This window comes from Acanthochromis polyacanthus, chromosome 1, assembly GCF_021347895.1.
Source record: "Acanthochromis polyacanthus isolate Apoly-LR-REF ecotype Palm Island chromosome 1, KAUST_Apoly_ChrSc, whole genome shotgun sequence".
NCBI classification, from domain to species: domain Eukaryota; kingdom Metazoa; phylum Chordata; class Actinopteri; family Pomacentridae; genus Acanthochromis; species Acanthochromis polyacanthus.
Window position 1 is genome coordinate 33,296,736 of NC_067113.1, and position 71,851 is coordinate 33,368,586.

The 71,851-nt window shown below is 37.8% G+C and overlaps 3 protein-coding genes across 7 annotated transcripts; 2 read left to right on the forward strand and 1 right to left on the reverse strand.

Moving 5' to 3' along the window:
• Window positions 1-41,949: 41,949 nt before the first annotated feature.
• On the forward strand, window positions 41,950-49,356 carry LOC110969587 (protein FAM216A). 3 transcript variants are annotated; one of them, XM_051950726.1, is made up of 7 exons: window positions 41,950-42,101; window positions 42,186-42,214; window positions 43,914-44,044; window positions 44,221-44,347; window positions 46,800-46,953; window positions 48,471-48,559; window positions 48,691-49,356. In XM_051950726.1, the coding sequence occupies exons 1-7, from the start codon at window positions 42,031-42,033 to the stop codon at window positions 48,810-48,812; spliced, it is 723 nt and encodes a 240-aa protein (XP_051806686.1). In that variant the 5' UTR covers window positions 41,950-42,030; the 3' UTR covers window positions 48,813-49,356. The 3 variants fall into 3 exon arrangements, with proteins under 3 accessions (XP_051806686.1, XP_051806687.1, XP_051806688.1); XM_051950727.1 differs by having other exon boundaries at window positions 46,833-46,953; XM_051950728.1 differs by lacking the exon at window positions 42,186-42,214 and having other exon boundaries at window positions 41,981-42,101.
• A 1,217-nt stretch (window positions 49,357-50,573) lies between these two features.
• Window positions 50,574-59,036, reverse strand: vps29 (VPS29 retromer complex component). Its single transcript, XM_022219698.2, has 4 exons — window positions 58,912-59,036; window positions 54,060-54,251; window positions 52,918-53,153; window positions 50,574-51,056 (listed from the first exon to the last, which is right to left on the reverse strand). Exons 1-4 carry the CDS (start codon window positions 58,912-58,914, stop codon window positions 50,939-50,941), a joined length of 549 nt encoding a protein of 182 aa, XP_022075390.1. The 5' UTR covers window positions 58,915-59,036; the 3' UTR covers window positions 50,574-50,938.
• A 2,456-nt stretch (window positions 59,037-61,492) lies between these two features.
• eif5 (eukaryotic translation initiation factor 5) lies at window positions 61,493-71,666 on the forward strand. 3 transcript variants are annotated; one of them, XM_022219696.2, is made up of 12 exons: window positions 61,493-61,618; window positions 62,201-62,431; window positions 64,035-64,314; window positions 64,417-64,498; window positions 64,971-65,143; window positions 65,431-65,542; window positions 65,638-65,768; window positions 67,125-67,286; window positions 68,008-68,169; window positions 68,298-68,462; window positions 69,773-69,916; window positions 71,267-71,666. In XM_022219696.2, exons 3-12 carry the CDS (start codon window positions 64,243-64,245, stop codon window positions 71,363-71,365), a joined length of 1,302 nt encoding a protein of 433 aa, XP_022075388.1. In that variant the 5' UTR covers window positions 61,493-61,618; window positions 62,201-62,431; window positions 64,035-64,242; the 3' UTR covers window positions 71,366-71,666. The 3 variants fall into 3 exon arrangements, with proteins under 3 accessions (XP_022075388.1, XP_051802662.1, XP_051802668.1); XM_051946702.1 differs by having other exon boundaries at window positions 61,545-61,622; XM_051946708.1 differs by lacking the exon at window positions 61,493-61,618 and adding an exon at window positions 61,727-61,746.
• The last annotated feature ends 185 nt before the right edge of the window (window positions 71,667-71,851 follow it).

Here is a 71,851-nt window from a genome sequence, read left to right on the forward strand (position 1 = left end):
TCGCCATCCACCAAAAACTGGTCATGACTTAGTTAATATACAACATGTTTACAACTGATATTATCAACATCAGCCATCAGCTCCATCCAGGATCCTGTCTTTGGTCTCATTCAAGGGACATTTATGTATTTATTTATTTATGTGTTGGACGTAGAACAAAACTGTGCTCCATATTCACAAAGTCTGCAAAGTCCTCACATAGGGTGTCATTAGGAATGGAGGATCTGTTAAAAATTTTTATTAGTTAAAAGGTCAATCGTAGAGATATCACGTAAAAAGACAGATAAAAGGCAGTTTTATAAAGTTTGCCTGAGACAGCTCCGACAGGTAGACTCGGAAACGCCACGCATGCGCATTTCCACTTCCTGGATAAAATGTACTGTTTTACAATTTTCCTACCTAAACATTCGGATTTAAAACCAATTAAACATGTCCTGGTGAGGTTTTATTGACAAAATGGGTGGGGGGGAGAGCTAAAATAAAATGGTAAACATGCTTACAATGGTCCATATTCACTTTCATGTATACATATTTCGGCTCAAAATACAGAAGTAATCAAAGCTGAACCTCCATGTAAACATCTTGTATTTATCTTATACCTGACTATGGAAAGTATTAGATATATTAAATATGAACAAATCTTTGGTAAGAAAAACATGACTTCCTGTTCTTTTAATCACCTTGAGAAGCCTGTGATTGAGGTAAGCTCATGATGTAGTCTTAGTTTAGAGAAGTGATGCCTCCATCTAGTGGAGTTTATTGGAAAAACAATGAAAACACAACCAAAAAACTCCCAACACCTTTGTTGAATCATATTAGGTTTATTCATCATTTTTAGCAGGAAAACCCGCAACCATTATTAGCAAAAGAATAACCATAAAAATATAGAAAAATTCATTAAAAGTGCTGTAAATACCCTGAAGCAAGAAATAGAACAATCAAAGTCAAGCTCATAGAGAAAGTACAGTAGAAATTTAGAAAAATGTTGCCCTAAATCTGAAATAACAGTCTGATTTTAAGGAAGACTCTGGTTTAAAGAACAAAAAAACATAAAACCACGGTGCTTCACCTCATAATTTTGCCACCTCCATACAGTACAGCGATTTTAAAGTCTCTGACTGTTAACGGTCTCTTTTAGAATTGATTTTTAGATCTTTTTTACTGGTTTGTAAAGCTCCTAAAGGTCTTGGTCCTTCGTATTTATCAGATTTTCTCTTATGAACCCTCTAGAACCATCAGATTGTGTAATTTATTTGTAAACCTTAAGCCAGAACAAAAACCAGCAGCAGAGGGATGGATTTTTTACAGATAAGCTCAACAATCTACCTTTTAAGTCAGAGTTTTGATGGATTTTATTTATTACTCTTCCTAGAAGTTATGTTTACTTTTTGATTTCTGTTTATTGACTTCTTTCCATATTTTAGTGTATTTAATATACCGTTATTGTTTTATTGTTTCAATGAATTTTGAATTCTGTTTCCCACTTCACCTACCTATGTATATTTTAATATTAAATATTTTATTTATTTGTCTCTTTTTTATTGTCTTTATTTATTTATTGTATGTGTTCATTGTATTTCTTTACTTATTTAAAAACGGTGTATCTAGGGGCAAGTAGTTGGAAGACATCCAGCACGGTGAAACATCTTTTCTAGTTGTGTGAAACGATGTCTAGGTTTAGGAAATTGTAAAACAGAATACATGAAAAGCCATATTTTTACCTCCAACACTGGTAACAGCTGTTGGCACTTAAAAAAAAATGCTTATTCCAGTTTTTTTCTCATTTCTGTAAACTGAGTCATCAAGAGAACTGAACTTTCGTTTTCTTTGTCATGTTTTCTGTCCATTTTTTTTTCTTTTTTCTATGGTTTATGTCTTTCTGTTTCATTTTGCAATGAAAACATTTGTGAGTTATTCCTGCTTTTAGTCGAGCGTTTCCGTAAAGACGCAGGACTTCACTGCAGTGAAAAATGAGCCACAGTGAGCAAAAATGCGACAGGAGCAAAAGTTGGAGTTCAGAGGGTTTTATCTTTTTTTAACGGGAGCTCAAGAAAACAAACTCAAGCTCAGCCTGTGACCTCATGGTCAGAGCTCAAACACTCGGCTCTTGGATGCAGCAGGTCAGACAGCAGAACCAGCACCCAGAACTGGCTGTGGGTGGACTGCCGGGCAGAGCCTCCATCACCTCCCTGACCTGCCGTTTGGACAGACCCTTCCATCGCAGCAGAGCAGGAAGCAGCTCCAGGTCCACTCTGAGGGAACGGAAAACCAGCAGCAGGTTAGAAACAAGAAGTTCCTCTGGTGACCACGAGAGGAAACCGGGTTCTAGAGCTAAAGATGATTCTGAAATCAGTGGAGGTGGACCTTAAAGGGTTCGCCATCCACCAAAAACCTGTCTTTGGTAAGACTTGGGGCTCATTCAAGGGACATTTATGTATTTATTTATCTGTTGGACGTAGAACAAAACTGTAGACATCAAAACTGTGAAATCACATGAACTGAATTATATATAAAGAAAAATGTATGAAGAAAGCAAAACGGGCTTCAAATTTTAGATTAATCCATAGATACTGTCTGCTCTGATGGCAGCTTGTTAATGAGCTTCTTTAAGTTTTCACCTGCTATCAGTCAACAGGTGAGTCTTGTTAGATGTTAACTGGTGGAATTTCTCAGTCATGTTGGTGCCCAGCAACAAGCTCTGTTAAACTGCTGCAGTTATCCATTATATGACAAGAACTGCTCAGCGAAGTAAAAAGAAATGATAGTTTTTTGTTACTTAAAGACATGAAGGTCAGTCAGTGCAGATAATTTAAAGAAAGTTTCTTTAAAAAGCTCCAGCCATTGTGGAGAAACTGGTTCTGATGAGAACAGATGAGATCCACATCAGTGCAAGCAGCAAATTAAAGAGAGAAGAAGACTTTAATGGTGGAACTGCTGCAAAGAAACCAAGAAGAAAAAGAGCTGCTCAGACCCAGAAGCACGAGAAGCGGACTTTAGACCAGCTGAAATGTGAATTCAGAGAATGGACTGTGACGGTGTTGGAAATTTACTTCAAGTTCAAGGTAACCAGCATTACCACTGCAACACTTCAAAAGCTTGCAAAGATCCATTTACTGGTGCAACGGTTATGGTGCTGGACCTTTATCAGACAAACTATTGGACTGCTTAAGGTCAGATTAGGGAAACCTTTTGGTGCTAGACCTGTTTAAGGGAAAAGTTTTGGTGGTAGACCTTCATCAGACAAGCTCTTTGCCTTTTTAAGGTCAGTTTTAGGGCAATGTTTTGGTGGTAGACCTGTACTTGTGTATAGTGACAATAAAGGCATTCTATTCTATTCTATTCTTTAGGGCAATGTTTTGATGCTGTTCATTTGCCTGAAATAAATGTGAGAAGCTTCTTTGAGTTTAAAAAAACGTATCTTAGAAAGGATTTGATGAATTAATCCAAAATTTAATAGGTACTTTTTAAAAAATCCGTAGTTTATAATGAGAAGATTTTTCTTTTTAAAAAACATTGTTATATCTGATATCTGTAATCACAGTTTTAGGTTTTGTTAAACCAGCTAACTCATGGACTTTGTTTCGTTTTACAACCCTTTGGTGAAAACTTCATGAAGATGAGTCTTCAAAGTTACTTTTAAGCAAAATTTTAAACATTATTCTTTTTTCTTACACTTTTTCTCTCATTAAATTGCTCTAGTTAAATAACTTTATAGTTCTGATGTCTTTAGTTTTGCTTTAGATTTTAGAAAACAAAAAAAAATTTGACTACTGCATAATAGATACCATCAGATAGTTTTACCTCTGTTCATTGCAGTCTCTCTGTATGTCAGCCATTGTGATCTTCACTACCTCGATGTCTTTAGACTTCACAACCTCTGGGATCTTCAGCAGCATCTGGTTCCACTGTTGGACTCCAGGAGCCTGATGGAACAAAGTAAACACACACAGGTCATGAATTTAGATAAAATAAGAATAAATCTCATAACGGGTAATATGAGGGAAAAAACTTAAAACGTACGTTATATCAGTAGAAAATGGCAAAATAAGCAAGAAATATGCATCAGTATTGCAGATTCTTCAGTATGTAGAGATTCAGATGTAACAGGTTTTTCCATAAATATAACATTTATATTATTCATGTTTCTGTGCTGTTCGAGGTTGGTTTCCATCAGTATTGTGTAACCACAGGATTAAAACATAACTATAGTTTTGGGTATAGTCATAAAATGTTTATATTTCAACTAATATCTATCTTCCTTTCTGTTCTTTATGTTAAAAATATAATCAGTCTCATGCTGGACAATAAGTCCATTTTAATGTCCTACATATAAAAGATAAAATAAGCTTTTAAAAATCCCACTGTGGGGAAATTTGCAGTGTTTCACCAGCAAAAAGGCATATCATTAGAAAATAGAAAAATAAACAAGAAATATACATAAATATTGTTGATATTGTACAGATTCTTCCATACGTATAAATTTAGATATTTCACAGATTCTTCTAGATGTGAGAAATGATATTGCACATATCTACAGTGCCTTGTGAAAGTATTCGGCCCCCTTGAACTTTTCAACCTTTCGCCACATTTCAGGCTTCAAACATAAAGATATAAAATTTTAATTTTTTGTCAAGAATCAACAACAATTGGGACACAATCGTGAAGTGGAATGAAATTTATTGGATATTTTATACTTTTTTAACAAATAAAAAACTGAAAAGTGGGGTGTGCAATATTATTCGGCCCCTATACTTTCAGTGCAGCAAACTCACTCCAGAAGTTCAGTGAGGATCTCTGAATGATCCAATGTTGTCCTAAATGACTGATGATGATAAATAGAATCCACCTGTGTGTAATCAAGTCTCCGTATAAATGCACCTGCTCTGTGATAGTCTCAGGGTTCTGTTTAAAGTGCAGAGAGCATCATGAAGACCAAGGAACACACCAGGCAGGTCCCAGATACTGTTGTGGAGAAGTTTAAAGCCGGATTTGGATACAAAAAGATTTCCCAAGCTTTAAACATCTCAAGGAGCACTGTGCAAGCAATCGTATTGAAATGGAAGGAGTATCAGACCACTGCAAATCTACCAAGACCCGGCCGTCCCTCTAAACTTTCACCTGGAACTTCGGAGACTGACAGATTCTGACGGATCTGTCAGGCCGACCACGTGATAAAAAGGACACGTCACCAAACGTCAGATGACGCTCTGAGGAAGACAGCAGAAGCTGTCGAAACATGTCAGCAAGGTAAAAACAACTCTTTTCGAATTGTCGGTTTAAATAAGTAAAACTATTGTATTGTATACAATGACAAAATGAACCTAATCCAACTATATATATATATATATATATATATATATATACACACACACACACACACACGTTTGTACTTCTATCTTAGTGAGGACATCCATAGGCGTAATGAATTTCCTAGAGCCTTACCCTAACCTTAACCATCACAACTGATTTCCTAAACTTAATCCTTACCCTAACCAAACCTCAATTCATACCTGTTCTCTAAAAACAAGTCTTCACCCTCAAACATGGCTGTTTCAAAGTGAGGACCGGTCAAAATGTCCTCACTTTGTAAAAATGTCCTCACTTTGTAAAAATGTCCTCACTTTGTAAAAATGTCCTCACTTTGATAGTTAAATGCAGAAAATGGTTCTCACAATGTAGCAAGTACAAGAACACACACACACACACACACACACACACACACACACACACACACACACACACACACACACACACACACACACACACACACACACACACACACACACACACACACACACGCGCCAGGTTTTTGTGATGTATAAAAATGACAACAAGATAAATAATTTCACAACTTTTTCCACCTTTAATGTGACTTATAACCTGTACAACGCAATTAAAAAACAAACTGAAACCTTTGAGGGAGGTGAAGTAAAAATAAACAACTGAGATAAGGAAGTTGCACAAGTGTGCAAACCCTCTTATAAGTGAGAATGTGACTGTGTTCAGATTTAACCAGTTACATTCAAACTCATTTAAATTGATGTCGGCACACACCCTTCACCATTTAAAGTGCCTCTGATTAACCTCAAATAAAGTTTAGCTGTTGTAGTACGCTTTTCGTGACATTTTTGTTGCCACATCTTCCAGCTCAAGCCATGGTCCGCAGAGAGCTTCCAAAGCATCAGAGGGATCTCATTGTTCAAAGATACTGTATCAGTCAGGCGAAGGGTACAAAAGAATTTCCAAGGAATTAAATATACAATGGAACAGTGAAGACAGTCATCATGAAGTGGAGGAAATACGGCACAACAGTGACATTACCAACAACAGGACGTCTGCCCAAAATTAATAAGACAAGAAGAAAACTGGTCAGGGAGGCTGCCAAGAGGTCGACAGCAACATTGGAAGAGCTGCAGGAATTTCTGGCAAGTACTGGCTGTGTAGTACATGTGGCAACAATCTCCTGTCTTCTTCATATGTCTGGGCTGTGGGGTAGGGTGGCACGATGGAAGCCTTATCTTATGAAGAGAAACAGCCAAGCCCAGCTTCATTTTGCAAAAACACATCTGAAGTCTCCCAAACGCATGTGGGAAATTTTTTTGTGGTCCGTTGAAGCCAAGATTGAAATCTATGGCCATGATTCCAAAAGGTATATTTGGGGCAAAAACAACACTGCTCATCACCAAAAGAACACCAAGCATGGTGGTGGCAGCATTGTGCTTTGGGGCTGTTTTTCTTCAGCTGGGACTGGGGTCTTAGTCATGGTGGAGGGAATTATGAACAGTTCCAAATACCAGTCAGTGTTGGCACAAAACCTTCAGGCTTCTGTTAGATAGCTGAAGATGAAGAGGAACTTCATCTTTCAGCACGACAACGACCCAAAGCACACATCCAAATGAACAAAAGAATGGCTTCACCAGAATAAGATTGAGGTTTTGGAATGGCTCACCCAGAGTCCAGACGTGAATCCGATCGAACATCCATGGGGTGATCTGAAGAGGGCAGTGCACAGGGGATGTCCTCGCAGGCTATTTTAAGGTTTTTATTATTTTTTATGTTTCCCCTTTAAAAGTTTCAGTTTGTTTTTCAATTGCGTTGTACAGAGTATAGGTCACATTAAAGGTGGAAAAAGTTGTGAAATTATTTATTTTGGTATCATTTTCTTACATCACAAAAACCTGACATTTGAACAGGGGTGTGTAGACTTTTTATATCCACTATGCATATATATATATATATATATGTGTGTGTGTGTGTGTGTGTGTGTGTGTATAGAGATAGAAAGATAGGAGTGTATGTTTATCTATCTATATATATATATATATATATACACACACACATACAGCGCCCTAAGATGTGTTGAAAACCTAAAATAAATTCAATTTTATTGCAGAAGCATACTCACACTGAAAACTGAAGAAAAATGTCTTACAGGAGAAGAATAGGTCGGCAAAAAGGGGGGTGTACAACGTATTAATGTTAGGGGTGCTAATAATTGTGGCACACATGATTTGATGTAAAATAATTATTTCTTAAAGTGTGATTTTTTTTTTCTCACTGAAAAAATGCACTTGAATTAAAGGTTGGGTTTTCCTCTTTTTTTCATTGTGGTCCTATATTATTTGGAAAAATACTGAAGCTAAAGAACCCATTTTAACCAGGGGGTGTGTGTGTGTGTGTGTGTGTGTGTGTGTGTGTTCGTGTGTGTGTTCGTGTGTGTTCGTGTTCTTGTACTTGCTACATGGTGAGTACCATTTTCTGCATTTAACTATCAAAGTGAGGACATTTTTACAAAGTGAGGACATTTTGGCCGGTCCTCACTTTGAAACAGCCATGTTTGAGGGTGAAGACTTGTTTTTAGAGAACAGGTATGAATTGAGGTTTGGTTAGGGTTAGGGTAAGGATTAGGGTTAGGCAATCAGTTGTGATGGTTAAGGTTAGGGTAAGGCTCTAGGAAATGCATTACGCCTATGGATGTCCTCACTAAGATAGAAGTACAAACGTGTGTGTGTGTGTGTGTGTGTGTGTTCTTGTACTTGCTACATTGTGAGAACCATTTTCTGCATTTAACTATCAAAGTGAGGACATTTTTACAAAGTGAGGACATTTTGGCCGGTCCTCACTTTGAAACAGCCATGTTTGAGGGTGAAGACTTGTTTTTAGAGAACAGGTATGAATTGAGGTTTGGTTAGGGTTAGGGTAAGGATTAGGTTTAGGCGATCAGTTGTGATGGTTAAGGTTAGGGTAAGGCTCTAGGAAATGCATTACGCCTATGGATGTCCTCACTAAGATAGAAGTACAAACGTGTGTGTGTGTGTGTGTGTGTGTGTGTGTGTGTGTGTGTGTGTGTGTGTGTGTGTGTGTGGTCACGCGCTGGCTATACTTGTGGGGACCAAATGTCTATACATATTATGTTGCTGTTTGACAAAAATGATTAATTAATTTCAAATTAATAAATAATTAATTAGATATATTGTTTTGATTGCATCTAACCACTTCAAAAAAATACACACAAGTACTGCTGATATTGTACAGATTCATATAGTGCCAAATTGGTGTAGATTTTCTGACAAGCTGTGTATGTAGATATTAACAGCATCATGTTGGTCTCACCAGGTTGGTCATCATGTGGTGAAGGCGCATTGCATCCTCTTGGACCGTTTGCTCCACATCTGGGCTCCAACGTTTCCGTAGTTTACATCGACTGCTCTGGAGGAGATGCTTCAGGTAAATGTGAACGATGCTCTTATAGACCTCATTCATTACTCTCTGAGAAACACACAGACGGGCAGTTTGATTGACGGCAACACTAAACATTTAGACTCAAAAATATGGGGAAAAAATGAAGGAATATCTCACGTTTTGTTCTTCCATGACGTACGGCAATCTGGGGAAAAGATCCTCCAAAGTAGGAAACGGGTAAAGGCGCCTGCTGTCTGATTTGAAGTATTTTTTGAGGTGGCTCTGCAGGACGGAATCACAGAAATACATGACTATGTTGTTGTATTGAGAAATATTCGTACATTTGTAGTGAAGCTGAGCAGTTACCTCGGCGATGTCATCTACGATGTCCATCAGAAGCTTCAAAGTAAAAGCCTCCATGTCTTCAAGACTTTGGATGAGAAGCGAAGTTTTGTTTCCTTCGCCTTCAGTCTGAACATGATGCCTGAAAACAAACATACAAAACAGCCATCAACATTTATATTATGTTTACCTTCACCTTAATGAGAATCTAAATGTAAGCCACAACCTCGAAGCTGAAATGAAACCTTTATTCTGAAATCTTACAACGAACAGTTAAACTTTGACTAAAAGCATTTTTATTCTGCACTGTTCATCTCTTTGACTGCCTTATTCTTCTTGTCTCGTCTTTTTCTGCAGTTTTATTCAGCATGTATTGCTTTATCAGTCAGGGCTTCAAAAAATAGTTTTGTATCTCGATTTGAAAAATAAATCCAACTGTTTTCTTATACAAAATAGAATCTATAGAAAAAGATCAAAGTTATACTTTTTCTTTGTTCCAGTTTAATTTAGATTGGTTTAAACGGCTACATTTCCTCTTTTTCTTATTAACAATGATCCAATAAAGCCTTGATGTTTTTCTTTTTCCATTTTTTTCAACATAAGGGTTATTTCTTCTTTTATTTTCTTACTGCATGTCGACCATATTAAGTCGGTCCATCCTGCAGTGATTGAGCATTTTAATTCAGTTACTTGTTTTTGTGTTGCTTTTTTATTATGCACCATGATTGCAGATTATATATGCAGTAAAGAGCATGTTTTCAAAATTAAACTGATTTAATATCCATTAAAGTGACACAAATCCTGAAATTCTCACCTGAGTTCTTTACAAGTTTTCAGAGTCCTGAGGAAATGAATAGTTTGTGGTTGGTCCACTGTTGCTTCATTTCCAAGAAACTCCTTCTGCTCTGCAGTGTACCTGTAAAACAAACACAACACAGGGTTCTAACAATAACATTTTGATTGTTCAGTCAGTGCATAATCAAAACCCAGAGTTGAAGTTATTTATTCAGCTTTTATTTGTGGATTCACACTAAACTCTCACTTCGTCACAAACACCAGCAGCTCCTGGAAACAAACATTCTGAACTTGATCACGCAGCTCCGAGCTGATTTTTGCTGCCTCTCTGAGCTTGGCAGCAATGTACTGTAAAAAAACAGGAAAATATAGTAATATTTAGCAAATAAACAGACAGAAAATGTCATGAAATCATTCCAAGAAGTCACAAATACACAGAAACACAGAAGCTGATCTGTCAGGTGTTTCCTTAGATCTTACTTCATACCTGAATAGTGTCCACATAAAGTCTGACATAGGCCTCCTCACTGTCACAGCATCGTTGGCCCCTTTCATCCTGCAGGATTCTGTTCAGGGTCTCTCTGATCTCCTTCTGTGGATGAAAAAAGACACAGAAATTCAAAGAAAGCTGCTTTTTCCAAAGATATACAGTTTGAGATATGACACTGCCAACAGAACTGGCTGGATGGTCATGAAATGTTTCACAGGATGAACTGGAATCATGTTGTAACCTCATCGGTTAAAATCTTCACTTTGATGTGTGGTCAAATGTCTGTAAAACTGAAACTGTGCTTTGTGATTGTTGCTGAGGGTCATTCAGGGTAGATCAAGTTTGTGCAGTAGCAGCTCTGAAACCTTCGCCTCTATTTCCAATCCAATGTTCCTCCTCCATTGATATTTTCCAGACAAACTTCCAGATGTACATATTTTCAATGGCCAACAGTTAAAGTATTCTTCTTACTTGCGCGTGTTCCAGCAGTTTCTCCTTTGCTTTTACTTCCCATTGGCTGAAGAGCTGGTGACCATGACGACCAAGAACCTCATGAACCACAAAATACCAACGTGCGAACCAGCACCAGTTCTTTCACTTCTGTCTAATATTGTACTTTCCAGAGACAATGTTTTAGTTAGAGGCAGATTAAATTAGCGCTTAGCACCACCCAAGATAAATGTGATTGGTTTAAAGAAAAACAGACAATCCAGAATGTTATTCCCCCTTTAACTGAATGATAATGAGGTGGAGTCAGACCATTCTACAGCAACTGTTGATTTAAGCAAGGTATGTGTCAGGGTCCTCCCCTCACACTGACCCACACCTGACACCCCTTTGTAATCACTCTGCTTTCTCTTCTTTTCCTGACAGCAGAGCTGAACAGCAAGCAGCTGAAACCGTTCCCCGATCAGTCACCTCCACCAGAGTCCGAGCAGCTGACAATCATCTGGCTAATCACTCGCTGACAATAAAAGACCGGTCTTTCCTGCAACAACCTGCCAGATCGTTAGACTCGGCTCACATTAAACCTGCTGCTTGGACTCTCGCTTGCTGTTCCCCTCCGGCTCCCCTTTGGACCCAATCACTCCCTCCGGACCACCCTTGCAACTCCAACAACTCCAGCCTGTCCTGCCTGCATTCAGCTCTCTAGCCCCCATGCCACGCTTCCTCTCCAGCCGCCAGGGATCCCACTCCACCCAGCGCCACACTCTGCTTCCCCTCCCAGAGCCTACGGCCGCTGATCCCCGGCTGGAACGCAGCATAATTCAACACTTGTTCAATAGGTGGATGTAAGCCTTACAGAAGTCTTCGTCATGATGCTGCTTTACTAGCAAAAGTCCCACAATGCTGTCTTGAGACTTGTCTAATTTGAGCTTTACCTTCTCTACTATATCTTTATCACAGTAAGGATCACAAAACAGCTGCGAGATCTAAAATAAAGAAGGTTAAATAGAGGTGAAGTGGCAGATGGATACCTCAGATATGTATGTACGACCCAGTTCATCAGCACTAAGGAGCTCTTGAAGGAGCTGACGTTCTGGATCAGGATGTGCAGGTGATCAAAGGTGTGATGGTGGCCGCAGTCAACCAGACATCTCATCAATCCCTCGGACTCAAACAGAGGACCAAACCTCTCAAACTTGCTGATCACTTCCTTCTCCACATCTAACAGATGCTGCTGAAGGCTTTGGTTCACATCTGCAGGAGGCTTCGGGAAAATGTGGGACAAGAATCTTCGTAGGGAGCAAACATGTTATTGTATGTTTTGTTGACCTGAGCAGAAAGATCCATCCTCGGAAGTGGTGGCATCAGAATACTTCCCGAGAAGCTCAAATAGCTCCTGACGATTGATGTTGTGGTATCTGATCTGTTACATGTATTACTTATTAAGTTAGTAGTATAGAATCTGTTTTGTTTGTTCTAGTATCTGATATGAGTTGCTTGTTATATGTAGTGTTTGCTCTGGTGTCTCTGACCACAGATGGAACCTGCATTATATTCAACCCATGCCATGGGAAAGTAAACAGTGTTCTCCTGTTTACAGAGCCCTGTTGGAGGTGTTTTTATGGGGGTTCTTCTGTCCAAAACACTGATTTAGGGATTCTTCAGCTGTTGTAGACAAGGGGGAGTTGTTTGGGGATGCTCTCTGCTTTCCCCATATGGTAGGCAATAAAGAACCATTTGTTTTAACCCCTCCTATATGTTGAAAACCTATAAAAGTGATTGCTGGCTATTGTCAAGCAAGGAGGATTCAATTGGCCGGCTCCTTCCAGGCAGGTTCTGTCTGTACTGATGCTGCTCTTTCTTTTAATAAAATACTTTTAAAGAAAGTCGGTGTCACGGACATTTCTTCTTCACCTGCACATCATGGACACCAGAGAGAGAAACAACGACAATGTCTTCCTCCTGCTGCAGGTGTTCTTCCTCTTCAGTGTTCAAGGTGTTCTGAACCAAGGGGCTGGTAACAGAGTATTCTGTAAAAGACATGAAAAGGGATTATTCATGGACACTGAATCCCTTTCTCGGGGTAGTGTCTCATTTTTGGATTGGTCTAGTCCACATCACAGAACAGTTACAATAATATTTTTTGGAACAAACCATACAAAGAAATTTTAGAAGTGTAACTGGTTCAAGTCCTTCATGGGTCCATTTTATTTAGCGTTATTTTCCCACTTGGGTTTGTAGTCGTTGCTTTCTGTAATTTTCAAACATTGTTTTCTGATGTTTTCAGTCACTGTTTACTTCAGTTTTCAAAACTGAAAGTCAGACATGGTTAGTTCAAGGGTTAGTTCAATAATTCTTTGTTTTTACAACTCCTGGTTCTGATAAATGATGTAAGTTTGGCGGCTCTTTTGATTTATTACTTTCTTTACAGATGCCTTTAAAAATCTGCCAGTGGGGGTTTGGTAGGATTACTGCACAGGAAACAAAGGAGTTTCTACTTCTGTTGTTGTTGAACTACAGTTTTTATCATGGTTTATTGACTTCTTATCAAATATTTTTCCCTTAAGTTTGACTAAGATAGGAATGGTCGAGCCTGGAAGAAATGACGTAACATTTTAGTTGGATGATTATGAGACTGTTTAGCGTGCAGACATTGCTCCAACTGAATACTGGTTTGGAGGATGTTTGTAGTTTCTAGACAATGACTTCTAGTAACTTTGTTGGCACCATGATGTTTTGTTTAACCTAAAGATTAAAGTGTGTCTTATTGATTCTCATATCGATCGACTGAACAGACGGAAAATTCAAATTACACAAACTATGATTTTAATAATGCTGATTGAATCATTTATTGGGAGTTTTTCTGGTCTTAACTATTTTCTTGCAAAGGCATTTACAATCTGCAATAGATTTGTAGCATTAGAGAAATGAATGTCCATCAGGATGCATTATGCAAAACCTTATATATGAAATTATTCATTGGTCAGACCAAAACGTGATAATAGTTTGCCTCAGAGAATTCTCAATGATTTCCGCACCTGTTTAATCTTATCAGTCGTTGTGGTTCACTGTGTTTATCCATATGGGGTGAAATTACTGCCAAAACCGCACAAACACAAAAAAATGTGTTTTATTCACAGCCAATGATTCACAAACAAACTCAGTGTTTTGCAAAAGCAAAATGTCATTCACAACTAATGCACTTAAGTTTTTTCATCAAAAAAATGCTCCACAAATTAAAAAATATATATCTGCACTTACATTAAAATATCCTTCAAGTGCAAAATAAAATCTTTCAAGTTTATTTTTTTTCTGAGTACAAAAAACAATTCTGCAAGTAGGAGAAACAATTGGCTCCCCGCCATCACGTGGCTTTTGGCAGTAACTTTCGCATCCGCAGGATTTAGGATTTATTCACAAATGCCAGTGCACGTTCCGAGAACTGTTGTGTAATTTGCATGCCACAACAGCAGGTGGCGCTGTTGATGCCGTTTAACGCATAGCACCATCGACTATGGCCAGGACCAGGACCGAGTCAGTCAGTCGCCCCAGTACAACGCGCCATCAGCAACCAACAGGTGACTTTGTGGTCATTGTTGATGAAAAAATAAATTATCTTCCATGGGTACATGTAATTTTTGTCACTGCCGGAGCTAACCCATTGAGCTAACTCAACCACATATTTTGTTTCTCACTAAATACGTCTTGTTGGTGGCGGCAGTCACTTCAGTCAAACTGGGTCAATTAGCCAGCTTCGCTTCACTCGGTGATAATCAAAGACTATAGCTCAATATAATATAAATGGACGGAGCGGTTTCTCCGCGAACTTGTCCCGAAGTGGCGGTGACTTGCTTAAATAGACATGATTAGGTAGTCTCAAGCTGGATGGACAGAGGCAGCAGGGTCCAGCTTGGTGTCCTGTACTGCCGGGCAGGACCTGGAAGCGTCTATGAAAAACGCACTGATCCTTCTTTACTATGTCCATTTTTATTTTACAAAACACTTTGTTCTAAACTTAAATGAAATAAATTTAAGCAGTAAACTCATTCTTTTGGTTTGATCCAAATGATGGTTGCAATTTTGCAATCACTACTGCAATCATTAATGAATGAGAAACTTCTACTCTGAGGCTCTCACAACCTCTTATCCTCCTGCTTCATGGCATTCGAAATGCACGTCTTGGGTATTGCAGAAAAGGTGCGCTCAATATGCTTACCCAGCTGTCCATCAAGTTCCGGCATTTCGTGCACAAGTTGGAGTTATATTGTGTACGACATTCGGACCTCATAGCAGTGCCCACTGTTATTTATTTACCTACCTAATCATGTCTATTTAAGCAAGTCACCGCCACTTCGGGACAAGTTCGCGGAGAAACTGCTCCGTCCATTTATATTATATTGAGCTATAGTCTTTGATTATCACCGAGTGAAGCGAAGCTGGCTAATTGACCCAGTTTGACTGAAGTGACTGCCGCCACCAACAAGACGTATTTAGTGAGAAACAAAATATGTGGTTGAGTTAGCTCGATGGGTTAGCTCCGGCAGTGACAAAAATTACATGTACCCACGGAAGATAATTTATTTTTTCATCAACAATGACCACAAAGTCACCTGTTGGTTGCTGATGGCACGTTGTACTGGGGCGACTGACTGACTCGGTCCTGGTCCTGGCCATAGTCGATGGTGCTATGCGTTAAAAGGCATCAACAGCGCCACCTGCTGTTGTGGCATGCAAATTACACAACAGTTCTCGGAACGTGCACTGGCATTTGTGAATAAATCCTAAGTCCTGCGGATGCGAATCATCAAGGTGCAAAGTTACTGCCAAAAGCCACGTGATGGCGGGGAGCCAATTGTTTCTCCTACTTGCAGAATTGTTTTTTGTACTCGGGGGAGAATTAAACTTGAAAGATTTTATATTGTACTTGAAAGATTTTATTTTGCACTTGAAGGATATTTTAATGTAAGTGCAGATATATATTTTTTAATTTGTGGAATGTTTTTTTGATGAACAAACTTAAGTGCATTAGTTGTGAATGACATTTTGCTTTTGCAAAACACTGAGTTTGTTTGTGAATCATTGGCTGTGAATAAAACACATTTTTTGTGTTTGTGAGATTTTGGCAGTAATTTCATATATACACTCCTTATCTGTGGATTTTATTCTTTAAATCTTTATAGAACCAGATCTGATTTCAGAGAAGTGAAGCAGAAAAGATGTTTTTTTTTAAAAAAAGTATCAATTATTGTATGTTGTGTTCTGTGCTTTTTTTTTGTTTTATGCAAAAGCCACCAAACTCTGAGTATTTACCTGAATTTGATGAATGCATTCAACTAAAATCTACACTACTTAGACAGTTTAACGTTCAGATAGTCCAGAAACAAACAGCTCTTCTATTATTGACGTTCTTACCGTCCTGCATGTTGTCGTCGTCGTTCTTTTCTATCAAGCGTTTCTTGCTGTTGCTCTTCTTACGTTTCTTTTAGCTACTCCTGTCAAAAGATAGAAAAAATTAATCAGAATAATTACAGAGTTGCTGTGGATTAATTTTGATTGATCACAAATTATCAATTATATTTAATCAACATTAATCACGTTTCTGACACACACATATATTTATATACATTTGTATATGTATATGCATGGCTTAAAGTATTCCGGCACCGTGCTGGATTTCTGGCATGTGGCATTTGGTTAAAAAAAAGAAGATAGAACTACATTGTCAATTGAATTCATCTACCAATGGAATGAGGGGAACGCAGCTTTTTGCTCTCAACCAAACTAAAACTAGCCATTGACAAATAGAGTGGGGGCGGATATTAGAAACACAGTGAGATCCAGCCGCAAGTAAGTCCAAATCGGAGAAAAGATTTTAGAAGCCAGTGAAAGTCATCCTCATTGATAAAGAACTTGAGAAAAGCACTCAGAGCGCAGTATTCTGCCAAGGCTGCTCAGTCGCTGTGTGATTTCTGGCAGATACGTCCACAGTGGTGGATTTGTAGTAGGATCACAATCATGTGATCGTCAGCACGCAGCTGACGTAGTGTTCACTTGTTGTCATGGTTACAGTGAGGCTGTGCCGCTATCTCACAATGAAACGGAAATGTTTAACCAATCTGTGGATCCAGACTGTAAGCTGCATCGCCGCCAAAATCAAATCAGTTGGTTATTGTGTCATTTCTGACCTACTCGGCCAGTTCCTTGGAAGAGTAAAAATAAATGGTGCTTTGTGTGGTCGAAAGACTTAAACAGAGAGGACAGCCCTTTGGTTGCTGGTACAAAAAGTTGAAGGAGTCGGGTGCTTCTCTGCCATGTGCTCAAAAAAACTCATGTACACAACTAACGGCAAAAAGGTGCTGTTATGTCATGAGTCAAACCCACAGAGCTGCTGTCAGTTCTACAACTCACAACTGGTTTACCCGGTGCAACAGTTACCGCTGACGGCATCAACGGCTGAGCAGGTTTCTGATTTAAGAATACTCGTGTGCACATTTATTGCAGAACACGACGTGTTCACCAGATCTCAGCCACTCGTTAATCTGTAAAAAGTTGACTGAAGATGAAAATGCTTCATCAAAACTGTCCGTGTCAAATCAGCATGTTGGTTCCATAAATACACAATATAGCACCAGCATTTTAAAAATAGCATTATGGAGAAGTTTATGTAACGAAAAAAATGAAGATAAGTGAAGTCAACCTATCATCAAAAACAAAATGTGTGCGCAAGTATAACCCGGACTTTATTAAGTTCGGCTTCGTGAATGGAGGTATGGAGTGTGGGCTTACGCTATCAAAAGAAGCACTGAAGCCTTCAAAATTAAGGCGGCACCTGGAAACGAAACACGCACAACTAGTTGGAAAGCCGATGGATTTTTTTAAGAGAAAAGAGCTTGGGCTACAGATACAGAAAAAATCTATCATATCGCTGACTGGCAGTGCTAAGTGTGCTTTAAAAGCCAGCTACCTCATAGCCAGATGTGTGGCACAGAGGAAGAAGGCGTTCACCATGGCAGAGGCATTGGTTCTGCCTGCCGCGGGTCAGTATGTGGTCCAACAAATTGGAACAAGGTGTCCAGATAGCTCAACTGGTTAAGAAGGTGATTTGTAAGCAGAACTGTGTCAGAGATGCAGGTTCAGTTCCAGCTCATGATCCTTTACTGCATGGGTTTCCTGTTTTCCTCTATCCTTGGTGGAGGTCTGCACTCTGTGAGTGCTTTTCTAGTTTGTTTATTTTCTTATTTAAGTTACCAGTTCTTAGAGCACTTTAATGTTTTTTGTTGTTGTACACATTATATCTGACACTAAAGTTGCATATAAAGTGCACTAAAACAGGCACTGATAAGAAAATAAGCATTTACTTTCAAACTATCAGTCCTTTCAGTGTCTGCTGGTAGAATCAGCCAAAGCACTAAAGTTACATCTGTTAGGATTTATTTTTTAAGACACTGCTAGCTGAACACTGAAGTTGATATCACATATGAGTAATACAATATTGATATTAATAACCATTTGTTGTGTAATTAACTCATTCGCTGCCATTGATGTCTATAGACGTCAATCATGTTTTTTGACTGGGGGGGGGGGCTGCAGGACAGTCTGTCGGAGCTTGTCGGTGAAAATCCTGGAGTTTTGGAACGTGAGAGTGTTGCGGTGGGCCAAAAGAATGACAAAGACAGTGGCCATGGTGGGACGACGGCAAAAAGTGCCGTTACTAACAGCCGCTGGCGATCAAAGCCGCGCGAGGTTTCGGTTTCTGTTTCGCCACCACCGCTCTGTTGAGCTCATCTGACGAAGCCGAGTCAGATGAGTTTAGAGGAAGCACACACACACACACACACACACACACACACACCTAAAAATATTTTGTTTAAATTTTGTAAGATCTATTGTTCTGAACCAAAATGTTGACTTGTGTTGTTTGTTTGTAAATAAATGATTTAGCTAACAAAAGGTTAATAAGGTGACCTCAAAATGCTTTTTCCGAGTTGTTTTTGTTGTTTCATATAAGTAAACAACTGTTCAGTTGTGTGGGATGTCACTAAACCAAAAAATATTGGAAACAAAGTGATTGATGTGCCTCTCTGCAGAAAAAGCTCGTTATCTCTGTTTTTTGGTCAAAAACAGGTGTTTTTGCTGAAACTACCCTATGTTCTGCTGCCGATAACTTTAGAACCGAAAATGCTAGAAACAAAATTTTTTTTCCTGATGAAAGAAGAGAATCTACACTTTCTTTCGATAGTTTCAATGTTTATGTAGTCTTAAAAGTTGATATTCTGTAGATCTTGAAAAATCTGTCAAAATTCTTAAAAACTCTGGCAGTAGGGGGCTCTTTGCTCTGAAAACGGCTGGCAGCCAATGAGTTAATGTATGATTTGTGTTGACCTGAATAGAGAGAGAGCATTAACCCCACGCTCTGAAGGGTTAAAAACATGATATATACAGACAGGTCAAGATGGAAAGGTACAGCTGCACACACACACACACACATCAGTACAAAGAGTGTTTTCATGCACACACACACCAACAACGATAGACTTCCACACACTGCATAGGAAAACAGTAATCAACACATTGGTTCAATACAAACCCACACAAACACAATATTCATCTCTTTAATTTTGACTCTGCATTTCTGCAATTGCCTTGAGCCACCGGTTATCAAAATAGCACAAGAAGAACGCATATATCTAAATATTTGTCAAGTATTCAAAATCCCAGCATCTCAAATACTGCTGATTATTGTCACAGATCATGTCAATAAAATTGGCGGGAAGCCACAGACATGTCATAAACTCGGAGCGCGGGATCTCCCAGATTGTAAAATGGCGTGTTCGAACAAGCTGCTAAGATATTAGCAATCTGAACACTGAAGTTGAGAACACATATGAGTAATACAATATTGATATTAATAACCATTGGTTGTGTAATTAATGTATAATGTGTTGACCTGAATAGAGAGAGAGCATTAACCCCACGCTCTGAAGGGTTAAAAACATGATATATACAGTCAGGTCAAGATGGAAAGGTACAGCTGCACACACACACACACACATCAGTACAAAGAGTGTTTTCATGCACACACACACCAACAACGATAGACTTCCACACACTGCATAGGAAAACACTGCCCGGTCTCACGGGGATTTGTGAAACTGTCACGTCAGTTTTTGTTTCGGTTTCGTGCGCACCAACACGATGTCGTCATGTTTTTCGTGCCGCTCACCATGAGCGAAACCCGCTGTGGTAATCACATCTGAAAGTGGTTTATACCGGCGGATTCATGAAGATCTAAGCTGTCCATTGGCGTTTGCGGCCGCCGCTGCGGCCGCCGCTTCAGCCGCCGGACATTCTTTAAATTCCTATGCAAATTCGGCGGATTCATGACGATTTAAGCTGTCCATCGGCGTTTGCGGCCGCCATTGCGGCCGCCAGACGTCCGGCCACAGCAGCGGCTGCGGCGGCGGCCGCAAACGCCGATGGACAGCTTAAATCGTCATGAATCCACCGGTATAAACCACTTTCAGATGTGATCCGCTGTTGCGGCCGGATGTCCGGCGGCCGCAATGGTGGCCGCAATGGCGGCCGTGGCAGCGGCCGCAAACGCCGATGGACAGCTTAAATCGTCATGAATCCGCCGAATTTGCATAGGAATTTAAAGAATGTCCGGCGGCCAAAGCGGCGGCCGCAGCGGCGGCTGCAAACACCGATGGACAGCTTAGATCGTCATGAATCCGCCGGTATAAACCACTTTCAGATGTGATTACCACAGCGGGTTTCGCTCGTGGTGAGCGGCACGAAAAACATGACGACATCGTGTTGGTGCGCACGAAACCGAAACAAAAACTGACGTGACAGTTTCACGAATCCCCGTGAGACCGTGTTGGAAAACAGTAATGAACTCAACACATTGGTTAAATACAAACCCACACAAACAGAATATTCATCTCTTTAATTTTGACTCTGCATTTCTGCAATTGTCTTCAGCCACCTCTTATCAAAAAGCACAAGAAGAACGCATATATCTAAATATTTGTCAAGTATTCACAATCCCAGCATCTCAAATACTGCTGATTATTGTCACAGATCATGTCAATAAAATTGGCGGGAAGCCGCAGACATGTCATAAACTCGGAGCGCGGGATCTCCCGCATTTTAAAATGCCGTGTTCGAAAAAGCTGCTAAGATATTAGCAATCAACACTCATTAACTCATTAAAGAACACCAAAACACGTTCACAAAACTCGTCTAACATGCACTACAAGACATTTAACTTTCTATTATGATTTTCAAAGTGTACTTACCTGGGAAAGTAAAAGGAGACGGCAGAGACAGCAGCCCTTTGGTTGCTGGTGCAAAAACCTGAGGGAGCCGGGTGCTTGCTTCTGTACCGTGTGCTCAAAAAAATTAATATACGCAACTAACGGCAAAAAATTGCTGTCATGTCAGATCCGAGCATAGAGCTGCTGTCAGTTCTGAAATTCAAAACTGGTTTACTGGAAGCAACATCCACTCCTGACAGTATGACTGGCTGACCAGGTTTGGGATTTATAAATGCGCATGAGCAGTATACAACCTGTTCCATGAATGTATATCTGTTGGAATGTGGGCGGAACAACACCTCAAACTTCAAACTTTATTTATTTGTATAGCACTTTTCATGTAGAATAACACAAAGTGCTTCACAAGAATTAAAAACAAATAAGGCAATTAATAAATACAATTTAAAAAAAAAACTCCACCCTCCCTACATATAGACAGCTATTGACATGCACACACACATGCAAGCACATGCACACACACACACACACACACACACACACACACACACACACACACACACACACACACATACACAGACTCACACACACACACATACACGACATCATCAAGTGGCAAGGCACTGAAGCTAGTAGGAAGACAACACTGGAGAATTAAGACACTAGAACTGAAATAAATAAATAAATAGAATAAAATAAATAATATAAAAATAAGTTTAAATAAAGGTTAAAATATGTAAAACCATAAAACCCTAAAAGTTCAAAAATCGAGTAATAATAAATAATAATAATTATTATTATTATAAAAAGCATAAGAAGAAGGGTTAAGAATTATCAAAACAAGTTGAACGCCTGGTTAAAAAGATTAGTCTTGAGCCTCTTTTTAAAAATATCAACAGTCATTGCAGCCCTGAAGTTCTCCGGCAGGCTGTTCCACAAATGGGGACCATAGTAACCGAGTGCCGCCTCCCCGTGTGTTTTAGATCTAACTTGTGGTATAGATAAAAGGCCCGCGCCAGAGGACCTCAGGGCTCGAGAGGGTTGATATGGTAAAAGTAAGTCTGATAAATAAGAAGGCCCAAGACCATTAAAACATTTATGAACTAATGAAAGAACCTTAAAATCGATCCTGAAGTGCACGGGGAGCCAATGCAGCGATTTTAAAACTGGTGTAATATGCTCCCGCCCTCTGGTCCTCGTCAGCACTCGTGCAGCTGAATTTTGTGTTAAGAACAGGCGTGTAGAACCCAAGCAGCAGGCAGACAGACAGGTGGATGATTTATGGAGAGGTTTTAATAATAAATGAACAGGGAATATTCAACAGGAGGCACGGGAAATAAACAGAGCAATAACTAATAAACAGGTAAGCTAAACTAACAAAAGGCGACGGCCTAGGACCGCAATGAAAACTAAACTAAAACTAAACGGGGAGAGGTGGCTTACAGAATGTCCAGGAGACGAGGTGGGGCAGAGTTGAGGGAGCTGATGGCGAGAAAATGGCGGAGAATGAGGAGCGAGTAGACCATGGGCAGACGCCGGAGCGGAGGATGTTAGATGAACAGATGAGGGTTCCGGGGTGAGGGGGAAGACGGAGCAGGCGAAGAATATCCAGGGTTTGACAAGTCCAGACAGCAGTGTAATCCATATGGGGAATCTAAGTCAATGGCCCAGCAAGGCATAGTGGAAAGAGCCAGGCTCTTATGCAGCACTGATTGAATATCTGCGCTGGAAAGCACAGCCGCTCGTCATTAGTTAAACGGGCCAGCGCACAGGAGCAGGAGGGGCCGTGACATTTTGTAATAATTGAAGATTCGATATAGTTTTTTTGGGAAGACCAGAGAGCAGGGCATTACAGTAATCCAAATGACAAGATATAAAAGCATGCATCAGCACCTCTGTGCTCGCCTGAGAGAGAAACGGGCAGACTCTGGCAATATTCTTAAGATGGTAAAAAACAATCTTTGTTATGTTTTCAATATGTGGAAAAAAAAGAAAGCTCAGAGTCAAAGATTACGCCCAAATATTTTAACAGATTGTGATGGTTTAAAATCCTTTAGTTTTGGTAAAAGTTTCTCTCTCTGGCGCTCCAGACCAGTGACTAAAGTCTCTGTTTTGCCCTGGTTGAGCTGTAGGAAATTCACTGCCATCCATGAATGAATGTTGGAAATACAGCTAAAAAGGGCATCAGTCGGCCCTGTGTCATCAGGAGACATGGCGATGTACAGTTGCGTATCATCAGCATAGCTATGGAAGCTGATGCCGTGCCTCCTGATGACATCCCCCAGGGGAAGCATGTAAAGATTAAAAAGGACTGGACCTAAAATTGACCCCTGGGGGACCCCACACTTTATCTCATGGGTTCCTGAGGAACTTGTATCCAAACTTACAAAGAAGCTTCGATCAGTAAGGTAAGAGTCAAACCATTTCAAAACAGTACCAGAGAGGCCAACCAGGTGCTTTAGTATGTTTAATAAAATGTGATGGTCTACTGTATCGAAGGTCAGATCCAGCAGCACCAAGACTGTGAGTTTATGATTATCTAAGTTGCACCTGATATCATTTAAAATATTTAAAAGGGCTGTCTCTGTACTGTGATTCATCCTAAAACCAAACAGATGCTTCTCTAAAATGTTGTTCTGATTTAAAAAAAAAAAAAAGATTTACTTGGTTAAAAACAAGTTTTTCTAAACCTTTACTTAAAAATGGTAAGTTGGATAAAGGCTGATAGTTATTTAAGACGTTGGGGTCTAAGTTGCTCTTCTTCAGAAGGGGCCTCACCACCGCCGTTTTAAAGGAAGTAGGAAAGACACCTGTCTGAAGAGAGCAATTCACAATGTACAGCAACTGTTCCTCAAAGAAGCCATAAAATGTCTGAAAAAATGGTGTAGGAATTGGGTCTAGAAGGCAGGTTGTGGGCTTAACCTGGGAGAATACTCGACCAAGCGTCCTTGCATCAACCAGGGCAAAACTCTCCAGTGTTTCCTCGGGTAAAATCAACAACCGAGGTGAGTCGACAGTTAAAATCTGTTGGGGTAAAAGATTCAACCTGATGTCACAGATTTTACTTCTAAAGTGGTCTGCAAAGTCCTCACATAGGGTGTCATTAGGAATGGAGGATCTGTTAAAATTTTTATTAGTTAAAAGGTCAATCGTAGAGATATCATGAAAAAGACAGATAAAAGGCAGTTTTAAAAAGTTTACCTGAGAGAGCTCCGACAGGTAGACTCGGAAACGCCACGCATGCGCATTTCCACTTCCTGGATAAAATGTACTGTTTTACAATTTTCCTACCTAAACATTCGGATTTAAAACCAATTAAACATGTCCTGGTGAGGTTTTATTGACAAAATGGATGGGGGGGAGAGCTAAAATAAAATGGTAAACATGCTTACAATGGTCCATATTCACTTTCATGTATACATATTTAGGCTCAAAATACAGAAGTAATCAAAGCTGAACCTCCATGTAAACATCTTGTATTTATCTTATACCTGACTATGGAAAGTATTCGATATATTAAATATGAGCAAATCTTTTGTAAGAAAAACATGACTTCCTGTTCTTTTAATCACCTTGAGAAGCCTGTGATTGAGCTCATGATGTAGTCTTAGTTTAGAGAAGTGATGCCTCCATCTAGTGGAGTTTATTGGAAAAACAATGAAAACACAACCAAAAAAACCCCAACACATTTTTTTTTATTGAATCATATCAGGTTTATTCATCATTTTTAGCAGGAAAACCTGCAACCATTCTTAGCAAAAGAATCACCATAAAAATATAGAAAAAATACATTAAAAGTGCTGTAAATACCCTCAAGCAAGAAATAGAACAATCAAAGTCAAGCTCATAGAGAAAGTACAGTAGAAATTTAGAAAAACGTTGCCCTAAAACTGAAATAACAGTCTGATTTTAAGGAAGACTCTGGTTTAAAGAACAACAAAACATAAAACCACCATGCTTCAAACATGATGTTGCCACCACCATGCTTCACGTATGATGATGCCACCACCGTGCTTTACATCATGATACTGCCTCCACCGTGCTTCACATCATGATGCTGCCACCACCATGCTTCAAACATGATGCTGCCACCACCGTGCTTCACGTCATGATACTGCCACCACCATGCTTCAAACATGATGTTGCCACCACCATGCTTCATGTCATGATACTGCCACCACCATGCTTCAAACATGATGTTGCCACCACCATACATTACAGCGATTTTAAAGTCTCTGACTGGTTAACGGTCTCTTTTAGAATTGATTTTTAGATCTTTTTTACTGGTTTATAAAGCTCCTAAAGGTCTTGGTCCTTCGTATTTATCAGATTTTCTCTTATGAACCCTCTAGAACCATCAGATTGTGTAATTTATTTGTAAACCTTAAGCCAGAACAAAAACCAGCAGCAGAGGGATGAATTTTTTACAGATAAGTTCAACAATCTACCTTTTATGTCAGAGTTTTGATTAATTTGATGGATTTTATTTATTTATTACACTTCCTAGAAGTTATGCTTACTTTTTGATTTCTCTGTTTATTGACTTCTTTCCATATTTTAGTGTATTTAATATACCGTCATTATTTTTTTATTGTTTCAATGAATTTTGAATTCTGTTTCCCACCTCACCTACCTATGTATATTTTAATATTAAATATTTTATTTATCTATCTATCTATTTTTATTGTCTTCAGTTATTTATTTATTGTATGTGTTTATTGTATTTCTTTACTTATTTAATCTTCTTTTATTTCCTCTGTTTCCTCGTTGAATGTGTTCCTTATGACAGCGTTTCCTCGGTTCCCGTGTCTTTGAGTTCTGGATTTCTAACATGATATCGCAGCTTGTTTGCATTTTTTACTCTGTCCAGCGCTTTGTGTTGCATTTCATTTGTATGGAAAGTGCCCAAACGTTTCAGATTTTAACGGAATCACTGCGTGCTTATAAGTTAACAGAAACAGATGAAGGTTTGCTTTAAATAACGTCTATTCTTGTTCAGTTGATTGGGGCTTTTTATGTTCAACATTTGTACAGCCATATAAATAAAATGTAATAAATATTAAATAGAAGCATGGCGTAAAAATGTTTTTTGGAGAACCTTAACCATTTTATCCCTCTGAACCCCAAGGAAATGTTTTCTTTTTTAAAAATATAAATCCTGAAAATTACAGCGTTTATCAAAACCAGAAACTGTAAAAACAGAAAATATCAGTGTATTTTTAACTGTTCCACATTTCATGAATGTATCATGTGTGACGTACAGGACATTTGGGAAAAACACAGAAAATGTTTCTTCAAAATCTAATACTCTATGCATTTAATTGAAAAAATGTACTAAAAATGAGGCATTTGCACAAACCAGATTCCTTAAAAACCTAAAAATTCTGCTCTCCTCTGCACAGCTGAGAGACCATAACTGACTCAGCTTTTCAGAGACTATTCGGCTGAACTGCAGGCAATGTTAACCCAGAGCAGAGAGGAGACAATTAAATACTGTTTATACGGAAAGTAAAAAAAGGTGTATCTAGGGGCAAGTAGTTGGAAGACATCCAGCACGGTGAAACATCTTTTCTAGTTGTGTGAAACGATGTCGAGTTTGAGGAAAAAAAGCCATATTTTTAACTCCAACACTGGTAACAGCTGTAGGCACTTAAAAAATGCTTATTCCAGTTTTTTTCTCATTCCTGTAAACTGAGTCATCAAGAGAACTGAACTTTCGTTTTCTTTGTCATGTTTTCTGTCCATTTTTTGATTTTTTTTCCTATGGTTTATGTCTTTTGGTTTCATTTTGCAAAGAAAACATTTCTGATTTCTTTCTGCTTTTTAGTCGAGCGTTTCCATAAAGACGCAGGACTTCACTGCAGTGAAAAATGAGCCACAGTGAGCAAAAATACGACAGGAGCAAAAGTTGGAGTTCACAGGGTTTTGTCTTTTTTTAACGGGAGCTCAAGAAAACAAACTCAAGCTCAGCCTGTGACCTCGTGGTCTTTTGCACAGTCACAATAAAGTGCAAACATCTCAGCGTCTTTAACTCTCCACAAGTTAAACTCAACGTGAAGATATTAAAACGCAAACTTGTAAACAACAAAAACCTTTAAAACCAACATGTACTAGTATGTGGTCCTCTGTGAGGTTTGCTGTAGTGACAAACAACACCTCATTATCTTTAAGGTGCATATTATTATTATTTCTTTTGTAGCATTGTACTTAAACAGTTACTGCATGCAGCCTCTTAGACACAAATAGAACTTGTGTTAAAACGTCTGAAGTCAGTAACCAGCATTATTTTTTCCTTCTGAGTCTCAACATCAGGCTGAAGAAATGAGTAACGGAGTGATGTGAGAGCTCAAACATTTTAAACACTCGGCTCTTGGATGCAGTTGAAGCTTCAAGAGCAGGTCAGACAGCAGAACCAGGACCCAGAACCGGCTGTGGGTGGACTGCCGGGCAGAGCTTCCATCACCTCCCTGACCTGCCGTTTGGACAGACCCTTCCATCGCAGCAGAGCAGGAAGCAGCTCCAGGTCCACTCTGAGGGAACGGAAAACCAGCAGCAGGTTAGAAACAAGAAGTTCCTCTGGTGACCACGAGAGGAAACCGGGTTCTAGAGCTAAAGATGATTCTGAAATCAGTGGAGGTGGACCTTAAAGGGTTCGCCATCCACCAAAAACTGGTCATGACTTAGCTCATATACAACATGTTTACAGCTGATATTATCAACATCAGCCATCAGCTCCATCCAGGATCCTGGATGTCTTTGGTCAGACTTGGGGCTCATTCAAGGGACATTTATGTATTTATTTATTTATCTGTTGGACGTAGAACAAAACTGTAGACATCAAAACTGTGAAATCACATGAACTGAATTATATATAAAGAAAAATGTATGAAGAAAGCAAAACGGGCTTCAAATTTTAGATTAATCCATAGATACTGTCTGCTCTGATGGCAGCTTGTTAATGAGCTTCTTTAAGTTTTCACCTGCTATCAGTCAACAGGTGAGTCTTGTTAGATGTTAACTGGTGGAATTTCTCAGTCATGTTGGTGCCCAGCAACAAGCTCTGTTAAACTGCTGCAGTTATCCATTATATGACAAGAACTGCTCAGTGAAGTAAAAAGAAATGATAGTTTTTTGTTACTTGAAGGTCAGTCAGTGAAGATAATTTCAAGAAAGTTTCTTTAAAAAGCTCCAGACAGTGTGGAGAAACTGATTCTGATGAGGAGACCTGTTCTGTAATTAACAGCAGCTCAGATTAGATCCACATAGGTGCAAGCAGCAAATTAAAGAGAGAAGAAGACTTTAATGGTGGAACAGCGGCAAAGAAACCAAGAAGAAAAAGAGCTGCTCAGACCCAGAAGCACGAGTAGTGGACTTTAGACCAGCTGAAATGTGAATTCAGAGAATGGACTGTGACGGTGTTGGAAATTTACTTCAAGTTCAAGGTAACCAGCATTACCACTGCAACACTTCAAAAGCTTGCAAAGATCCATTTACTGGTGCAACGGTTGTGGTGCTGGACCTTTATCAGACAAACTATTGGACTGCTTAAGGTCAGATTAGGGAAACCTTTTGGTGCTAGACCTGTTTAAGGGAAAAGTTTTGATGCTAGACCTTCATCAGACAAACTATTTGCCTTTTTAAGGTCAGTTTTAGGGCAATGTTTTGGTGGTAGACCAAGTTTTAGGGCAGCATTTTGGTGCTGTACTTTCATCAGACAAATTATTTGCATATTTAAGGTCAGATTAGGGAAACGTTTTGGTGCTAGACCTGTTTAAGGGAAATATTTTGGTGCTAGACCTTCATCAGAAAAACTATTTGCTTGTTTAAGGTCAGTTTTAGGGCAACGTTTTGGTGGTCGACCTGTACTTGTGTATAGTGACAATAAAGGCATTCTATTCTATTCTATTCTTTAGGGCAATGTTTTGATGCTATTCATTTGCCTGAAATAAGTGTGAGAAGCTTCTTTGAGTTTAAAAAAACGTATCTTAGAAAGGATTTGATGAATTAATCCAAAATTTAATAGGTACTTTTTAAAAAATCCGTAGTTTATAACGAGAAAAGTTTTTTTTTTAAAACGTTGTTATATCTGATATCTGTAATCACAGTTATAGGTTTTGTTAAACCAGCTAACTCATGGATATGTCGACTTTGTTTCGTTTTACAACCCTTTGGTGAAAACTTCATGAAGATGAGTCTTCAAAATTACTTTAAGCAAAACTTTAAATGCATTTTTTCTTCTTTTTTAATACTTTTTCTCTTATTAAATCACTCCATTTGTGTCATTTCATATTTTGATGTCTTTAGTTTTGCTTTAGATTTTAGAAAACAAAAAAAATTTGACTACTGCATAATAGATACCATCAGATAGTTTTACCTCTGTTCATTGCAGTCTCTCTGTATGTCAGCCATTGTGATCTTCACTACCTCGATGTCTTTAGACTTCACAACGTCTGAGACATTCAGCAGCATCTGGTTCCACTGTTGGACTCCAGGAGCCTGATGGAACAAAGTAAACACACACAGGTCAGGAATTCAGATAAAATAAGAATAAATCTCACAATGGGTAATATGCAGTGTAAAAATGTACGTTATGTCAGTAGAAAATGGCAAAATAAGCAAGAAATATGCATCAGTATTGCAGATTCTTCAGTATGTAGAGATTCAGATGTAACACAGGTTTTTCCATAAATATAACATTTATATTATTCATGTTTCTGTGCTGTTCGAGGTTGGTTTCCATCAGTATTGTGTAACCACAGGATTAAAACGTAACTATAGTTTTGGTTATAGTCATAAAATGTTTATGTTTCAACTAATATCTATCTTCCTTTCTGTTCTTTATGTTAAAAATATAATCAGTCTCATGCTGGACAATAAGTCCATTTTAATGTCCTACATATAAAAGATAAAATAAGCTTTTAAAAATCCCACCGTGGGGAAATTTGCAGTGTTTCACCAGCAAAAAGGCATATCATTAGAAAATAGAAAAATAAACAAGAAATATACATAAATATTGTTGATATTGTACAGATTCTTCCATACGTATAAATTTAGATATTTCACAGATTCTTCTAGATGTGAGAAATGATGATATTGCACATATTTATATATTGTGTGGGAAAAAAATTGTATTGTACAGATTCTTCCATGACTAAAAGACTTCTCCAAGCATTTAATTTCACATAGAAAGACCCCAATAACACACTTGTAGCTGTTCACAGCTAGAGTTGACAGTGCTATGCTACGGCTATCGCTAAGAGGTTAGCTATGCTTCTTACCCTGCAGCTAACGCTATCTGGAGCACTTTAACATTGCTCTTCAGTCATATTAACTTTAACACTCCCTTCTAACTCACTCTGCAGAGAAGCAACCAGCACAAACTGAACAAAAAGCAGAAAAATCAGCAAGAATCAGGACATTAGCTGCTTTCACAGTGGCTAAAGCTATGCTAACGGCTAGTGGCTAGGCTAGGAGGCAGCGGCAGATTAACCTGAAATATAATCTGGAAAACAATCTTTACTAATGGTGTAAGATCTGACGTGGCAATCTGGTGGAATAAAGATGATAGAGTAATTGTTATTGATCTCAATCAATTGATCTTGAGGTAAACATAAGGGCAAAGGTTCAAACATGTGGCCCATGGACCAAAACCGGCCCGCCAGACGGTCCATTCCGGCCCATGGGACGACTTTGGAAAATGTAAAAATTACAGAGAATACATTTACTGCAAATTGTAAAGTTGGAAAATTCTAAATTTAAAATAATTTTTGAACTATGACAAGTTGTTTTGATCATTAAGTAAAATACCATATTGCTTACTGTTTTTTTTTGTCTTAATTTGTAATATTTTGTCATGTTTATGTTGTTTTTTCACTGACTTTTGTCATGTCTCATGTTTTTGTCGATTTGTTTCTGTTTTTTGTTGTTTTGTCTTTCCTTTTTGTCTCGCTTGTGTTTGTCTGATTTGTCATTTTGTATTAAGATTTATTCATTGTTTTGCGTATCATTTGTGCCATTTTGTGTGCTTTTTGTGTCTTGCTTGTGTTTTCAGTCTAATTTTTAGTTAGTTTGCCTCATATTAATGTGGGCCATAAGAGAGTGTATCAGTCAGTCCCTAATACTGACACAGAAATACTAATATTGCACAGATGTGTATATAGTATGGAACTGTATAGAAATGGTGTAGATGTTCAGATTTTTACAGTCACATCAGAACAAGCTGGGTATGTAGATATTAACAGCATCATGTTGGTCTTACCAGGTTGGTCATGATGCGGTGAAGCTGCTTTGCATCCTCTTGAACCGTTTGTTCCACGTCTGGGCTCCAACGTTTCTGTAGTTTACATCGACTGCTCTGGAGGAGATGCTTCAGGTAAATGTGAACGATGCTCTTATAGGCCTCATTCATTACTCTCTGAGAAACACACAGACGGGCAGTTTGATTGACGGCAACACTAAAGATTTAGACCTTAAAAATATGGGGGAAAAATGAAGGAATATCTCACGTTTTGTTCTTCCATGACGTACGGCAGTCTGGGGAAAAGATTCTCCAAAGTAGAAAACAGGTAGAGGCGCCTGCTGTCTGATTTGAAGTATTTTTTGAGGTGGCTCTGCAGGACGGAATCACAGAAATACATGACTATGTTGTTGTATTGAGAAATATTTTGTACATTTGTGGTGAAGCTGAGCAGTTACCTCGGCGATGTCATCTACGATGTCCATCAGAAGCTTCAAAGTAAAAGCCTCCATGTCTTCAAGACTTTGGATGAGAAGCGAAGTTTTGTTTCCTTCGCCTTCAGTCTGAACATGATGCCTGAAAACAAACATACAAAACAGCCATCAACATTTATATTATGTTTACCTTCACCTTAATGAGAATCTAAATGTAAGCAACAACCTCGAAGCTGAAATGAAACCTTTATTCTGAAATCTTACAAATGGGCAAACGTTGGCCAAAAGCAAGATTTAGAAAAACTCAGTGATACTTTCATTTGTTGGAATCAATTTTATTTTATAAAGTCTGGTGTAAACTAACAGCATTTTTATTCTGCACTGTTCATCTCTTTGACTGCCTTATTCTTCTTGTCTCGTCTTTTTCTGCAGTTTCATTCAGCATGTATTGCTTTATCAGTCAGGGCTTCAAAAATAGTTTTGTATCTCGATTTGAAAAATAAATCCAACTGTTTTCTTATACAAAATAGAATCTATAGAAAAAGATCAAAGTTATACTTTTTCTTTGTTCCAGTTTAATTCAGATTGGTTTAAATGGCTACATTTCCTCTTTTTCTTATTAACAATGATCAAATAAAGCTTCGATGTTTTTCTTTTTCCATTTTTTTCAACATAAGGGTTATTTCTTCTTTTATTTTCTTACTGCATGTCGACCATATTAAGTCGGTCCATCCTGCAGTGATTGAGCATTTTAATTCAGTTACTTGTTTTTGTGTTGCTTTTTTATTATGCACCATGATTGCAGATTATATATGCAGTAAAGAGCATGTTTTCAAAATTAAACTGATTTAATATCCATTAAAGTGACACAAATCCTGAAATTCTCACCTGAGTTCTTTACAAGTTTTCAGAGTCCTGAGGAAATGAATAGTTTGTGGTTGGTCCACTGTTGCATCATTTCCAAGAAAGTCCTTCTGCTCTGCAGCGTACCTGTAAAACAAACACAACACAGGGTTCTAACAATAACATTTTGATTGTTCAGTCAGTGCATAATCAAAACCCAGAGTTGAAGTTATTTATTCAGCTTTTATTTGTGGATTCACACTAAACTCTCACTTCGTCACAAACACCAGCAGCTCCTGGAAACAAACATCCTGAACTTGATCACGCAGCTCCGAGCTGATTTTTGCTGCCTCTATGGGCATGGCAGCAACACACTGTAAAAAACAGGAAAATATAATAATATTTAGCAAGTAAACAGACAGAAAATGTCATGAAATCATTCCAAGAAGTCATAAATACACAGAAACACAGAAGCTGATCTGTCAATGGTTTCCTTAGATCTTACTTCATACCTGAATAGTGTCCAGATAAAGTCTGACATAGGCCTCCTCACTGTCACAGCATGGTTGGCCTCTGTCATTCTGCAGGATTCTGTTCAGGGTCTCTCTGATCTCCTTCTGTGGATGAAAAAAGACACAAAATTCATAGAAAGCTGCTTTTTTAAAAGATGTAGAGTTTGAGATATGACACTGCCAACAGAAAGTTTGTGTTCAAAAGTTGCCATTTGGGAACGACCAGGTCAATAAGAATTTTCAAACTTGTGGTTTTGAGGGAATTCCCTGAACTGGCTGGATAGCCATTAAATGTTTCACAGGATGAACTGGAATCATGTTGTAACCTCATCGGGGAAAGTCTTCACTTTGATGTGTGGTCAAATGTCTGTAAAACTGAAACTGTGCTTTGTGATTGTTGCTGAGGGTCATTCAGGGTAGATCAAGTTTGTGCAGTAGCAGCTCTGAAACCTTCGCCTCTGTTTCCAATCCAATGTTCCTCCTCCGTTGATATTTTCCAGAAAAACTTCCAGATGTACATATTTTCAATGGCCAACAGTTAAAGTATTCTTCTTACCTGCGCGTGTTCCAGCAGTTTCTCCTTTGCTTTTACTTCCCATTGGCTGAAGAGCTGGTGACCATGACGACCAAGAACCTCATGACTGACAAAGAACCACAAAATACCAACATGAGAACCAGCAACCAGCACCAGTTCTTTCACTTTTGTCTAATATTGTACTTTCTGGAGACAATGTTTTAGTTAGAGGCAGATTAAATTAGCGCTTAGCACCACCCAAGATAAATGTGATTGGTTTAAAGAAAAACAGACAATCCAGAATGTTATTCCCCTTTAACTGAATGATAATGAGGTGGAGTCAGACCATTCTACAGCAACTGTTGATTTAAGCAAGGTATGTCCCCAAGCCTGATTCTGAGATTGGGATTGGGGCCAATTATGGGAATGTTTAAGCGATTGGTACCAGCACACAGAAAGATGAAAACGGCAGCAAATAATGTCTTTCGATCTTTTATGACAATGTAAGATCACTAATCTAGTGTGTCGGAGCATAATTCAACACTTGTTCAATAGGTGGATGTAAGCCTTACAGAAGTCTTTGTCACGATGCTGCTTTACTAGCAAAAGTCCCACAATGCTCTCTTGAGACTTGTCTAATTTGAGCTTTACCTTCTCTACCATATCTTTATCACAGTAAGGATCACAAAACAGCTGCGAGATCTAAAATAAAGAAGGTTAAATAGAGGTAAAGTGGCAGATGGATACCTCAGATATGTATGTACGACCCAGTTCATCAGCACTAAGGAGCTCTTGAAGGAGCTGACGTTCTGGATCAGGATGTGCAGGTGATCAAAGGTGTGACAGTGGTAGCAGTTGACCAGACATCCCATCAGCCCCTTGGACTCAAACAGAGGACCGAACCTCTCAAACTTGCTGATCACTTCCTTTTCCACGTCTATCAGATGCTGCTGAAGGCTTTGGTTCACATCAGCAGGAGGCTTCGGGAAAATGTGGGACAAGAATCTTCGTAGGAGGCGAACAACATGTTTTGTATGTTGTGTTGACCTGAGCAGCAAGATCCATCCTTGGAAGTGGTGGCATCAGAAAACTTCCCGAGAAGCTCAAATAGCTCCTGAAGAAAGACGTCTTCCTCCTGCTGCAGGTGTTCTTCCTCGTCAGTGTTCAAGGTGTTCTGAACCAAGGGGTCAGCTACAGAGTATCCTGTAAAAGACATGAAAAGGGATTATTCATGGACACTGAATCCCTTTCTTAGGGGTAGTGTCTCATTTTTGGATTGGTCTTGTCCACATCACAGAACAGTTACAATATTAATTTTTGGATCAAACTATACACAGAAATTTTAGAAGTGTAACTGGTTCAAGTCCTTCGTGGGTCCATTTTATTTAGCATTATTTTTCCCACTTGGGTTTGTAATCGTTGCTTTCTGTCATATTATATATTCATATATATCAACGCTGTTTTCTGACGTTTTCAGTCACTGTTTACTTAAGTTTTCGAAAAAGTCAGACATGGTTAGTTCAAGGGCCCTCAGCAATTCTTTCCATTTTTACAACTCCTGGTTCTGATAAATGATGTAAGTTTGGCGGCTGTTTTGATTTATTACTTTCTTTACAGATGCCTTTAAAAATCTGCCAGTGGGTTTTTGGGGGTTTGGTAGGATTACTGCACAGGAAACAAAGGAGTTTCTACTTCTGTTGTTGTTGAACTACAGTTCTTATCATGGTTTATTGACTTCTTATCAAATATTTTTCCCTTAAGTTTGACTAAGATAGGAATGGTCGAGCCTGGAAGAAATGACGTAACATTTTAGTTGGATGATTATGAGACTGTTTAGCGTGCAGACATTGGCTCCAGCTGAATACTGGTTTGGAGGATATTTGTAGTTTCTCGACAATGACTTCGTTGGCACCATGAAGTTTTGTTTAACTATGAGGCATTTGCTGATCTACTTCTTAGTTTTTCCATTCATCACAAGAAAGTCAAAGAACTGGTTTGTTTCCTGCAATAACAATCTGAGCCAATGATGAGTTAACAAGACTGGCATACCAGAAGAATCTGTATCGACTGCACATGTCCAACACAACAATACACCGCCCACTACAGTCACATATCCATCCAGGGATGGGGGTAATTCCCAGCACACCTCATTCAGTAAGGCTTGCTCTGGTTTAATGATTAGTGGGTTGAGTTACGACATCCCTTTGATTTGGCTTTATCTTTTTTTATGTGTATTACAGTTTGAAAGCTTGGGGTCACCCAGACAATTCCATGTTTTCCATGAAAACTCACACTTTTATCCATGTGCTAACATAATTGCACAAGGGTTTTCTAATCATCAATGAGCCTTTCAACACCATTAGCTAACACAATGTAGCATTAGAAGACTTCAAGATTTCAAATAAGCACAGAAGCATATAAAGACCATAAAAATACAAGCAAGAGAAGCCAGACTTTTTGGAACTTAAAGATTGATGTGCGTCGTATTGATGCTTGTATTAGTCGACTGAACAGACAGGTTCTTAAGGTCTTAACCACTTTCTAGGAAAAGCGTTTGCAATCTGTAATAGGTTTGTAGCATTAGAGAAAGGAAAACCTTGCAAAACCATATATATATGAATTTCATTGGTAAGACCAAAACATGTGGTAATAGTTTGCTTCAGAGAACTCACAGACGTCCGCACCTGTTAGATTTGATCTTATCCGTCGGTGTGGTTCACCGTGTTTATACACTGCTTATCTGTGGCTTTCATTCTTTAAATCTCATCTTAAGACAAACAGATCTGATTTTAGAGAAGTGAAGTAGAAAAGTCAAGTACTTCAAACTGTTGACCTGAATTTACTGGATGCATTTACAGTTTAACATTCAGATAGTGCAGAAACAAACAGCTCCTCTAGTATTAATGACTCGTTCTTACCGTCCTGCATCTCGTTGTTGTTCTTTTCCATCAAACATTTCTTGCTGTCGCTCCTCTGAGGTTTCTTCCCCTCCTTGATGACTGCAGAAATAAACTTTCTCATCTTTCCGTGTAGCATTCCTAGCTCTTGTCTGTCTGCAGTGTTTCTCTTCGGCAGCGCTTGTGTTTATCAGAGAGGCAGCAGCTCTGCAGGGTGTTTTATACGGACACATGGAGGGATTTTCCCATAATATCATCCCTACTGTACTTTCACTTTCCATTCAAACAGCAAATTAAAAGCTGTTGCATCAGATACAGCACTTACAACACCTACAACAATAACATAAACAGTAGTAGTAATTAACTGTAATGTAATAATTACTGTTCAATTTTAATATTTGGAGCCTGTGTTTTTTATTTCTCTTATTTGTTGTCATTATTGTTGTGAATAATAATGACAATTAATAACAACAATAATTGTTATTATACGGTATTTGTTAATAGTAATTATAATCCTAATAATAAATGAATCATAATAATGTATCAAAATGTACGTATAATGTTTTAATAATAGGATTAATTATATTATTGATAATAATAGTAATATTGGTGGTAGTAGTAGTAACAATAATAATACACCATAATTTATTTTGTGATTATATTTTTGCATAAAGTAAATCTGCAAGATAACTACTGAATAAAGTTATGAAATAAATCTAGCAGAGTAAAAAATATGACATTGATTTCTACAATATCAGAGAATTAGTTATAAAGTAGCAGAAAATGTACATTTTCTCAAGTACAGTTCTAAAGTAAATGTGTTTTCCATCACTGACACTTTTCCAGATTCTCAAAGAACTATAAATTTTCAAATTTTAAAGGATATAATCACTTTTCGTCTAAAAATAGTGGCACAAAAACAGCTAATAATGAACCATGTCGTGGGATTTATTTATTCTTTGTGGAATATGATTAAAGATCAGCTTATATGCACATTAGATAAAAGTTAGTAGTTGTTTTTTTAAAAAATCTGTGCTGGTATTTTTTCTTTTACTTAACTTTTAGACATGCAGACACTTCCAGAACAAGTCAACCTCACCTTATCTTTTTATGCAAACAATGTCTTGTAGTTACTCATGTGTCACAGCAAATCACACCCTGAAAGCTTTATTTTCCACGCCTTAGATAATCAAATGCTTTGCATCAGTTGCTTTCTTTATTCTTTCTACTTTCCCTGAAGGGAGACAACAGAAGGAAAGCGAATGAGAGGCATCGATTGTCTGCAGGAATGTGTGCTAATGGCTGTTTAATGGATGAGGCAATGTGAGGCTGAGTCATGAGTCAGAAAGTGCAAGTGGAAAAATGTGGATCGTACACTACACTATAAATATATTTAAAAATCTGTAATGAACAATGGTAGCAAGAGCACCACTAAAAGTATTTTAAAAAATGTGAAATACTGTAACCTTCAAAAACTGTAAAAGCTGTGAAAATGAGGGCGAATATTTCTAACAATAATGACATTTTTAGTTGATTTATATAAAGTAAATAGTGTAACTTAACAAGTTTTCAATATTTATGTGGATTTATTTACATTTTTGTGCTTTTTTTTCTATTAATTGACACTTTGTTCGTGTGACTTTAGTCAATATTATCAGCAGTTAACAAAACAGGATAAATCTGTAAAATAAAAGTAGATTTTTTTGTTTTGTTTTAACCATTTAGTCATCCTTCATATACATATTTTTTTCTTTTAGATAAGAGCAAATATCTTTCTAAAATAGCATAAAGACAATTCTGATTTAAATACAAGGGAAAATAGTGTTATTTTAAGTCAAACTTTGCATTTTTGTCATTGTACTGGATATTATCTGTAATTTAACCCAAACTAATTGTTCTGGTTATGCAAAGTGAATTCAAATTAATCAGTTAATTCAAAATATGGTACAAGTTTGCATTTCTGGTCTTCACATTCTGTAGAGTTGAGATTAAACACAATTCTGTCACTCACTTTCGTCAACATTAACAATATTTATTTCCTTGCAGTGTCAGTGAAATGTGCAGTTAAAAATCTCTCTGGGTGTGTCTCCCCCTCACAAACATCAAGCATTTACGGAGAGTGTGGAGTGGTGGTTAGAGTTGTTGTTGTTTAAAGAGAAGCCAGTAAACGGGGAATCCCAGCTCAGACAACAAGAACTGCAACCCAGGATTACCATCAATGGAAAATATGACAAATATCTAAAATCAGATTGTGTTGCTGCAGTTAAACTTCACCAAAGTAAACGCACAAGAACAAGTTAAACAACCTCTTCATTACAGTACAATATATTTACTTTTTCATAGGCTGATGTTGATGTTGTTACCTTTTCTTTATAAAGCTGGAAGATAAACAGGTGTAGTGTTTGTGTTTACATAAAAAAGATTAAATGTTAGCATACAGACACACTTAACTACAATGTCCTATTATAGCATAGCATTTTTAGCTTCACATAAAATCAACTAGTTAACATTTTAGATGAACAATTACATATTGTATGATGTTCCTTAGCTATGGTGTTTCTGTATTAGATGGCAGGGGATATAATTTATTACAAGTCTAACATTCCTAGCAAAGAATTCAAGCTAGCTATCTAGTGTTACAGCAAGCTAATATACCCCAACTGTATTACCTTAACATAAAGCTCACTAGTTTGCATTTTAGACGGATGAATACACATTTTATATTTTTGCTAAGTTTTGGTATGGCTGTATTAGATGGCAGGGTACATAATTTATCACAAGTCTAACATAACTAGCAAAGAATTCAAGCTAGCTATCTAGTGTTATGGTAAGCTGAAATAGTGTAATGGCATTAGCCTAACCTATAGCCTGCTAGTTAGCTTTTTTTTTTTTACATAAAATTATGCATTTTATATAGTACTGCTAAGCTTTGGTGTTAATGTATTAAATGGCAGGGTACATGATTTATCACAAGTTTAACATTACTGGCAAAGAATTGAAGATGACTATCTAGTGTTAGGGCAAGCTATTTTTGCTTAGCTGTATTACCTTAACACATAGCCTGCTACTTGACCTTTTAGACAGATAATTATTCATTTTGTAGTACTACTAAGCATTGGTGTTACTGTATTAGATGATAGGGCGCATAATTTATCACAAGTTTATGATTTATCACAAGTCTCACTTACCAAGTCCACACTATTGAAAATATTTCTTTTAAAAAATGACCAAAGCTTTAACTTTATTATTATTCATATTTACATGCCTACATTCAAATACTTTCTATGTGTTTAAGTGTCGACAAAGCAAAGAATTCAAGCTAGTTAGCTTGGGCTACAGCAAGCTAATATAGCATAGCATTATTAGCTTAACACAAAGTTAGCTAATTAGCCTTTTAGACTGACAATTCTACATTTTCTTAGTGCTTTTTAGCTATAGTGTTGCTAATATATCATAAATCTAGCATTAGCAAGAGCTTAAGTATATTGTGCAAAATTACTTAGTTTTTGATTTTATTTTTTGTTCAAATTAATGAGTACAGCCCTCCATATGACTCATATCTTATCCTATAACAGTTAAAGCAACAAAAACTGTGTATTGTATGCATATTTGTTTACAAAAAAAACACAGAAACTTGTTTTTTACTGTCAAAACTTTCCATCCACATAACTTAAAAAAATAGTTATTTTTTATTTTCTCATACCAATAACGTAATTTCAGTGCTATACAAAGATTAGGAAATTCACACTCAGCCATGAAAAGAAAAGAATAAAGCATAAAAATTAAACATTAGTAAGTGCAGGGTGGAGATGTTTAGTAATATCAAGGATATCTTTATTATCCTCTAATGACAGTGTAGACAAACATAAAATAAGATTTTATGTGGGCAGGGGATGGACCGGATTAACCTTTTAACTGCACACATAAGCATATCTTTTGTATTTGATATTAAGATGCAGCTTAAAGAGAATTTAAATGTATTTATTAGTCAAAGTTTGCACAATAGGATTTGCTGAAGAATGCACTAGAACCTTTAATTCCTGGGCTGTTCTGTGCCGGCTCATCTGGTGGTTAGTTAATAATAAATTCCCCTTTTTCGACACTGAAGGCATTGTGGGAGCTGTTGTGAAAGTATTTGGGATATTCCTGCAGGGCTGGATATTCCCTTCACTCCCAGCAAACCGGCGCTAAACATCTCCAGTTCAAATTATTGCCAGATGCAGGAAGCAACGATCTGACTGGTCGAGTTGAGCGAGTCAGAATGCAGCTTTGCCACCGAGCTGCTGTGGAGAAGAAGCAGAGGAGGAGTTTAAATCCACTGCACAGTCTGTAGCTGCACAGAGCTGAGTCATAACGAAAAGTAACACGATGAAGCAGCAAACATCCATTTCTCAGGCCTACAATGAGCGTTTTTAACTGCAATTTCACGAACCATTTACTATTATTTAACAGATTTTCCCAGTTTTGTTAAATAATGTCAAATAATATCTACTGAAGTCGTTTGTTCTTCTATGTTTGACCTCAAAACCACACTGTTTGACTATATTTAAATCAAAATATCATTATTTTGCAGATATTTGCTGTTGTTTTCTCCATTTATTACAGTTTCTAAACATTACAGGTTATGAAACAGAATTAATACAAGTAGAAAACATTAATGAAAGTCAATATTGGTCATTTAACATGTTTTTTGGTCTTTTTATGTGTCTTTAATTTTGCTTCTTGCCATTTTGTGTGTATTATTGGGCATTTTTGTGTGTTTTTTGCATATTTTGTGTGACTTTTTGTACTTTTTTGTGTGTTTTTATACCTTTTGTTTGTGTTTTAGTACATTTTGTATGTGTTCATGTATATTTTGTGTGCGTTTTTGGACATTTTGTGTGTACTTTTTAGACATTTTGTGTGTGTTTGTGGACATTTTGTGTGTCTTGTTGATCTCTCTTTGGTCATTTTGAGTCTCTTTATAGTCATTGTGCTTTTATTTTCACATGTTAGTCATTTTGTACAACTTTTGGATCATTTTGCATCATTTTCATCCTTCTTTGGTTGTTTTTTGTGTTATTCGGGTTAATTTGTGTCTAATTTTGGTCTTTCTGGTCATTTTCCACCTCCCCCTTTTTAATTTTGCATTTTTGTTGTTTGTTTCGTGCTTGTTTTGCATCTCATTTTGGTCTTTTTTGTGTCTCTGTGGTCGTTTTAGTATCTTCTGGTAATTTCTTTAGTCTCTGTGGTGATTTAGGATCTCTTTTTAGTCATTTTGGGGGCTTCTGTTAATTTTTGCATCATTTTTAGGGTGGATTTGTGTCTTATTTTAGTCATTTTGTGCATCTTTATGCAGCTGCTGTAACATTTACGTTTCCTCAGTGAGGCTTCCATAAAGCTTATGTTGGTTTTTACCACGGGAATCCCTTTAACTTTACATTTTCTTCTCCTTTCTGGGTAAAGACACTCCCACCGGACCTTCAGTTGCTGAGAAATGATCTGACCGCCTCTTTATCTGGACTGACCTCGCTGTGGACGGTTTGTTCTGGGGAGTCTTGGCTTTGTTTGTTTTGCGACCATGAAAAAACAGGTTACATTTGCAGAGAAGCAGACGATCCACAGACTCCACCGCCAGGATGCTGCATCGAGGTAAAGAAACGATGCCACAACAAATATCCCCTCCTGTCTGAGTTTCTATTTCCTGTGAGACGACACTTTCTCTTTCTGTTGCAGGAATCTCGGGGTGAATGTGTCAGAAACGGGTACGTCGTTTATTAACACGTCAGCAGTAAAGGGAAATATGAGCAGAAATATGAAGGAGAGGACTCACTGAATCAACTATTTCAGTGTCTGATTTCAGGCGTGCAGCTTAAATAAACCAAACAAGTCTCGTTTCCTGTCTGCTGGGAAACCTGAGAGTTTGTGAGAGGATCAGTGGAAACCAGGTGAAACCGAACACCAGGAGCTGACCTGGGTCACGCCTGAAGAGCTCCTCATTAGAGCCTCTTTGGTTCGACGCTGTAACTAAAAGCCCCAACAAGCGTCTGGATTTGAAACATGTGCACCAATAAATCAACCAGATGTAGATTTTACTGCTATATTTGGTCATTTAAAGTACATTTTTGGTCATTTTGCTTCTATATTTGTTCATTTAAAGTACTTTTTTGGTCGTTTTGCTTCTATATTTGGTCATTTAAAGTACATTTTTGGTCATTTTGCATCTATATTTGGTCATTTAAAGTACTTTTTTGGTCATTTTGCTTCTATATTTGGTCATTTAAAGTACATTTTTGGTCATTTTGCATCTATATTTGGTCATTTAAAGTACATTTTTGGTCATTTTACATCTATATTTGGTAATTTAAAGTACATTTTTGGTCATTTTGCTTCTATATTTGGTCATTTAAAGTACATTTTTGGTCATTTTGCTTCTATATTTGGTCATTTAAAGTACATTTTTGGTCATTTTGCATCTATATTTGGTCATTTAAAGTACATTTTTGGTCGTTTTGCATCTATATTTGGTCATTTAAAGTACATTTTTGGTCATTTGCATCTATATTTGGTCATTTAAAGTACATTTTTGGTCGTTTTGCTTCTATATTTGGTCATTTAAAGTACATTTTTGGTCATTTTGCTTCTATATTTGGTCATTTAAAGTACATTTTTGGTCGTTTTGCTTCTATATTTGGTCATTTAAAGTACATTTTTGGTCATTTTGCTTCTATATTTGGTCATTTAAAGTACATTTTTGGTCATTTTGCATCTATATTTGGTCATTTAAAGTACATTTTTTGTCATTTTGCTTCTATATTTGGTCATTTAAAGTACATTTTTGGTCGTTTTGCATCTATATTTGGTCATTTAAAGTACATTTTTGGTCGTTTTGCTTCTATATTTGGTCATTTAAAGTACATTTTTGGTCATTTTGCTTCTATATTTGGTCATTTAAAGTACTTTTGTGGTCATTTTGCATCTATATTTGGTCATTTAAAGTACATTTTTGGTCGTTTTGCTTCTATATTTGGTCATTTAAAGTACATTTTTGGTCGTTTTGCATCTATATTTGGTCATTTTACGCACATTTTTGGTCGTTTTGCATCTAAATCTGGTCATTTAACATTCGTTTTTGGTTATTTTGCATCAAAATCTGGTCATTTTACATAGATTTTTGATCATTTTGCATCTAAATTGTCATTTCACATAATTTTTGGTCATTTTTCATCTGTATCTGGTCATATTTGTGGTTGTTTTTACATTTCATTTCAGTCACTTTGTGTATCTTTGTTTGGTTTGTGTCCCTGTCATTGTGTTTGCATATTTATGTGATCATTTAACGTCCATATTTTAAAACAGTCGTTCACAGCAGGTGTTTGAAGCATCTTTAGATTCTCAGTAAACTCAATTCTAATCTAAGAGACATTAATCTGTCACGATTTCTGTCTGTTTTCTGTTTAACAGCATTAAAAGATGTAAAATCCAACAGAGGCTTGACAATCTACAAACCTCCAGCAACAAGCAGTGAACCACAGCAGCTTCACCCGACGACCGTCCAGATCCCCAAAGCCATGACTGCAGCCCCGTTCCTCAAAGTAAACGATCGTTTTCATCAACATTTATTATTAGCATTCATTTAGCATCTTACTTCGGTCACTTTGTGTGTTTTTATGGATAATTTGCATCTTATTTAGGTCATCTGATGCAGGTTACTGGTCATTTTCCGTCTCTTCTTGCTCATTTTGCATCTGAAATCCTTCCTGTGTTTCAGCACACGGCTCTGACTCCGGCTCAGAAGGAGTTTCTTTACACCATCGCTGCTTCTTACAGCGCTGAACACGTCCGCAGCCTCATCACACGACACTACATGAACGTTCTGCACAGGTGCATCCGGACAGGTGGGGAGCAGACGCTAAAGCAGAGAACTGTTTCATTTCATGGAACAGCTCATGGTACATGGGTGCATTTGCGTCTCTTTGTAGTTGTTTTGCAACTATTTTTGGTCACTCTGTGTGTTTGTGTTGTTTTGCATCTCTGTTTGTTCACTTTGTGTGTCCTTGTGACCTTTTTGTTCATCTTTCTGGTCATATCGCGTCTGCTTTAAGTCTTTTTTGTGTCTTAGAGGTCTTTTCGCATCTCTTTTTGGTCATTTTGTTTGTGTTTGGGTTCATTTTACATCTCTTTTTGGTCATTTTGTTTGTGTTTGGGTTTATTTTGCATCTTTTTGGTCATTTTGTTTGTGTTTGGGTTCATTTTGCATCTTTTTGGTCATTTTGTTTGTGTTTGGGTTCATTTTGCATCTCTTTTTGGTCATTTTGTTTGTGTTTGTGTTTATTTTGCATCTCTTTTTGGTCATTTTGTTTGTGTTTGGGTTCATTTTGCATCTCTTTTTGGTCATTTTGTTTGTGTTTGTGTTTATTTTGCATCTCTTTTTGGTCATTTTGTTTGTGTTTGGGTTTATTTTGAATCTCTTTTTGGTCATATTGTTTGTGTATGGGTTTATTTTGCATCTTTTTGGTCATTGTGTTTGTGTTTGTGTTCATTTTGCATCTCTTTTTGGTCATTTTGTTTGTGTTTGTGTTTATTTTGCATCTCTTTTTGGTCATTTTGTTTGTGTTTGGGTTCATTTTGCAACTCTTTTTGGTCATTTTGTTTGTGTTTGTGTTCATTTTGCATCTCTTTTTGGTCATTTTGTTTGTGTTTGGGTTTATTTTGAATCTCTTTTTGGTCATATTGTTTGTGTATGGGTTTATTTTGCATCTTTTTGGTCATTTTGTTTGTGTTTGTGTTCATTTTGCATCTCTTTTTGGTCATTTTGTTTGTGTTTGGGTTTATTTTGCATCTTTTTGGTCATTTTGTTTGTGTTTGGGTTCATTCTGCATCTCTTTTTGGTCATTTTGTTTGTGTTTGGGTTCATTTTGCATCTCTTTTTGGTCATTTTGTTTGTGTTTGGGTTCATTTTGCATCTCTTTTTGGTCATTTTGTTTGTGTTTGGGTTTATTTTGCATCTTTTTGGTCATTTTGTTTGTGTTTGGGTTCATTCTGCATCTCTTTTTGGTCATTTTGTTTGTGTTTGGGTTCATTTTGCATCTCTTTTTGGTCATTTTGTTTGTGTTTGGGTTTATTTTGCATCTTTTTGGTCATTTTGTTTGTGTTTGGGTTCATTTTGCATCTCTTTTTGGTCATTTTGTTTGTGTTTGGGTTCATTTTGCATCTCTTTTTGGTCATTTTGTTTGTGTTTGGGTTTATTTTGCATCTTTTTGGTCATTTTGTTTGTGTTTGGGTTCATTCTGCATCTCTTTTTGGTCATTTTGTTTGTGTTTGGGTTCATTCTGCATCTCTTTTTGGTCATTTTGTTTGTGTTTGGGTTCATTTTGCATCTCTTTTTGGTCATTTTGTTTGTGTTTGGGTTCATTTTGCATCTCTTTTTGGTCATTTTGTTTGTGTTTGGGTTCATTTTGCATCTCTTTTGGTCATTTTGTTTGTGTTTGGGTTCATTTTGCATCTCTTTTTGGTCATTTTGTTTGTGTTTGGGTTCATTTTGCATCTCTTTTTGGTCATTTTGTTTGTGTTTGGGTTCATTTTGCATCTCTTTTTCACAATTTTACATCTGAGTTTGGTCACTTTGTGTCTCTTTCGTTATTTGCGTCTCTTTGTAGTTATTTTGAATCCATTTTTGGTTATTTGTGTGTGTTTGTGCTCATTTTACACCTCTTTTTGATAGTTTTGCAGTTCTTTTTGCTCACTTTCTGTGTCCTTGTGGACTTTTTCTTCATCTGTCTGGTCATATTTTATCTGTTTTTGGTCTTTCTTTTATTTCTTTCAGGTCTTTTTGCATCTCTGTTTGGTCATAGAGTTTGTGTTTGATTATTTTGCAACTCTTTTTTGCCACTTTGTGTCTCTTTGTGATTGTTTTCCATCTCTTTTTGATAGTTTTGCATCTCTGTTTGGTCAATTTCTCATCATATTCTGTCTGTTTTTGACCTTTTTTATTTCTTAAGGGTCTTTTTACATCTCTGTTTTCTCAGTTTACGTCTCTTTGTAGTTGTTGCGCATCTATTTTTAATTATTTTGCTTCTGTTTCCGGTCATTTTCTGTCTCTTTTTACTAATGTTGCAGTGTTTCTATTTGTTTTGTTTGTCTTTGTACTCATTTTTTGTCACTCTGCTATTGTGTCGGTTTTCTTTTTGGTAGCAGATTTAAAAAGCAATGAAGTGAAAACCAAACAGGAAGCGAACAGCCGCTGCTACACCCAACAACCACATCAACAGATCGTCTATCTGGAGATCTTTCCAGGGATTCTTTGAACTGAGTGAAAGTTTTAACTGAATGTTTCTCCTCTGGCTGCAGGTTCTTCCCCTGACATTTGCATTTCTGTCGTAGCCTCACCTGAGAATAAAGAACCTGATCAGTCAGACCTTCCCTCTGGATCAAAACACAAGGAGAAGATCAGCGCGAGAGAAAGAAAATCCTTCCTGCCAAACATCCCAAACAGACAAACCAGGTGAGAAACAAGTCATGAAGCGATGCAGCTCCACGGGTTTTAAACAACCAGAGTTCATCAGATAGTTCTGATTTACTTTAGCCTGGTAATATTTCAGCTGCAGACATATTTATTCTTGATTTCGCCACGTTCTAGTCCTAATAGAGAATGTGTTCATGTTTACATTTGTCGCTCATCATATATTTTGGCCATTTTGCGCGTCTTTCTCGTCATTTTCCGTCTTTTTGTGATGGTTTTGTGCGTTTTTAGGGTTAAATTGTATCTTATTTTGGCCATTTTGCGCGTCTTTCTCGCCATTTTCCGTCTTTTTGTGATGGTTTTGTGCGTTTTTAGGGTTAAGTTGTATCTTATTTTGGCCATTTTGTGCATCTTTCTCATCATTTTCCGTCTTTTTGTGATGGTTTTGTGCATTTTTAGGGGTAAGTTGTATCTTATTTTGGCCATTTTGTGCGTCTTTCTCGTCATTTTCCGTCTTTTTGTGATGGTTTTGTGCGTTTTTAGGGGTAAATTGTATCTTATTTTGGCCATTTTGTGCGTCTTTCTCATCATTTTCCGTCTTTTTGTGATCATTTTGTGCGTTTTTAGGGTTAAGTTGTATCTTATTTTGGCCATTTTGCGCATCTTTCTCATCATTTTCCGTCTTTTTGTGATCGTTTTGTGCGTTTTTAGGGTTAAATTGTATCTTATTTTGGCCATTTTGTGCGTCTTACTGGTCATTTTGCATCTCTTTGTGGTTGTTCTGAGTCTTTTGTTGATTTTAGTCATCTTCTGGTAGTTTTTGTCATTCTGCATTTCTTTTTAGCATTTTGGATCTGTGTTTATTTTTGTGTCCATGTGATGGTTTAGCAGTTCATTTTGCATCATTTTCCATTGTGTTTTTGGTCATTTTGTGTGTCTTTGTGTGAGCTTAATTTGCATCTCTCCTTAATCATTTTGCATCTATTTTCATTTGTTTGTGTCTTTTTGATAATTTTCCACATCCTCCATTTTAATTGTGCATTTTTTTTGCTTGTTTTTGTGATTTTGTGCTCGTTCTGCGTCTTATTTTGGTCTTTTTGTGACGTCATTTTAGTGTCTTCTTCTGGTATTTCTTTCCGTCTCTGTGGTTGTTTTGCATCTCTTTGGGGTGATCATGTGTCTTTTTTGGTCATTTTGCATCTTTTGTTCGTCGTTTTTCTTCTCTTTGTGGTCATTTCTGTCATTTTCTTTTTTGAGCATTGTGTGTCTCTTTGTTTGTGTGCGGTTTTGCATTTAATTTCTGTTCATTTTTGTGTGTTTGTGGTCGTTTTGCATCTCTTTGTGGTTATGTCTTTTTTGGACATTTGTAACTGATTGTAGTTATTTTGTATCTCTTTGTGGTCGTTTTCACCTCATTTTAGTCATTTTGTGTTTCTTTTTTTTGCATTTTGGATCTCTTTTTGTTTGTGTGTGTGCTTGTGGTGGCTTTGCGTCTCTTTTTAGTCATTTTGAGCCTCTTTCTGGCCATTTTGCATCTGATACACGTTTGACATTTGCAGGTCTGTCAGTACGTCGACATCAAAACACAGAAACATGAAGAAGAAGAAAATAAAATCACCTCAAACGCTGAGAGGAAAAAGTCAAAGAGGTAAGTTCAGTTAAAGTCAGAATTATGACTTTTTTCGCTGTTGATATTTATCTGAAATAGTACAAAAGCAGTGGTTATTTTCTGCGTGAATCATGAATCAGCAGGTTTAATATTCTGCTTTTTATTTCCAGGAACCAGGATCAGTCTGATGGAAGAAGATGATGATGATGAAGGACTGGAGGATTCTCTGAGTGAATGTTTGAGTTCTCTGTCTGTGGGAAAGTGGGACGACGACGACTTCTCAGATTTATAATGTCGCTTTAAAGTCAACACTGATCATTTAGTGTCGCTTTAAACTCAGATTAGCGATGAAATGAGGCTTTTCTTTCACCGCTTTGGTCATTTAAGCTGATAAATTGTACATATATTTACGTTTCTCAGCCTTTTGTCAGTTAAAAGCAGGCTGCAAAAGTACAAAAGTAGCAGAAATTCATGTTATTGTGCGTGTGTTTCTGTGGAAAGTTACTAGTTTTTGTGTTAAGTATTTATAAATTCCCTTGGTCAGATCGTGCTTCTTGTGTTTTAAAGCTCTAAAATCAAACTCTCTGTAAGTTCAGGTTGTTTAATTTGTCCAGATTTAAAGTTTGTGAGCAGCAGGTTTTATCATCAACAGTTTTCACTCTTTGCTGCCCTCCAGTGTCGCCAAAACAAACCCTTCAGAAGACTTTGATTTCCAGGAAATCACGTGATCTCCGCCTGTAAAACCAAAGACTGGACTACTGGGAGCGCATCCCAGTTTAACCCTCTGAGCCCCAACAAATGTTTAAAAAGCTGAAATAAAGTCAAAGCTTTTCGTAGCAGCTGAATAAGTGCGTCTTTGTGGTTGTTTCACATCTCATTTAGGGAATTCTATGCATCTTTATGATCGTTTTGCATCATTTTTGGCCATTTTGTGTGTCACTGTGGTCATTTTTTTTCAGTTTCTTTTAAGCATTAGCGTCTTTTTATTTATTTGAGTGTCTTTGTGGTGGTTTTTCATCTCTTTCGAGTCTCTTTTGCATCATATATTTTGGTCATTTTATGTGTCTTACTGGTCATTTCGCATTTATCTTTGTTTTTGTGTCTGTCCTTGTGATGGTTTTGCATCTCTTTTTAGTGACTTTTGTGCATCTTATTGGTCATTTTGCATCTAGTTTTGCTTTTTGTGCATCTTTATGGTAATTTTGATCTTTTTTACATGTTTTTTGGTCATTTTGTCTGTCCTTGTTGTGGTTTTTCCTCTCTCTTTAGTCTTCTTGTGCATTTTGCATCCCTTTTTTGATAAGTTTGTGTGTTTTTATGCTTAATTTGTATCTTATATTTATCATTTTGTATATCTTTACAGTTACTTGGCGTTTTCCACCTCATTTTGGTCATTTTCAGTATCCTTGTGATAATCTCTATTTCTGGTCATTTTGAAGTTGTTCTTTTATTTTTTTTTAGCTTCTGTTTATGTGCTGGTTTTCCATCACATATTTTGGTCATTTTATGTGTCTTACTGGTCATTTAGCATTTCTTTTTGTATATTTGTGTGTTCTTGTGGTGGTTTTGCATCTGTTTTTAGTCATTTTGTGCATCTTTCCATATAGTTTGCATACTTTTACATCCTATTTTGGTTGTTTTGTGTGATTTTAGGCTTAATTTGCATCTTATTTTGGTCATTTTGTGCATATTACTGATCATTTTGCATCTATTTTTGTTAGTTTGTGTATCTTTCTAGTCATTTTGCATGTGTTTGTGAGTATTTTTCATTGCTTTTGAGTCAATTTGTACCTTTTTTGGTAAGTTTATGTGTTCTTTAGGTTCATTTGCATCTTCTTTTGGTCAGTTTGTACACGTTTGTGGTTCCTTTGCATCATTTTACACCTTTTTTTGGTTATTTTGTGTGTTTTTAGGGCTAATTTGCATTTGTGGTGGTGATGATCGCTCTCATTGCTGTCATTTTTAAAATCAAATGCAGAAACTTCAAGTTCCTCTAGATTTGGCTTCATGTGAGAATCTGGATTAATTTGAGCCATTAAAGAGAAGCAGCAGGTGAAGTGAAATAACATCTTTATTGTGGGACAGAAATGAATGAAACCAGGCCGACTACAGGAAGCTAAAGGCCTGCTGGTTACATGTGAACATTTCAAAATAAAATTAAAAAAAGTAATGAGGTTAGGGGAGAATGAAAGAAAATGGCACCAAATATCTCTTTCTGACAGCTCAAAACGTGTGACATTATTTCATTCTCGGGTTCAATGCTGATGACGTATAAACAATATAATACACGGGTCATTTAGAGTTAACTCACTGAACAGTTTGTTACGGCATTAACATTGTGGTGACTCTGAGGGAGCCGGCGCCCCCCGGTGGACAGGAATGAAACGACAGCCTCCATAACCCGCCTCTCCTCCTCCTCTAAGATTTCTTGTACTCGATTCGCTCCACCTTGACGTCGTCGCCGATCAGCTGGTAGACGTACGTCACCACGGTGGACGCCTGGATGTCCATTAGTACAAAAGAGGGGATGATGTTGCTGTAAAAGGAGAAGACAGGCGTCAGGTCGAGGCTTTTTCCTGAAACTGTAATCCGTCTGCTTCTGCGGTTACACCTGACGCACCGAAAAGACGCCTCGGTTTTTAAAGAATTCCTCAAAGTTTGAACGCAAAAAGCAGCATTAAGAGAATTACACCGCGATGCACGGAGGTGGAATCATCATCAATCCAACAAATATCTTTAAACTTCAACACCTGAGTCCAAAACTGGACACCCAACAGATGTTTTTGTGGTAAATTGTGTCAACTCCTGCTGTGTTTTTACCCACTGTGGGCTCATTTTTCACTGCATCTCTGTGGAAACGGAACGACCAGGACTAGAAGTAGAGAGAACTTAAAATAGTCTTTTGTGCTGCATAACAGATATATCATTAATCCAAAAACCAAATGTATACACTACATTTTTGCCTGCAGGTACGACTAATACTGTGAAAATAGTGACTCTACATATTAAAGATAGTTCAATATTTACATTTTAATTTTTGTTTTTATGCATTTTCTGTCATGTGACTGTTGGTTGTAGTTGAATCACTGATAACTTCCTGGTTACACTGAGGAACGTAGAATTTTTTAGCTTTTTACAGAATCTGTTTAAAGAAAACTACTTCTTTTGGCTAATTTTTCAAAGCGAGAAATACATTGAGATTTTGATGAATTATCAGTAGCACAATAGTTCACTGACTGAAAGTTGAAAATCTAATGATTTCTTTCGGGGTTTTTTTTTTTTTACAGCTTCTAGCTCTGATAAATGCTGTAATTTATTTATTTATTTATTTTTTTACAAACATTCTTTACGCAAACATGTCTTTCTGACTTACTGGTGACTTTTGGGGTTCACAGGGTTAAATATGAGTTTAGTTTGACTTTAAAAAGTCTTCAACCAAAGGCCACTTTCTTGTTTTCTTACATAATAGTATTCTAGTAATAATACTATTCTAGTAATAATACTGATTTTACTAATACCATTATTGGAAATTTTGTAAATGAAACATGCAGAATAACTTGATTTTGATAGAAAATCTTGATTTTAGCTCAGATTTGTTGAATTTCTTGCAACAGAAAAGCAGATTGTAGATGAGTAGTTCAAGGACCGTTGGAAAGTTGAAAATCCACCAAATATTGCTGTTGTTAGTCTTCAGCTCTGACAAATGGTGTAAATTTGGAGATTTTTTAAAAAATTCTTGTCTTCCAAACTGGCCGGTGAATTCTGGGGTTCAGAGAGATAAATATAAATTTACTTCGACATTAAAAAATGTTAAATCAAAAGACATTTTCTAGTTTTCTTGCATAACAGTTTCACCTTATTAGCATTATTAGTGATAATATTGACATTGTTAATACCATTATTGGAAATTTTGGGAAATGGAACATGTAGAATAACTTCATTTTGATGAAAAAAAATCACAATTTTAAGCTCAGATTTGTTAAATTTCTTATGACAGAAGGGCAGGTTGTAGATGAGTAGTTCAAGGACTGTTGGAAAGTTGAAAATCTACCAAATAGTTTTGTTGTTGCAGTTTCTGGCTCTGATAAATGCTGTCATTTTAGTGATTTTTTTTTAAACAGACATCACCCCCTGGCAGAAGATCAATAATATTCCTCCTGATGACTGAGATTCTGCGTCTCTAACGGTGAGTTTTCTGTTTGTTCACAGATATTTGATCTGTTTGTAACAAACTGTCACACCTTGCATCCTCAGCAGCACCACATTCTGTGTAGGTGTACGTTTCTGTAAACAATCACAGCGTCCCAAACCACGCTGGATCTGATCAGAGAGGCTCCTAATGTTTATTTAAATCCTTGAAGCGGAGGTATTAAGGTTCTGTTTCTGTGCTCTCTCACCTTTCCAGTGCGCTGTAGGCTCCAGTGGCAGAACCGGGGTTGATGTAAAACTTGTTTTCGTTCTCGAACGCCTCGAACTTGTGCGTGTGTCCGGAGATGAGGATGTCGACGTCCAGCTGCCTCTGGAGCAGCGCCAGGCTGGCCATGTCGCCCCACGGGATCACCTGGTGGCCGTGGATCAGGCCGATCTTAAACTGGCCCACCGTCACCACCTTCTGCTCCGGGTAGTTCAGGTTCTGGTGGAAGGTGCAACAGAAAACACGGGAAAGGAGGTTTTTATTTGACAGTTCTGGTTTGACATTTATTTTTGTTGAACCAGCTGAGATTTCATTATAAAAAATACCCCGAAATTAGTCTATATTACTGCTGTTTCCAATTTAAAGATTGCATGTCTTTAAATTAACAAAAATCTCAAATATTCACATTTTTTTAGGATATATATATTGTCAGAATAAAAAAAAAACTTACATTAAACTCACATCAGCATAAGAAACTGTAAAAAAATGTTAAACATTAATATTATTTTCCCAGTTTTTCTGACTACATTTTATAACCGGACAGTCATAACCACTAAATATTCATAATTCAATGATTTTAACCATTTCTAAAGGAAATTCTGCCTCAGTGGGACCGCTCCTAAAAACTGAAAACAAGGTGGTTAAAATTCAACACGTGCTGAGGGCGCAATTAGGATTTAATTACAGAGCACTTAGTGTTCAGTATCGGCAGGAGATCCACTTCAGATTAAATATTCGGACACATAAATTACAGCCTTTGTAGTCCGTCTGCAGCCTTTGAAGCTCTAATGGGACACTCTGTGAATTAACATTTTTATGAACCTTCTTTGCACTATTTTGTATCACTTTACCTTTCAAAACAAATGCTTAACGGGAAAGACATGACACTGCGACCTAGTAACAACTTCATTTAGCAAAAATAAATGGATATTTGATGGAAAAAACTGTTTATGATACCACTTCATGCATCAAAATGAAGGAACTGACTACACTCTTTGACCTTACAAATCTTGTTTGTCTCTTGCATTTAAAGCACCACGTCTTGTTGTTTGATGGTATTATGGGATGTAACGAGCATGACGCTGCCTCGGTTGAACAGCCTCTGGGTTCTTTTGTCACACAGACCTCATCGAAGTCTCCTCGGACTATGTGGACGTCTCCAGCGAGGGTCTTCAGGTAGTCATAGCTCTCCTTGGTGCAGAGGTTTCCGGTGCAGAGGATGTGCTGGATCTTCCCCGGGACCAGCAGCTTCTTGAACTTGGCCGGCAGCGTGTTGCAGCGGTGGGGGATGTGCAGGTCACCTAACACCAGGACCAACTGAGACAACAGACGGGTCAGAACCACGGCGACAAGCCGAGGAGTTCGGTCACGGTCGAGTAGTCTTCAGGTTAGGAAGGTTCAGAAAGCAGTGAAGGGACTCGGATGCATCTAAAGCTTGTTTTAGACGCCAGATATGAAGCGTTTCTGATTCATTAAACTTAAAATAAACCAACCACAGTACCAGAGACACCAGATTTGTTTTACACGCAAGACTGGACAGAACATCCACTTAAAATCTAAACTAATAGCAAGTTTATCAAACTGTCCAATTAACCCTCGTGTCGCCCTGCGGGTCAAATTGACCCGTTTTAAAGTTTGAAAACGTGGGGGAAAAAAAACATTTTCACAGTGAGACTTCTGATGTCCACATTTTCAACATTTTGGGGAAATCTTTGAACATTTTTTGGAGGAAAAAAGAAATGCTAAAAATGTTTCTTTATGTGAAGAACATTCACATAAAAATCAACCAAAATGCAGCGAAATTCTCTGGATTTTGGTTGATTTTTATGTGAATGTTCTTCAAGAAAATATTAGAAGTTTTACTGATACATATGTAATCACTTTAGACATTTTTAGGATTTTTTTTAGAAGAGTTTTATTAATTTTTTTGAAAATATTTACAAGAATTTTCTTGCCAATTTTTTTTTTAATAAAAATTTTAAGGGAAACTTTTCAGAAATTTGGGGAATTTTTTTGCTGAATTTTTGATTTTTTTCCAGACAAGGAAACAATATTTTTTGGTGCCTGTAAATGAAGACAACAGGAGGGTTAACTGACAGCCTTGTTAATATGTGATAGCCTAAACACTCAAAAGTTTCTCCTTGTGCGACAAGAAATCTAACTTTATCAACAGTTAAATCAAAATAAATACCGACTAACCGCTATGTCATTAATGAATTAACTGTAGCTGATAAACTGACCTGCTGTTAGATTCATCCTGTCGGGGATAATTCATGAAAAGTAATCAATAAATTCAGTAATTAGAGAAGTTAACAGAGTTGTGCAATGAGCGTATATGAAGCAACTCTTTATCTTTTTGGATCCTGCTACTGTCTGATGTTGCAGATATTTAAGAAACTCAGAGGAAATAATCCTAAACAACCAGAAGCAACAAACTAAACTTGAGCTCCTGTTACTCAAAACCCAGATTACAATTATAATTAATAAGTTAAACAATTACAGAAGGTACCACTGCTGTGCAACAAGTGTAAATGAAGTAACTCTCTATATTTTTGATGCGACAACTATTTAATACATTCAGAGGAAATAATCCTAAACTGGAAGCAACAAACTAAACTTCATCTGCTGTTAATTAAAACCTGAATAACATTTATTTCTGGTGAGTATCATTAATCTGACCGGTTACAGATCGTCTTTATTGCTGTAAAGTTTTATTTTTATGCCCATTTCAGCCAATAACAGACAAAAAATTCAAAGGTGTTTTTTTTATTTTTTTATTTGGGCAGCAACTTATGTCCTCTTTGATCTCTGCACTGTTTTGGGACCAATATTGGTGCTGAAATGCGGAAAAATCTCTCTAGATCATTTCATAAAACTGACCTAATACGATTGCCGTCATGACTTATACAGTTTTGGATGTTCAGCCAGAGATGAAGGCGACATGTTTAGATGCCTTTAGATTAAAAGAAAGGGGCTTTAGTAGCAGTTATGATGCTAAGAAAAGCTGCTTTAAATGCTTCTTTTTTTATCTTCTTTAGCCAGATGGACTTTGAAGTACCAAGATTCAAAGCGAAGCATCGTGTACAGTAACGACATCCACCGTCGTAGTGTAAGTACAGTCGGATTCTCTGAGCACTGTGGTTGTCTTTTCCTGAGTCTTCACAAATTCTCCCTCTTTTCCTTGAGCTCATGAGGTTTAAGGTCGAGGAAAAGTTTTCAGGGAAGAAATTTTCTTGTGTTTGACTATTCGACCGCAACCCATGAGCTGCTGCATCTAGAAACTGAAAAAGTCAGCGGGCCGAGGACAGAGCCCAGCGGGACGCCGCCAGTTGATTCAGCAGCAGAGAACAATGCAATCAGACTCCACCGTAAAAACACCAAACTCCTCAGTTAGTGACTGTTAAATAGTTTGGTACTGTCTTCAAAACAGGCCACATGAAGTCCAGTTTTGTTATTACAACTTAAAAAACACCTCCTAAAGTTGAATTTAGTACAGTGGATGATTCAAGCTCAAATAAGCGACATTTGTGAGTAAGAATCCGTTAAGTGTCTGAATTCAAACTGGGTAGAAAAATGCTGCTTCTAATTTACAATCGGCCCACGTTGGATTTTCAGACAGTCAACGACAGACGAGAGAGATAATTATGTTTTCACACAACACAAGTAGTCGACAACCTGAAGATTTATGCTAAACGAGAAACCCACAAATCACATTATAACTCCATCAGCCAGCAGAGAGGCTCAAAGTACTGACTATGGAAGAATATTATAGATTTTAAGGTTCGGTTAAAACCAAACTGAGACAAACCTTGTTGTTTGGAAGTGAGCACTGATATTTGACATTATATTCATTTAGAATATACATACATTTACAATTAATTGTGCAAAAACTTCCAATATAAAGTAATATAAAAGGTAAAAACTTGTTTTTTAGGTGTTGTTTTGTCTACAAATGAAATATGTTCAGTTTACTGAGACAGAGGGGAGAAGAAACTAGAAAATATTCTAAATTAAGAAGCTGGAATCAGAGAATTTAGATTTGTTTTCTGAAAAAAATACTCCAATTGAGCAATCGATAGTTAAAATACTTTGCGATTCATTTAATAGTTGACATTTAATCAGTTATTCTGTGAAGATATAGACCAATCAGGGCTTTTTCTCTACTTATAAGGTTTTGCTGTTCTATTAAAGATGAACAAAATGTATAAAGAATCTAACATATTGTGACCTTCAAGCCTTAAAGGATTCTTGAAATCTAATCTGGCAGCTTTATGTTTCCTTCTCTGTCTTATTTCTTGTTGATTTGGGGTAAATTAGCGTTTGTTTAGGACAGTGGGGGTAATTCAAGCGTCAGATCGCTGCAGTTGCTGAAAAAGCAGCAGCCAGTCGTGCTGACAGATGCAGAAACCGCAGACCTGCACAAAACCCAAAGCCCGTGTTAGTGCTGCAGGCAGAAAACAGGATCCAGCTCAGAGCGACGACACTTACCCGGTGACCAGCCTGGTGGATCGGAGACAGGCAAAGAGGGGTGAGGGCGGGTGAGATAAGGGGAGGAAGGCAGGATGTGCGTGGAGAGAATGAGACGAGGCGTGATCAAAGATCGGGGTGAAAAACAAAACAGAAAAGAAGAAGAAAAACAAAAGAAGAAAGAGTTGGGACAAGAGGGGAAAACTGAAATTAGAAATTAAAAAGTGAATGGATTAAGTCAACAGATATTAATCATTCTAACACAAATGAGAAAAAGTTAAATTGATTGTTAATGGTCGATGGTTAGTGATGATGATGATGAAGCAAAAATAAAATATTCACCTGACCGAGGGTGAGCAGAGATGTGGTGAAGCGAATCAAAGGGCAATTTTAGTTTAAAATCAAGTAAATATGGAGATTTAAACATAAATGTTAGCTTCTGATTCTGCTGTTAAGAAAAACTTATAACATAGAGGGGCCACAATTCAAAGTTTAGAACGTTTTAATGACGTAAAACTGCGTTAGACATTTTAGCTAAACCCTTAACACCGACTGAAACGAAATGTAGATCTAAATCCCCACATATAATCTATTTTTTTCTGTTTCACATATAAAATAAAGGTTTCAATTTGTTTAAAAGAATATTTAAGCTCTGTGGGACAATTTACTCCAGATTTGATCCGTCTGTATACAGTATTTTTAGATCTGGACCTGGTTTAAGGTGGCCTACATGTGAAAAAAACCCTGCAAAATCTCGTTTTTTTTGTATTTTCACAAAAAGAATAAAGCTTTCATAAATCAGAAACTGTGCTCTCAAGACTCCTTAACCTCTGTAAGACACTATAATCCAGATGTGACCAGTCTAAATACAGTAGGTTTAGACGTGGATTTGATGTAAAGTCACCAAAAACTAACTGTGATTTCAGATGCATTTAAACTTTCTGTTTTTACTGAAATGTTGGTCCAGAACAACCTAAGGACAGAGAATGAATGGAGGTTCACTTGTAGAGCTAATGTGAAAACAGTTTTGCATCACTAATTGGTTTATATTTTTAAAAAATTAAACAGTGACAGTCATAGTTCAGGTTAATAAACATCATTTCTGCCTCACAGGAAACAGAGTAGCTGTTAGCCTGTTAGCACTGCGAGCTAACTGGGTCCCAAACTGGAAAAAGTGTAAAAATATAATGACAGCAGTTAAACAGACAGCGAGAATGGTTGATGAACAAACGTGACACAGTGAGAGACCGTCGTGCAGAAGGAAACTGAGACTTTGGGGCAGCTTGCAGCTTATTGCAGTCCAATTTTGAGGGGACTAAACTGCTCAGCTGTCATGTGATCGTTGATCCATCTCAGAATGGAGCTTCTCTACAAAACGCGCTGAAATTAAACCCTAAAACCACCACGTTGGCCTCCTCACGTCGCTAAGAAGTCTAAGAAAACACCAGCGGCTCGAAACTCGCCCTGTAAACGGGCGAAATCGTTCCCTTTTCGCCATTTTCATACTCACCATCTTCTATTTTGCTGCGAGTCAAGTGGAGGAAGCGCCTACGTGCGTACAGTGTCACGACATCAGCCAATGGGAGAGGAGAACGTTGGAGCATGCGTAAAGCTGCACACAGAGCTGCCTTCGTCCTGTCAAAATAAAACATCTGAAAGGTGACGTGGGTCATTTGGTATTTAGGACCCAAAATAAGGTCTGGAAAATATTTTTTGGTTGGAATTTGAGGATTTTTACATGTTTTCAGAGCTAGGAATTTATACATTTATATATCTTTTTATTTTTAAAATTACTTTTATAATAAGTACAGTGTAGTAAGTAGTAATTTCATAGTATTGTGGTTGGCTGTCAGTTGGTCACCCTGGAGGAGGTGGTGGAGCAGAGGATGCTGACCAAACTGCTGGCCATCATGGGCAATACTTCACACCCCCTCCATAAAAACTGTGGATAAAGCAGCTTCAGCAACAGACTGAGCATCTTTGTGTGTTTTGCATGCTTATGTTTTGTACGTATACCAAGTCATGTGACCTAAATATGTAGCGGGTGACGGGAATTGATAAGGACTTAGAAACACCCCCACAATTTAATCAGTTGTTCCTTGTATCGTTTCCGACAGATAAGTCCCTGTAAGTCCACAGCAGTGGATTTATAGTAGGACCACAATCATCTGTTCATTTGTTGTCATGGTTACAGTGACGCTGTGGTGCTGTCTCACAATGATACAGAAATCTTTAACAAATCTGTGGATCCAGACTATAAGCTGCATCACTGCCTAAAGCTGATCCCTTGGTCCTCGTGTCATTTCTGATTTTTCCTGAAAATTTCCTCCAAATCTGTTAGTCTGTTTTAGAGTAATGTTGCTAACAGACAGACAGGCTGATAAATCAACGTCGATCGTCACATAACTCCACCAAGGAGGCTAATTCATGCACGGATACAACCCACCTAGAAAGCAAGACTTTTGTTGTTTCTTTCTCACTGGAATTTCACATTGAATAAAAAGTACCTACATAAAAAGTTATAAAAAAATAAAACTAAGTTTAAAAAATGCAGCCCCAAGAGGAGAAGGAGCAGGAAGATTTCATTAATTCTGTTATTTTGCTGTTGTAGTATCTCAGAGCTCTTCTCTTCTTTGGCTTTAGAGACTTCACGTTTTGTGCTTTGTATTCTTTTTTAAAATTTAAATTTTATTACTAATCTCTCTGTAATTGTGCACATTTCACTAACTTTTGTTTTTTGTATTCTGGCAAAACTATTTCCCCTAGGATGAATAAAGTTTATCTCATCGTGTTGTGTCTTGCCTTGTCTTGTCCAGATAGTTTACTTTCTTTCATAATAAACCACACATAAGTACTCACAGAACCTGTAAGCAGCAACTTCCCACCTCAACAGGAAAAACACACAACTGTTGATCTTTCTGAGTGGAACATCAGACTAATATCTGACTAATGGACTCCTACAGATATGATCAGATGGAGGCATTTGGTTCATTTTAACCTTTCCTGTCACATCCTCTTTAACTTTATCAGTAGTGAATCACAGCCAAGTACTAGTAATACTAACAATACTACAACTACCACTAATAGTAACAACTTTATTTGTAAAGCAACCAAAAAAAGCTACAAATTCCTTTACAGTAAAACAAATGCCAAATTGGACAAACGTAGAAAACTAATTCAAAGTAATAAATCTGACTGCAAACAGGATAAATTAGTCCAGGAAGGAGGACAGCTTGTTATATAACTCCTCTAAGACATACAGCCTGCTCTGAGGTCGCCCTCCAATAAAAGGATTATGATTGGTATTACGAAAGTGACCTCCTAAGACTAAACATTCAGTTAAACCCCAGTAGCGTCATTTAGGGTGTGATGAAACCTGAGCAATTTACATAGTAGGGATTAAACCCAACAAAGATTATGTAAGACACACAACTGTGCTTCACTATAATTCATATTAAACCCTACAGAGGTGTCAGATATGGAGATTACATGACTAATTTAGATCTCCATTTGTCATATTTATCTTCTTTTTTGCCCAAAGCTTCACTAAAAACTTGATTCATTATATCTATAAGCTTATCTGCACCTTTTTATGTCATTTACATATCCTATCACTCTTGTATATACTGTTGATTTTTTCTATAGTGTAGTTTCTATATTTGTATCTTATTTTACTTTATTTTTATTTTGTCTTATTTCATTTTACCTTCACTTTACACCCTAATATTCTGTGTTGTCTAATTGTTTACCCCTTTATTGAATATCCATGCTGCTGTAACAACTTAATCTCCCTCCAGAGACCAATAGTCAACTAAATCTATGTCTAATCTAAATCTAAATGTAAAACAAACAAACAAAAACTAAATAAAGAATGATACAGAAATACTGTTGCTATTGTATAGATTCTTCCATATGTAGGAATTAATTAATGGAAAAGCAATAAAAAGTCATGTTTTTTAGCACACACCATTTCTTAGTGAAAATATGTATTTTTTATTTGTGCATTTATCAAGCCATTAAAATTTATTAATCACTGACATTATGATCAATGTATATTTTTTTCTGTCCAGCCCTGTTATGAACCACATAGTGGCGATCTTCGACGGCTTTTATTTTGAAACGAACGTCACCTTCGGGCAGACTCGGCAAAATCCGCCAGCTTGACGTTGGTCAGTAAAAGCGACGTGAGTAGCAGCGTTTCGCAGAACATTCGAGAGGTAGGTGAGAAATAATTTCACTGTATTTCCCTCGGCTCACCTCGTCAAACGTTTCACATCGATGCCTGTAAATCTTCAGGGACATCGAAGCTGCACTGAAGACGCCGCTTAATCACATTATCTTTACGGTAACGGCGTCGACTGCGCCCGGCTACTAACTGCGTTGGCTTCGCTTTAGCATCCGGGCTCCGACTATTTCTTGGAGCTTTAGCGTGATGGGCGACTGTTTTCGCAAACAGTGGTTTTAGCTAACCGACGACGACGCTATATTTAGACGTTAGAATCACTTTTGTGGTTATGTGTATTTAGTTATGTGTTTACGCAATTTTGGGTGAATTTAGCGACGAAACTTGTTAGCCACTTTGCTGGCTGGCGTCACCTTTTCGTCGCTGCTTGACATAACGGAGCGTTTTTGGATCGACGAAAATTCACTTTATCGTCTTTTTTTTTTTTTTTTTTTTTTTACAGCTGAATTGTCGAGCTGAGCTGAGCCGTCACACCTGATGATGAGGATGATGATGAGGATGCTGTTGCTTTAGTCCGCAGTTTGTGTCGATAACGATCCGCTTCTTCTCTCCAAAGGTCCCCCTAAAACCCCCCGAGGACGTTCCGGATCAGCTCCCCCTCGTCTCTGAGCCTGGCACCTGCACCGTTTGGACGCTTTAGGGTGTTTAACTGTGCATCTTCGAGAGCCACACACTCTTTAAGAAGCCCTGCTGCAATCAATACAACACCAGCACCAGCCATCGACCACCGTTCACTGCGGCGCTTGGACGATCAGCGTTGTGTTTATGTCTTTGTTTTGCGAAAACGGTAAGTAAAGGACACGTTTTGCTACGCAGTCCGTGTTTATAGCATCAAACGTGACGTGTGATTAGATTTTATTGTCGTTTTCAGGGCGGTAATTAGCATTAAAGAGCATTATGACATGTTTTCTGTGCCACTGTATCAAAATGGCGTCTCCCAGTCCCGTCACTCGTGGGCTGTATGACGCACTCTGCACCAAGCAGCATGCTAAGCTAACCAGCTAGCCTCCTCCTGAAACAATCCCAATCTCTGTCCCACTAAAACCCCACACCGGACAGACCTCCAACGACTCATTTCATGACAAATAACTGATCAGAGTGGGACAGTAACCGCTGCAGACCGGCTGAATGGAATTAAAGCCCCGAGAGGAGGCAGTTTGTTTGGCAGTTGCTAGGCCTCCTGTTTGTGACCTATTAAAAAGCAGAGCAGGCCTTATATGACTAAAGCCAGGGGCCCTCATGTAAGACAAAGGGCTCTCACAAAGCCATTTTTGTGCGTATATGGCCACAAAAGGTGGGGAAGGCATCCAATATTGTGGCTTTCTTCTCTCTGTCACGTCGGCTCATTGTTGGATCACATGAGCGTTTGGTGGATTGGATTCTGCTCACAGTGTTTTCTGAGTTTCAGCCCCAATCTTTGCTCTAGTAACTCATTTAGCACTGCAGGAATTTTTTGCTCCAAGTGGAGAAATATTCGAATTAGGGGCTCTGTAACTGCAGTAACGTCAGCTGTCTCTGAGTCACTGGATCCTCTGTTGGCTTTTCATCTGGTTTGGATCGGTGTCAGGACTTTTTCTGCTCTGCCTAAATGGTGGCAGCCACTCAAGAATCGTCATGCACCACAGGAATGTTTCACTACGCTGCTGTGGATTGTGAATTTAATCACAAAATAAAGTGTAATCTAAGCTGCAGCTTCTAATTACCTTTACAATTCATTTTTCTCATTTTTTAGTAAATAAGAGAGCTGAACAAATGCAGAATCCAATTTGTAGAAGTTTAAATGTTATAAGTGTAAAATGTAATAGTTACATAAGCAGCATTGTGTTGCCACAGATGTAAATCATATTCTGACAATGCAAGAAAACATATTTGACCACAGCAAAAATTGCTTACACATTTTCTTATTTTTCAGTGAAGAAGAAAGAAAAAAATTACAATTCCAACTAAAATCCTGACTTGGATTGCAATAAGATTTTTATGTTTTGCATATTAGGTACATAAACTCTAAGACGGCAATGAAAAAAAACAACTTTGAGAGTCTCTAGATACTTAAACGTCTTCAGATTATGTCAGGTTATCTGTTCGAAACCCCCCAAAATTAGATTTGTCTGATAAGCGAGACAGTCAGGAAATGGGTACTATTTGAACCAGGACAGAAGCTTAAACTGGTGAAATTTGGTGTTCCTTTGCCTATCAACTTCAGGGATTATTCAGAATTCAGTAAATATTTTGCAGATGTCGTCCCTGGTTGCTGACCTAAAAACACAGCTGCCCCTTTGTGCAGCTTTTAGTTAGAATCATCTCTGTTCAGTCGAGCAGACTACAACACGTGAACTGTTGGGTTTTTCTTTATTAATTATTGATCGCTGTTTGTCCCTCTCTCCTTTCAGAGCTGTTGCGCAGCCGTTGGAACCTGTGTGGTGGAAATCTAGCCTTCAAGCAAGGAGCTTGCGGCCACAGCGGCACAACGTTTTTCATGTCAGAGACCGAGCACGCTTGCAGTCGTTTATGTCATCCCCTCTTTTCCAGACAGAAGATCCCGAAAAATCCCCAACCAAGATCCTTTTATCTTACTGATAGTGCTAACATCCAGCCAAAATGTCTGTCAACGTCAACCGCAGCGTGTCAGACCAGTTCTATCGCTACAAGATGCCCCGTCTGATTGCCAAGGTAATAAAACAGAATTAAAGACGTCAACTTGGAGCTGCCCTAGATGACCTTTTAGATATGAAATTTTATATTTGTGGTGTTGTTTTTCACTCCTCAATCCAGGTGGAAGGCAAAGGGAATGGAATCAAGACGGTCATTGTCAACATGGTTGATGTTGCAAAGGCTCTGAACAGGCCTCCAACATGTGAGTAACGCCATGTGCTGTATTCCCACCGTTTTCTTTTATTAGACCGACCTTCGTGGGAAAGGTCAGGTTGGATCCAGAGATATCGTGTCCTTTTGACTTCTTCATGCCTACGTTCTGCCTCAAATTTAACTTTGTATTCGAGCATTTTCACGGTTGTGCTTCCTTAATTCCTGTGTTTCATTGCATGCAGATATGCAAGTTTGAGCTACACAAACTCCACGTTATAACCCCTGTCAATTAGGACTACATTAATCAGTATATATAGATTTTATTCCACATTTAATCAGTTTCACCATGATGTCTCCAATGTAAATAGTTTTAAGTACCAGCACATTATTGCAGGATTGTTTAAGACTTATTTTATCAACAAAGTTTGAGTATCAACCCTGCAAACTCGCGTAAACAGTGCTTGAGTTGAATTTTCCCGACATCATCATGACCTCTAATGTTGATTCTTTGTCCTCCACAGACCCGACCAAGTTTTTTGGTTGTGAACTCGGCGCTCAGACCCAGTTTGATACCAAAAACGATCGTTACATCGTCAACGGATCCCACGAGGCGAACAAGCTGCAGGACATGCTTGATGGGTTCATCAGAAAATTTGTGCTGTGTACCGAGTGTGACAACCCTGAAACTGATCTGGTGAATATCTGTTTAACGCAGACAAAAGAAAACAGTAAAGTATTAGATTAAACTAAATGAGGGCGACTTAGTGTAATCTCAGAATAAATAAGGGTGGTGTTCTGTTTGAAAAGTAGGTTTAGTCCTTAAAAAAGACAGCTCAGGTAATGTCACATTTCTGTGAACAAGAATTACATTCATGGAGTGGAAACTGTGTAGAACAGTGAAGCATAACTTCCCTTTTAGAGCTTTAATTTCCTGGATTATGTAGCATGTTTTCAACATTATTTTCCGTTTTGTTTTTCCAGCATGTCAATCCCAAGAAACAAACCATTGGCACTTCCTGTAAGGCCTGTGGGAACCGCGGCATGCTAGACACCAGACACAAACTCTGCACGTTCATCCTTAAAAACCCACCAGGTGAGGTTCAGTTCTTCACGACGTGCTGTCAGATTTTCTCCCTCGAGTTGACCGATCGATTCGACGGCGATGAACGTTCTGCTTTCCCCCAACAGAGAGCAACGATAGTGGATCCGCATCTGTAAAGAAAGAGAAGGAGAAGAAGAACCGCAAGAAGGACAAGGAGAACGGCTCCGGCAGCGGCGAGGCTGGAAACCACGACAACTTTGACGCTCCTCAGGCTGTGGTGCGTTCACTGTCCCCGTCAGAAAAGCCCGGTTGTTTCAGCTTCATGACTGTAGAAAGTCACTTTACATGCTGCCGAGTTCAGTGACCGAGCCTTTCTTTGTTTTAGCCGTTTGGAGTTTGTTCAGCGCACACAAACTCAGAGCTCACTGTTAATGCACTCAGTCACCAGAGCAAAGTTTGAACAGGTTGTTCACAGGCTGAAGGCTGCTGGTCTCTGCCTCCTAATTTTGACCCTTTACCCTCCGAACACCAGGTTCTGTTTCTTCTGCTTTTGTTTACTTATCATACTGTAAATACGTTAGAGCGCTGTGAGCACATGGTCTTCATGATAAGACGCCTCTGGAGCAGATACCACCGAGGCTGACCTACAAGTAGATTTGACAATTCTTAGAAAAATTGTGGGCTTGATTGCTGAACGATGCTGCAGCTATCAAGAGCTTGTCGCTGTTTCAGAGTGAATGTACATCAACAGTTCTGGTGCAAAACCAACAAAGGAGAAATGGCCAGTGCCAATGTTTCTATCGCTTATTTTGTGCAGATTTTCAACCAAAATGCAAAAACAAATTAGCTCAATTTTGCAACATTGTTACATGTACGCTCACTTAAGGTGGTTTGGACGCTTTAGAAAGAGTTAATGGGCTTCATGAACGATCGAAACACCTTTTCTGAGTAAGTTTTGATGTAGCGAACGTTTGTTAGGAAAATGAGAGCTGGCTGCTGACAGGAAAGAATAATTTCAGCTTTTTTTCCTGATTGAAAACAATCTGAAGACTTGTTTCTTATAAATGTCCACTATTTCTCTTGTTTCTGGGAGATTCTTTAGACAAGCAAACTGGTTTCAATTTAGTCTTTTTTTCTTCTGTGTAGATGATGTAGCCTCTAGCGCCACCTTCTGACATCACTGCACAGCCTGTTTATCCACTCCAGATCAGATCTTTTAAAGGTGCAATGTTAGATGACTACTGCTGACAAAATGCTTTGAACAAGTTGCAATTTTATCTGAACATTCTCACATATCTGTAGTTTCTATTTACTGAAACACCTCAGATTTGTCCCTGAAGGTTTGGGATGTAAGAGTAGTTTAAAGTCCATCATTAAGGGTCCTCTTCATTCTTTTAAATAGATTTTCTACTGAAAGGCTGTTCGAACACTCGCATGCGTCTTTTAAAGTTTGCATCTGCTAAAAAAGCCAAGAACCCTCACAGTTTGAGTTGACTTTTCCTCAAACTCCTGGACTAAAGTTGCTCAAACAAACAAAGATGTTGAAACTTTTCCACATTTCTTGCATTGAGTTGAAACCTCAGTTCAGACAGCTTTTATTTTCTCACTGTGTCTGAATTGTCGTGGCGTTTAGGATGGAGATGATGACGACGAGGACTGGGCGGAGGAGACGACGGAGGAGGCACAGCGGCGACGAATGGAGGAGATCAGCGACCACGCCAAGAACCTGACGCTGAGCGAGGACCTGGAGAAACCGCTGGAGGAGAGGGTCAACCTCTTCTACAACTTTGTCAAAGTGAGACTCCCTCCAGACTCGGTGCACAGTGTCTGGTTTTCTTGGGGTTCTTACAAACTGGATAACTTTTTTTATTCCCATTTATTAGTTAATGAGCTATTCTGATTGAGAACAAATTTCCCCCCAGAAGAAACTAAATGAATGTTTGATATTTGATGATCATCAAAGTTGGAAACTGAATCTTTTCTGTTGTTTGCTGAACTGAAACCTTCTTTTCATCTAATATATAGATATGTGAGAACAAATGGAGAGTTTAGGAACCTGAATGTGCAGATTCCTGATATTTATTCCCAGATGAGGTCATTTTGATTCTGATCTGATTCGTCTGAGACTTGACCTGAACCCGTTTTCTCTGATAATGAGGGCTGCTACTAACGATGAATCGTTAATGGAAGCAGAACACGGCAGACATCTACGCTGTCATGCAGAAATAATACACGCATGTCTGTCTGTGTTCAGCGCTCTGCTTCTAATAACCAGAAGCTGTCGATGTTCTTAAGAAACATTTTGAACATTTTTTTTTTCTTTCCACCGAAAAATGTTCAAAAATTTCCCGAAAATGTGGACATGGGAAGTTTCACTGTGAAAATGTCTTTCTATCAAACTGTAAAGCGGGTCAGTTTGGCCGTATTTAATGTGCGAGGAAGTGACCAAATATGATCCATGCCTGGTGGAGGGTTACGTTTCCACCCTCTAAACGTGTCCGTCCGTCCGTCTGCAGCAAAAGAAGGAGAGTGGAACCATCGACGGAGCTGATAAGGAGATCCTGGCGGAGGCGGAGCGTCTGGATGTGAAGGCCATGGGTCCCCTCATCCTCAGCGAGCTGCTCTTCAACGAGAACATCCGCGACCAGATCAAGAAGTACAAACGCCACTTCCTGCGAGTGAGTTCACCTCGGTCGCCGCGACAAGCTTTTCTTTTTTCTTTTTCTCTCCTTTTAAAGTCGGATTAGAAGTTTCACCTCTTAGCTCAGTCATGGAGGGTTTTGTTGTTTTGTTTGTTTTTTCTTAGTTCTGCCACAACAACAAGAAGGCCCAGAAGTATCTGATGGGAGGCTTTGAGTGCGTGGTGAAGCTGCATCAGGTGCAGCTGCTGCCCCGTGTTCCCATCATCCTCAAAGACCTGTACGACGCCGACCTGCTGGAGGAGGACGTCATCTTCGCCTGGGCAGAGAAGGTCAGAGAGGAGACTTCACGCTCTGAGCTGCGTTTAGGAGTAAAAGGATGAAAATAGAAGATCACCTGCTGAACAGAGATAATGTCTTGACCTATTAAGAAATGAAAAATGGGAAATTATTTTTAAATTTTCCATGTAATTTAAAAAAAAACAATTTCCTGCTTTTTAAAATGATATAAAATGAGTAATTTTACATGCGAACAAGCTGTATTTAAATAATGTCCAATCAGCAAACTGTCATATTTAGATTTTTAATATTATTTCAAACAGGGAAGGAACTAATTATTCTTCATTGACTTGTCATTATTTAAGATAAATATTCATATTAAGGATTTAAAAATTATATATCACAATAGAGATGGTTATTTTACAGATTTTCTTCTGTTTTAATGCTGAAAATGAAGAAGAAAAAAACTACATCTAAAACTCCTCAGCTTCACCTCTTACAGTGAACAGTTCAGTATTTCATTTAGTGCCCTTTTTTTTTTTTGCTTTAACTTAACGTGTTTTTTTAAAATTTGTGAGCACTGATTTGTTTTTGCCCGTTGTCTTACTTCATATAAGCAGTTTGTGCACATTTAATAATATATTAACGGTTAAATTAAAAGATGTATGCGGGGAAAACTTCACATTTAGGCTCTGATTGGAACCAAAAATGAGATTAAGTTGGAAAAAATGTTTGTCAGAGCTGCAGCGATTCGTTAATGTGAGTAGGAACGTTTCTGATCTTGAGAGAAATTAAAGAAATGTGGAGATATAAAATATGAAGGTATAATTATGTCCAGAATGTTTATGCTGAAGCTAAAAACTGTTGATGAAAAATGTAAATAACCAGAGACGTCATTTAAATCCATGTATGTGCGTCTGTTACCCAACATTTCTACACAAAGTGCAGATGAAGCAGTAGATATTTCTTTTTTTAATAGTTCCTAATTGATTTGTCTTCCTAAGTCTGAATATTTTCTCTTCTGTCCTTTATCGCAGTAAACTGAAGTTCTCTGGACAAAAATAGACGCGTTTCATCACGGAAACTGTTATCTTTTCACTGTTTTCTGACATTTTATTGATGAAAGAACTGATGGATTAATCTAGAAAGTAATTTACAGTGTAATAAATGAAAATCCTCTTTAGTTGAAGTTGCAGCCTTAAATACTGTTTCTGCCCTCGTGTTATTCAGAGTCACATTACTGTCTACTTAATGGATAAACACCAGATGTTTTATGTGAACTCTGAGCACTAATTGTTCCTAAAATATGAGGGTTTTGTTCAGCGGCACTAAATCAAAGCGCCGTGTCTCGTTTCTCCACCAGGTTTCCAAGAAGTACGTCTCCAAGGAACTTGCCAAAGAGATCCACGCCAAGGCTGCTCCGTTTGTCAAGTGGCTGAAGGAGGCCGAGGAGGAGAGCGAGGGCAGCGAGGAGGAGGAGGAGGAGGAAGATGACGAGAACGTGGAGGTACACTCGACCTGAAGGAACCCAGATGAACCTGGTGTTCTGCTACTGACTGGATGTTCACACTTAAAATAGTTCAGATGATTATTGGAGGTTTTTTGTTTCATACGAGTCCCACAATAAAACTATAGAATAAAAATACAGACTTTGAGGAGCGGTGATGGACTCAACAATCGACGCATTAGAACTGATCTTAGTTCAGATTCCACGTTCAGCCCAGCAGTAAAATTCTATCCTGTATATTTCAGGGATTCGTTCACATCTATGTAGTCTTTTGTAAATTATAAGTGTGATCTGAGCGTGAAAAGCTTCTTAAAAAAAATATAACAAGCTTTACTTTTCAGTTGCCAAATTGTGAAATGATCCATCTGCCTCAGACATGAACATAAGAATATGAATTAAATCTCATTTTAGTGACTTAAACTGATGATTTACAGGCTTTTAACTTGTTTTTATGTGTAGAAATTCAGAAATAAATCCAAATATCTGACAGAATTACATATTTTGGAGAAAAATAGACTATTTCTTCATGCTTTTTTTTCACTTGTGTGTAGTTTTTAGTAAATTAAAGTTCTATCTGCCTCCGTAAAACATGAAGAAAGACTTGATGAAAACATTAAGCTGTTTGTTGACAGATTGTGAAAGAATTCATCTGCCTCAGGCATGGACACAAATAGCTGCCAAAAATCTAAAAATATCAAATTTTTCTGTGATAAAATGAATGATTTATGAGCTTGAGTGAAATTTAAAACGTGAAGAATGTGGATGACTTACTATAAAGACTTTATTTAAAAAAATAAAATTCAATGGGAATGTGTGAATTGTTCAAATAGTTGCAGAAATCTTAATAAGTTTAGTTTTTTTAGTGATTAAAATGAATAATTTATAAGCTTTTTACATGTTTTATGTGTAGAACTTCAAAGTTTTGAAATTATTCCAAATATTTAGAACATAATTTGATATTTTGGAGTAAAATAGAACTTTTTTTTACTGTTGAATTATGACTGAACTGAGCGTGAAATCTGCCTCCAAAAAACATGAATCTGGATCACTTTCTAGAAAGACTTTATAAAAAAAAAAAACACACTACCGTTGTGATGAAATGAATTTTCCTCTGAGAAGGATACAAATAAATTGCAAAAACCTCATTTAAATATTGCTTTTTAAAAATTATTTTTAAGTGGAAAAAGTGTTTTCATTGGATCATTTGTCCAGGACTGAGTTGTTTTTCTAGTTTTGTTTTGTTGCAGCAGGTTTTCTCTCAGCATCAGAGCTCGGATCATAAATATCTGCTTTTAACGATCAAACGCTCGTTAATTTAAGAACCGACTAACGAGCCGTTTTCCTCCTCAGGTGGTTTATTCATCTTCGGCCCGCGAGCTCAAAGTGGAGACGGTGAAACCCGACACGCCCGAGAAGGAAGAGGACGACATCGACATCGACGCCATCTGAGAGACGAAGATGATGAAGCTTTAGTTGTTGTGGCTCTGACCTCCATGGCTGCCTCCCCTCCTCTACTTCCTGCCCCCTGACCCTCCTCTGCTTCGTGGCATGACTTAACATAGCGCTTTACTTGCTGCACATTAACTCTGTGATTGATTCTCTTTTTTTTCTTTCTTTTTTTTTGATGAGATGAAGCCGCTCCTGGGGATTTTAATCATGGGTTGTTCTGGGGATCATTTCGACTGCACATTTTTTTTGGTCCCTGTATTTTTCCAGTCAATAAAGAATGAATGTTTTGCTATCCACCACACTGGAATGTTTGCTCTCTGCTGCTCACTTTGCTGCTTTTTTTCCATCAGAATTCAGATTTTAAACCGTGAATGTTCGTTTATGTGGCAGGAGATGAACGAAAACTCATTTTTAGGCAAAAAAAAAAATGGTCAAAATGTGACAATATTTGCATATTTTGTTTTGTTTATGCATCAGAAAAAAGTT

Bases quoted from the DNA above. Each gene is read 5' to 3' on its own strand.
- eif5 (XM_022219696.2), top strand. From the start codon at position 64,243: ATGTCTGTCAACGTCAACCGCAGCGTGTCAGACCAGTTCTATCGCTAC. The intron at 65,543-65,637 runs GTGAGGTTCAGT...TTCCCCCAACAG, and splicing joins CATCCTTAAAAACCCACCAG to AGAGCAACGATAGTGGATCC. The intron at 67,287-68,007 runs GTGAGACTCCCT...GTCCGTCTGCAG, and splicing joins TCTTCTACAACTTTGTCAAA to CAAAAGAAGGAGAGTGGAAC.
- vps29 (XM_022219698.2), bottom strand. The intron at 53,154-54,059 runs GTCTGTGTGACA...ACCTTCCACCAG, and splicing joins TCCGAGGAGACTTCGATGAG to AACCTGAACTACCCGGAGCA. The intron at 51,057-52,917 runs GTGAGAGAGCAC...CTCCTTTTACAG, and splicing joins GCCTACAGCGCACTGGAAAG to CAACATCATCCCCTCTTTTG.
- LOC110969587 (XM_051950726.1), top strand. From the start codon at position 42,031: ATGAAAAAACAGGTTACATTTGCAGAGAAGCAGACGATCCACAGACTC. The intron at 42,102-42,185 runs GTAAAGAAACGA...TTTCTGTTGCAG, and splicing joins CGCCAGGATGCTGCATCGAG to GAATCTCGGGGTGAATGTGT. The intron at 48,560-48,690 runs GTAAGTTCAGTT...TTTTATTTCCAG, and splicing joins GAGAGGAAAAAGTCAAAGAG to GAACCAGGATCAGTCTGATG.